The sequence below is a fragment of the Lactuca serriola genome, chromosome 8, assembly GCF_051521515.1.
Source record: "Lactuca serriola cultivar US96UC23 chromosome 8, Lser_US96UC23_V15, whole genome shotgun sequence".
NCBI lineage: Eukaryota > Viridiplantae > Streptophyta > Magnoliopsida > Asterales > Asteraceae > Lactuca > Lactuca serriola.
In genome coordinates this window covers 288790219-288862307 of record NC_136415.1, presented here as the reverse complement: position 1 = coordinate 288862307, position 72089 = coordinate 288790219, and the positions used below count along the sequence as shown (strand labels likewise).

The following is a 72089-nucleotide window of genomic DNA, read 5'->3' as shown; positions in this document are numbered from 1 at the left end:
CTCTGTTGCCAAGTCTCTGTGAATTTCGTACATTTACGGTAAGGATTTGGAATTGTGAAATGAGTGTCATTGAAATGATTTAAATTGATCTATTTCACAAAGAGAGGACCATAAGCAAACGTAGTGTGCATGCTTGGAGCATGGCGTATCTATTGTTTTAATTCAAGTATCAAGTTGATTAATCGAAACATTATATAATGAATAATGTGTAACCAATATGGTGATTAAATAAAAGGTGTTTTATTTATATTCATAAGTTCTGAGACCATATTGGATTCAATTATTCTTGTGTTTCACTTTGCATGTTTTGACTTCCTGAATAACTAGGTTATTCAAAGTATCGACAATCGATTATACTTTGGAAGTAGGTATTAAGGCAAGACTGTCATGAATCTAACTGTAGATTGTCTAGGAGTTTTAGACATAGCATAGGTTTGTTGCAGTGTTCAAGAGTACTCCTGGAATAAGATTCGGGTATTGGACTAAACCCACACTCACCTTAATCACTTCATGGATTTTATCACGAGTGATTGTGAGACGATAATATCTTATATTCTTGAAACCAAGACATGTGAGTTGTAGTTTACAAGTCGATTGCACATTGACATATGTAAACGCACCAGTAACTTGGTGTTATAAAACATATTATTGTGTGTGATTTGATGAGTAAGTACAAGCAAGCATTTGAACCCAAGTTTATCCATTCCTTTTTCCCTTAGAGGGATAAAGGGATATATGTGGGCCCCTCGATGATTTAGTGATGACAGCTGAAGCACTTGGCAATCCTGGATTGATTTGATCTGTTCAATTAGTCCATATGAACAACAGATGGACAAATAGAATGATTATAATCCATGTCTCAGTCCATATGATATCTTGTAGAATGGAGGAATATATGATCTCTTACCTAATGGACGCATCATTGACTAGGTTAGAGTTTCATAACGACTTTTAAGAGCTATAATTGCTAGTCGGGTTGTGGAGTCGTACTTACAATAATAGTTATTAGACTTATCCAAGTGGGAGACTATTGGATTAGGTGTTTAATCCCATAACTATAATTGCTATGTACATGACCCGAGAGTAGCATGGTTCATTTCTGGTTGCATATCACTAGGACAATTTGAGGATGTATATTTGAGTAAGAGGTTATTTATGATTTATTAATATATTATAATTCATAATATATTAATATGAAAGCATATTATTTAATTAGTATTGATCAAGAATTAATTTCGAATTAATTTAATGATCAAAAGAGACAAATTAAATTAACGGGGACTGATTATGGAAATCAATGATATATATGGTTTGGGCCATTGATCCATGATGTGCTAAGCTTATGTAAGTTTCATTGAAGAGTTAGCCCACATTGAAATGGATCATAACCCAAAGTGTAAGGATTAGGGTTTACCCATGACTCTTGGATTCCTATATATATATATATATATATATATATATATGTTGGATAAGGTGTCTAAGTCCATAACTATTTCTGGTATATACTTGACCCGGTTAGCATGGTCCATTTGGGTTGCATGTCATCATGATAATTGGATAGACAAAATGAGAAGAAGGACACTTATGATTTGTTAATATATTATAGGTTATAATATATTAATATGAAATCATATATTTAATTAGTGTTGATCAAGTATTAATTTGAAATTATTTTTGTGATAAAAAAGAGACTAATTAAATATATGGGGTTGATTGTGTAAATCATCCATTCTTATATAGTGGGATAATGATCCATGGTTTATTGGATTGGGATAAAACCCATAGGGTGCTCCATGGATGGTCCATGGAGGTTAAAACCCATGGATCATGGAGGAAATGAAAAGCCATGTCAATTAGGGTTTAGATGGTGTAACCCTACTTGTGACACACTATATAAAGACCCCATAGGCTACCAAAATCAGCACTAAGTGAAGAACAAGGAGGGCTAGCCGATTTTGGGTGATAGCGTGCTTCTCTCAAAGTTATTCCCAAAGTAGTGGTGTTGTGTGAAACATTTGAGGCGTCACATTTGGGGTGCTAGGCTCACAAAGTTCTTAAGGAATCCAAGCAACAAGAAATGTATGTTCTTCTACTAGGTTTTATGTTTCAAGTTCCCTATGCCATGCTAGTTAGGATAAGAACCTTGGAAAAAATCAAATTTGCATGTATCTTAGTAAAACATAGATCCAAGGTTTCTAGGGTTGCATGTACACTATAAGGGTGTTAGAATTCTCAAAACCCTTCAATGGTATCAGGGCCAAGTTTGTTCTCTTGATACTTGATGCAAATGCTTGAAAAAAATCGATTTTTCTGTTCAGTGTGCAGTGGACTCGCCGAGTCTATGGGGGGATTCAATGAGTCCAAGTGTAAATGCATCCTACTCGTTGAGTAGGTTCTTGCACTCGGCGAGTAGGAGCCCCTATGTTAAGAATTTCGAGTTTTGCTGCTGGAAATGGACTAGAATCATTACCGTAAACTGTTTTGGACTTGTAAAACCTGTTTTTGGTGTGGTAATGATTACGCCAATCCATTTTCAATGCTTATTATCAAAATTTCAAGTTTATATGTGTTTATATGATTCTTGAAATTGTTGATATGAATGTTCATACACTTATGACTTTGGTAGATCATAGGAATTATTTGTAAATTGTTTGTTAGTTTAATTCTTGATCTAAATGTTTTTTTAATGGAGTCCATAATTTTTCCTCAAGTTATGGATTACCAAAAGTCTTTTCTTTAAAGTCCATTATAGAACTCAAAGGTTACATAAAATGAAGAGTCTTCATTTTAATAAACCGTTAACTCATAAGTTATGAAGTTGAAAAGTTTTAAATAGTTACAAAACTTGCCCTCAATTTTTTGAACATCTAAAGTCACTTTAGAAAACTTTAGTTCCAACCCCTAGAATTTTAAAAGTTAAAATTCAACCCTTATACTTTATAGTATTATAAGTTTATATATATATATATATATATATATATATATATATATATATATATATATATATGTATAAATCATGTCGTTTTACCGTTAGTAGGCTTCATTCACAAAGCTGGTCTATAAGGGGGTATAAGGTTGTTGCCTATAAAGTGGCAGCTTAATGGGTGTCCACTCTCACCCACCCCTTCCTTGACTGGTGGAGGGTCGTTAGCCGAACAGGTAGGACAATGACTTTAATTCTCATTAAAAGTATATGATTATTATAAAGTAACTAAATGTTTTATAAATTCCCAATCTTAGTTACTTTAGGAAAATGTGAATTTGGTGCTAACCCATGAAATTACACTATGCATTTTGCTTAAGTCATTAGTGGAGCGTGTGTGGTTAACCGGCACACTAACTTGGATTTAACAAGGTTGAAAAAGGGTGGCTTAAGGCTTATCATAGATCGGTAGAGCGCGTGTGGTTAACCAACACATCAATTGGATGATAAGAATTAAGAGTACTAAGTATGTTTGCATGGTTATTCACATCTTGTTTTGTGATCCTCGACATCCGAGTCGCAAAACTTAAAAGGCACAATCGAGATTGAAACATGCCATTGAAAAGTTCAATGAATCTCAAAAGAATCTAGGAGTTTCAAAACCAATTAAAACCTAATAATACATTTCGTTTTCATGGTGGAAATCGGTGAATTGTCATTCACCTACCTTAAATTATTTTATAGCTTGGATTACGGCCTCCCTCTTTTAAGTTATAAAATATTGTGTTGGGTCCTAGCCTTAATATTACATTTGGGTGTCTTATTAAGGACTATTTATATATTTAATCTAAACTTATCTTTCTTCTTTTTCAGATGTCTTCCAACAATGCTGCTTCTGGCTCAAATCCTACCGGCTCCTTCTCTCTCATGAATCTTTGTGGGAGATTCATCTTTGATGAGACTAATTTCAATGATTGGATTAGGAACATAAGGATGGTCACTCGCTATGAGGACATGGAATATGTCCTCGACAAGGAGCTGAAGGATGTTGATGAGTCTACTGCTACTCCCGAGGAGATCGCTGACTTTAGGGCACATGAGAGGGCTGCTACCAAAGTGGCATGTATCATGTTGGCCACGATGACAGTCGAGCTCCAAAATTCCTATGAGGACTTTTATTGTTTTGAGATGCACCAGGATTTGATGGAAAGATACCATCAGAGTGCTCGTCAAGAGTGATATGAAATAATTGTTGGATTAGTGTCTAAGTCCATAACTATTTTGGTATGTACTTGACCCGATGGTGCATGGTCCTTTTGGGTTGCCTTCACCAAAGCAACTTGATAGGATGAATTATGGAGAGAAAGGATAAATTATGATTTATTAATATATTATGAGAATAATATATTAAAAGAGAAATCATAATGTTTAATTAATATTAGTCAAGAATTAATAAGAATTAAGTTTGTTGCTAAAAGACATTAATTAAACTTGAGGGACTAGAACTGTCAATTGTATGATAGTTGAATATTGAGCTAATGGACTCCATATTAGAGGGGTGGACGAATTCTATGGGGAAACCCATTAGAAATCGTCCTAGGCCTCTAAAGAGGGAGTCCATGGGTTGCTTAGGGCTTAAGCATCCAAATTAGGGTTTCCTTGTTAGATAACCCTAATAGCCTCACTATTTAAAGGACCCTTGTGGCTCAAAAACGTGGTGAACATGTTCTTTAGGGTTTCCACACGTTTTGGGCAGCCTCCTCTCTCCTTATTCTTCATCCTATTGCTCTTGGTGTTTGTGAACCATTAGAGGAGTGGCATTTGTGACTCTAAGCTTTCTAAAGTCATTACAAGGAGGATTTGAGATTGTTATTGCTACATAACAATCTAGGTAAGATCTAAAAACCCTTTCACATGTTAATATGATTAATTGTATGCTAGAACTAGGGTTAAAGTCTTGGATGAATTGCATGTACAATAGAGAAACCTAGATCCAAGCATTAGGGTTTGCATGAGCACATAGGATGTTCTTATGGCTAAAACCCATTAGTGCTATCAGAGCCTTGATTGGTTTCTATTGTATTGATGCCTAGCATATTCATTCTTGTTGCAAAATCGTTTTTTGGTTCCCTGCCTGATGAACTCAGCGAGTTCCAATGTGGACTCGGCGAGTTGGTCCAACTCGGCGAGTCCATAGAGGAACTCGACGAGTTCGAGCGTCAGAAGGAGGCAGTTTCGGGATTTCTTGCTATTCTGCTTAAGGATACTTGCCTTAATTGTTTTGGGTCTTTAATATTCGAATTTTATCCTAAATTTGAGTATATCCTTAATTAAACAAAAGATATTTACCAATTGATTAGATAATAACTTCCTTATATGATTAAAGATTGATTATTTGTATTAATTGGGTAACTTATCTTGCAAGAAATTGAAATTAGATCAAATATAGATAATGACAAAATTAATTGTTTAATTTCTATTATTTTTTATTTAATCCATATGTTGTGAAAATGTTTCAGCTGTTCCCATGTATGTTTTATGGTTTACATTTGAACTTAAAGGTTTTGTTTTGAAATTTAAATAGTTGAAACCCTAATTTTTTGAAATGTTTCAAAAACTTGCCCTCAAGTTTTGGAATTTAAAATTTGATTAAAAGTTTAATTTAGAAGTGTTAAATTCTAAAACCCTAGTATTGTTTTGAAAAGTTCATATCACACCCTTATGGTTTATTAATTAATTAAAGTGTATAATTATTAAATTAGACCACCTAGTATTTTAAAAGTGTAAAATACACCCTATACTATATATATCATTAAAAGTATAATATTATATATGTATGAGTAAAGTGTCAAGTCTTACCGTTAGTAGGCCTCATTCACGAAGCTATTCTATAAGGGGTGTTTAAGGAAATTGCCTATAAAATGGCGATTGAATGGGTATCCACTCTTACCCACCGCACTCTTGACTAGTGGAGGGTCGTTAGCCGAACGGGTAGGATAGGACAAAAACCTTCCATTATAAGTATAATGAAGTATAAAAGTAACTAAATGTTTTACAAATTCCCAATCTTAGTTACTTTAGGCAAAAGTGAATTGATGTAATTCCATGATATTACACTTTGTACCCTTGCGAAGACGTTAGTGGAGCGTGTGTGGTTAACCGGCACACTAAATGGTTCTAAGAAAAGGTAGCAAGGGGTGACTCAATGTTTGTCATAGTTCGGTGGAGCGTGTGTGGTTAACCGGCACATCGAATAGGTGACTGTAACATGTGGGGGCACCATGTAAGTTTGCATGGTTATTCACACCCGCTTTGTGATCCTCGGTATCCCAGTCACAAACTAGAGGGGCATATCGAGATTTAAACATGCCATTGAAAAAGTTCAATGAATCTCAAAGGATCTAGGATTTTTCAAAGCATTTAAAACATAATCGGTTTTTCGTTTTTCATGGTGGAGAATTAGTGAATCATCATTCACTTACCTTCAAATATTCTGCAACTAGATTACGGCATCCCTTTTCTAGGTTGTAGCGTATTGTGTTGGGTCCTAGCCTTAATATCTCATTTGGCTGATTTATTAAGGACTCAATCAATCAACTAACTTGAATTTGTTTTCTCCCGTTTTGTAGATGTCAAAGTATCACAACTATGGTATTCCCAAATCCCGTGGAACAAGCTTTCCACATGAAGATGATATTCCACGATTCGATCGAGGAACAAGAGATCATGCTTCACTTCCTCCACCTCCTCTAATTATTCTCCCTAACCCACAAGTTCGAAGGCTTGAAAAGTTCAAGCTCACTCAAGCCCTTTTGGCAAGTAAACATGAAGAAGGAAAGTCGGTGTGTGCACACGTCCTAGAGATGAAGTCACACATTGATAGGTTAAGAATGTTAAGATCCGTTGTCTGTGAGGAGCTGGCTGTTGACTGGGTTCTTCAGTCACTTCCTAACTCATATAGTGAGTTCGTAAGAGAGTACTATATGATGAACCATGACGTAACCCTCATTGATCTCACCGATATGTTTATTGTTGCTGAATCAGCAATGATATGGCGCACTGGAAAAGCAAAGTTGATTGGTGGATTTGCCTCCAAGACCTCTATGGATATAGGCAATGGAAACAAAAGGCATGCCATGATCGAAAATTTTGATCATAAGAGAGAGGCAAAGTCAGAAGTAGTTACGTGTGCTATTCCACAGAAGTCAATCTGCTTTTATTGCCAAGAGAAGGGGCATTGGAGACGAAGCTGCCCTATTTACCTAAGAGATCTAAGAGATGGGAGAGTCAAAACGTATGGCTCTGCTTTAGGTAAAATCCATTAACTAACTCTTTTAAGTTCCTATTCTAGATTCTTAATACATTATGTGATAAGATTACATTTCAATGTCTTGTAGGATCGAAGAAAATAGAGGAACCTTAAGGGAAGAAATGAGCCGAATCTAATCGTGAAGAAATGGATTTCGATCGCATTACTTGAAGATTAGAATCTTGTGCTACTACTTAGAGTTAGAATAGATTGCTAAGAAATATATGTATTAGCATAGTTTTTCAATAAGTTGCATTGTAAGGACAAATTTTTCCGCAATAAGATAAAATTTGATTTTGTTTATTTATCCTTGCAATGGCGTGTATGAAAAATTGATGTTTGTATGTTTTCTATTATTAGCAATAATGGATTTGATTCTTAATTATGTTATTTGTGGAAAGGTCAAGAATTTACCAAATTGGGAAACTTTCTCATCGCCCAAGTTTCAATTGGATAGAAACTTGGAATCATACAACAAGTATTACATGATGAATGAGAAGTTTCATATTTGGAAATTAGACTAATTCGTTGACAAAGTGTCAAGTGAAGGACTAGGGGATCAATTACACAAGTTTGTGTGTTGATCAAGTCCACCACAAGAGTAACAAAGATATTCGTCATGATTTACTAAAGGTTTAGTAAATATGATTATACTTATAAGATTAAGTGTAATTCTGAATTGATTGAAAGAGTTTAAATCAATAGCAGAACGAATAAGAAGAATCAAGTAGGCAGAAAGATAAAAGTTTCTCTATTCTAAGAAGAAGGGAGAGTACCTTTTATTATGTTTTATGATAGGTCTTAATGATTAAGAACCATATCTCAATTGATCCTCTAAGTAAGTCTTAGTACAATTCTATGTCTGATAAGAGAAATCAAGAATTGAAGAAATGGTTAAATCAAAAGGTCAATCATACTTCGCTTTAAAACAAGTCTTAGAGTTAAGATTGTGACAATTGAGTGACAAGTATTAGGAAGGTTTATAACATTCATCAAATGTGGAAATTTGTGATGTCTTGGATAAGACAAAGACCAACTAGAACCAATTTTATGAAGTGTTTTGTTTTGATAAAAGCTACACTAACTCTTGAATATTTGTTTGTCAAGAAATGTTTATTGACAAGAGAATATTATATGTCAAGGAGTCAGTGGGAGTCTTAATGGTCTTGAAAGGTTTCAAGAACAAATCAAAATTAAACCTTATCGATCATCACTAGCACACGACTTGAGGTTTACGACCTATCGTGTTGACACTATCTCGTTTATGTGTCGTTCCAAGTGAATTAATTATGCATATGAGTTCTATGAGTTCTCATTTGAACGCATAAAAGGAAAGCACCTTGATCAATGGAAAGTACATTGATAGGAAAGGGTGAGTTGCTTAACTACTTGGAAGATATGGTGGGCACTCGTGTTTCCATAAGGCAAGAAATCAAGATTGAGAAGGTTCGGTCCATATGAGTTTGGATTTGTCGCAAAACATTGGTTTTGACAAATTCGCATGGATAGGAACACATACATCATTAAAATCTAAGTGTCATAAGATTCCCTCCTTCATGAAAATGAATGTGAGGAAATGCTTCCACTAAGATAGATTTTAAGAAGATAGTGATTGTGAAAATTGTATTCTCAAATCCGATTATGGTTACGGTATCCCTTTCCATGATTCGAATTGTGAGATTTGGCAATTAGTATGAATTTTTTAGACACACATATGAGCTATCTAAGGCAAAGGTGTATAAGCTTAGATAAAGGATTATCAAAGCATTAAGAAATATGAACTTAAGAAATTCAATAGGTATTGTTTTTCTGGAAGTTAAGTTGTTTTCTAAATACATGTCAAAGCTAGTGGGAGCATAAGAGTTATGCTTATATGATAATAATCATCATGATAGTGGGAGCATAAATGTTGTGCTTGTATGATTATTATGGCAAGTATTGAAAGTTAGCAATATTAATTATAGAAAACAAGAGTTACACTTTGCAGAGTTGTAATGGTTGAATAGTTGTTTTGCTATAATTAAGGGAGAGAATATTATGCTTCATTTCAAATCTAAAGGCTTAGGTTGTGAGAATGTGACACATAAATTTATTATGGCAGAAATTGATAAAGTATCAGATCCTTATGTAAGACATTATGCATCGTGTCCCATACGTTTCAGGTATAGGATCGATTGCAAATGCTATTATATTTAACCATTCTAAAATTTTCCAAATGTCTAGCGCATTTAGAGGGAAAAGGACAAAAATCGGTTTTGACTAAGATAATTAAACAACTATCAAAGGACGATCTAAAGCTCGCTGAGGATTGGACACTTGTGAGTAGTTGGAAGTATAGTATTGGATGGACCATATTGACATTATTATGAATAGATAAGATTATATTAATAATGAGTTGTCATATGGAAAATATGGAAATGTTTCCATATTAGGAGTTGGATATTGAGAGTCTATGTCTAGATTAGAAATTTTTATGCAAAAGGATGTTCAAAGGAATGTACTTTGAGTGAGAGACGTCACGTCTATGGAATTGTACTGTAACAATCTCAAATAGAGAACTTTGTAATTTCATTGGCAATGGTCATTGTGACTTTTGTGCTATGACATTACGAAAGGATCATTGCATAAAATGTTAGAATCTAGCATATTCTATAAGTGGCAAGAATTTGATATTCGTTCACTTGTGAAAAGGATTGGGAGTTGTGAAATGAGTATAATTGGAAATGTGTTCATTTGATGTATTTCACAAAGTAAGAACCATAGGTAAACATTGTGTGCATGCTAAGAGCATAGGACAAGTGTTGTAATAGTTCAAGTAAGAAGTTGATTACCCGAAACAACAAATAATGAGTAATCGATATGGTGATAAATAAAAGGTGTTTTATTTATACTCAAAGGTTTGAGGCCATATGGGATTAGTATTATTCTTGTGTTTCACTTTGCACGTTTTGACTTCCTGAATAATTTAATTGGTTCAGAATAGTCAAATTATTCGAACGGGCCACAGTCGTTCATATGTTGGAAGTAGATATGAATGAAGACTGTCGTGAATTGGTGTGTAGATTTTCTAAAGTGTATTAGACATAAGCAAATGTTTGCTGCAACGTTCATGAGTGCTGATGAATATGATTTGAGCATTGGATTAAACCCACGCTCACTTGGATCACTTCATGGATTTTATCACGAGTGATTGGTGAGACGATAATATCTTATATTCTTAAAACCGATATGTGTGAGTTGTATCTTGCGAGTCGGTTGCACATTGATAATAAATGCACCAGTAACTTGGTGTTATAAAACATATTGTTGTGTGTGATTCGGTAAGTGAGTGCAAGCGAGCATTGAGTCAAAGTTTATCAGTTCCTTTTATCCAAAAGTAGGATAAAAGCGATATCTTTGGGCCCCTCGATGATTTAGTGATGGCACCTAAGCGCTTGGCCAAGTCGGGACTAATTTGATGTGATCAATTGTAGTCTGTTGTTAGTCGTCATAAATCGGAAGTCGGGAACTAGTATAGAGAGAATGATTAAGTTCATATCTATACGATATCTAGAATGGAGGAATATATGATCCCTTATCTAAAGGACATGTGTATCTGATAAGATCAAAGTTGACAGCGGCTTTGGAAAGCTACGATTGCAGATCAGGATCTGAAGTCATACACATAATAGTTATTAGACTTATCCAAGTGGGAGACTGTTGGATTAGTGTCTAAGTCCATAACTATTTTGATATGTACTTGACCCGATGGTGCATGGTCCTTTTGGGTTGCCTTCACCAAAGCAACTTGATAGGATGAATTATGGAGAGAAAGGATTAATTATGATTTATTAATATATTATGAGAATAATATATTAAAAGAGAAATCATAATGTTTAATTAATATTAGTCAAGAATTAATAAGAATTAAGTTTGTGGTTAAAAGACATTAATTAAACTTGAGGGACTAGAACTGTCAATTGTATGATAGTTGAATATTGAGCTAATGGACTCCATATTAGAGGGGTGGAAGAATTCTATGGGGAAACCCATTAGAAATCGACTTAGGCCTCTAAGGAGGGAGTACATGGGTTGCTTAGGGCTTAGGCATCCACATTAGGTTTTCCTTGTTAGATAACCCTAATAGCCTCACTATTTAAAGGACCCTTGAGGCTCAAAAACATGGTGAACTTGTTCTTTAGGGTTTCCACATGTTTTGGGCAGCCTCCTCTCTCCTTATTCTTCATCCTCTTGCTCTTGGTGTTTGTGAACCATTAGAGGAGTGACATTTGTGACTCTAAGCTTTCTAAAGTCATTATAAGGAGGATTTGAGATTGTTATTGCTACATAACAATCAAGGTAAGATCTAAAAACCCTTTCACATGTTAATATGATTAATTGTATGCTAGAACTAGGGTTAAAGTCTTGGATGAATTACATGTATAATAGAGAAACCTAGATCCAAGCATTAGGGTTTGCATGAGCACGTAGGATGTTCTTATGGCTAAAACCCATCAATAATCTCCTCCATGATAACAACCCAGATGAAGGATGGTGAACCCATCACGGGCAACATGCAAAAAATGCAAAGGTTTGTGGACCGTTTGTTGAAGTTGAATGCGAACTTCCTCGAGGAGTTTACTATTGATATCATATTGCACTCCTTACCTTCTTGTTATGATCAGTTTCGAATGACCTATCATATAAACAAGGAGCAGGTCACACTCAGCATACTTCAAAGACTTTTCAAGACCGCCGAAACTGGTCTTAAAGGTAAATCGGTTGTTACCAATCCTACTCCTACCGCCGCCCCTGTTCTAGCTATCGGTCAAGGTAAAGGGAAGAAGCGGAAGAGCCCTTCGAAGGGTACCAAGGGAAAGTCTCTATATGGCTCCCCTTCAAGCAAAACCAAAGGTGGTTCTATCACTCCCTCTGCCAACCCTAAAGAGGCTGAATGCTTCTATTGCTATGAAAAGGTGCACTGGAAGCGAAACTGCCCAAAGTACTTGCAAGATGTTAAGGATGGGAAAGTGAAACCCAACCATGCAGGTATTTACACTATATTGTCTAATAACCCACCATATTCTAATTCTTGGATCCTTGATACCGGTTGTGGTATTCAAATATGTTATGATTTGCAGGGACTTAGAAGAGGTGAGAATGTGGAGAATGGGAAGATAAACTTGATCATGGGGAATAGGAAAGCTTCACCTATCACCAAGACTGGAGTTTATTCTTTGTTGCTAAATAGTGGGTTAAGATTAGATTTGAATAAATGTTTTACTCGTCTGAAACGGCGAGAAATATTATTTCCTTTCACGGTTTGTACAAACAATGATTTACTTTTTCATTTGATAATGAATGTGGTGGTATTAATGCTTTCTATAATAATTGTCTTTATTTTAAAGCATTACCTTATGATGGTGTATATGACACTATGTCGGTTGTAGATAACCTAGGAAATAATGTGTTGTGTATTGATTCTTCCACAAGCTTGGATAAAGCATCATTATGGCATTGTCGTCTTGGACATGTTAGCAAGAAACGCATAGGCCAACTCCAAAAGGATGGAGTCTTGGAGTTATTTGACCTAAAGTCGGATGATAGTTGTGAAACTTGTTTACTTGAATAAATGACAAAGTCACCCTTCACTGGTACCTGTGCTAGGGGCGAAGGTTTGTTGGATCTTGTACACACAGATGTGTGTGGACCCTTAAAACTCGCCACAATGGATGCAAATTGCTTCTATGTGACTTTTATTGATGATTACATTAGATATGGTTATGTCTACTTAATTAAGCATAAGTCAGAAACCTTTGAAAAGTTCAAAGAGTTTAAACAGGAAGTGGAGAATCAGCTGGGCAGGAACATTAAGATACTTCGATCCGATCGAGGTGGTGAGTATCTAAGTACATAGTTCCTTGACTATCTTAAGGAATGTGGGATTGTCTCACAATCAACACCTCCCAGAACACCACAGCTTAATGGTGTAGCTGAGAGGCATAATCTAACCTTGTTGGACATGGTTCGTTCCATGATGAGTCGAGCTTCGCAACCAATCTCATTTTGGGGTATGCCTTAGAGACTGTCGCCCATATCCTTAATCTAGTTCCTACCAAAAAGGTTGTCAAAACACCTCACGAGATGTGGACTGGGAAAATTCCCAATTTGGACCACATAAATATTTGGGTTTGCGAGGCTTTCGTGAGGCGCGAGACTCACAATAAGCTCGAACCTCGAAGTGAGAGGTGTATTTTCATCGGCTACCCACATAAATACTTTGGTTACCTCTTCTATAGACCCAGTGATAATGTGTTCATTGTAGCAAGGGGAGGAGTCTTTCGCGAGAGAGAGTTCATAAGCCAAGGAAACAGTGGGAGGCAAATTGACCCTGAAGAAATTCAAGAGTCAAGTGGTGAAGGAACCTCAAAACCTAGCAATCAACATGAGGAGGAAATTCATGTTGATCCCGCTGACGAGTCTGTACCACTGAGGCGTTCCACGAGAATTAGGAATGCACCTGAGCATTACTATGGTTTTCATATTACTGCGGAAGTTGATACACTTATTAGTGATAGTACACTGGTATGTTTGGATGAACCTAACAACAACATGGAAGCCATTGTAGGCCTCGAGTCTACTAAATGGAAAGAGGCCATGGACAACGAGATACAATCCATGTATGGCAATCAAGTTTAGAACTTGGTTGACAATGTACCAGGTCGTAAGACAGTCGAGTGGAAATGGATCTTCAAGAAGAAGACCGACATGGATGGGAATGTACACACTTATAAGGCGCGACTCGTTCCAAAGGGCATTTCTCAAACTCCGGGAGTTGACTATGATGAGACCTTTTCACCAGTAGCGAAGATTAAGTCTATTAGGGTTATGCTAGCCATTGCCGCATTTGATGATTATGAAATACGGCAAATGGATGTCAAAACCGGTTTCCTTAATGGAAAGTTGGCTGAGGATGTTTACATGAGTCAGCCAGAGGGTTCTATCAACACAGAGTACCCTAATAGAGTGTGTAAGCTTGAGAAATCCATTTATGGATTGAAACAAGCACCTCGCAGATGGAATCTTTGTTTCGATGAGAAAGTCAAAGAGTTTGGTTTTTCGAGGAGTGAAGATGAGTCATGTGTATATGTCAAGGCTAGTGGGAGTATAGTTATCTTTTTGGTATTGTATGTGGATGATATACTACTCATAGGAAATGACATCTTGACTCTACAGGAGGTGAAGTCCTGGATTGGGAAGTGTTATGCTATGAAGGACCTTGGAGAAGCTGCCTATATCCTAGGGATAAGGATTTTAAGAGACATGAGTAAGAGACTAATTGGACTTAGTCAAAATACCTACTTGGATAAGGTGCTGAATAGGTTCAGCATGCAGGATTCCAAGAAAGGAGAGTTAACAATCCAGAGTAACGCCATATTGAGTAAGACTCAGAGCCCGAGTACAGAGGCTGAGATAGCTGAGATGAGTCGAGTATCGTATGCTTCCGCTATAGGCTTGATCATATATGATATGACTAGTACTCGTCCTGATGTGGCCTTTGATTTGAGCATGGTCAGCAGATATCAGGGGAACCCTAGCAAGGCTCACTGGACTACGATAAAGAACATTCTTAAGTACCTGCAGAGGACTAAGGACTGTGTCCTTACCCTTAGTGGGAGTGATGACTTAAGAGTAGTAGGGTATAGTGATGCTAGCTTCCAGACTGATAGGGATAATTTACGCTCTCAGTCAGGCTGGGTCTTTACCTTAAATGGAGGAACAATCACTTGGAAAGGTTCCAAGCAGGAGACAGTGGCTGATTCAACTTGAGAATCAGAATACATAGCAACAAGCAAGGCAGCAAAGGAGGCTATATGGCTGAAGAACTTCATTGGAGACCTTGGAGTAGTACCAGGTATAAAGGAGCCTATGGAGATTTTATGTGATAGTGAAAGTGCAGTTGGCTTAGCCAAGGAACCAAGGGATCACTGGAGATCCAGACACATCGACAGAAAATACCATTTCATTAGTCATTAAATAGAAGAAGGACTCCTCATGGAAAAGAGGGTATCATCGGATGAGAACCCAACAAATCCCCTCACAAAGGGACTGAGTAGGGTTTAGCATCTTCAGCATGTGAGGCGCATTGGGCTAAAGGATGATATAAGTTTTAGAAATTAGATAGCTTTTGAAATTTGTAAAGTGTAATTGACATTTGATGATTAAATAAAAGTTGTTACTTATTTATGAGTAAAGTGTTACTATCTTCTTTCAATCATTTACTATCATTTCAATTTTGCATGTTTTGACTTCCAGAATAATTATGTTATGGTATATCATATTATTCAAACCATCCACAGTCAATCATACTTTGGAAGTAGGTTATGAGGCAAGACTGTCAAGAAGGGTCTACAGTTTGTCTGGGACAAAGGGGATGTAGTGTTCATGAGTACTCCTGGAATAGTGATTCGAGTATTGGATTCAACCCACGCTCACTTGTATCACTTCATGGAATTTATTTTAAGTGATCGTGATACGGTAATATAATATAAGTCTTCAAACCTAGAGATATGAGTTGCTGACTATTAGTTGGTTATACATTGATTATATGAAAACGCATTGGTAACTCGATGTTATAAAACGTGCCTTTGTGTATGATTCAACAAGTAGTAGAACAAGCATATGGGTCGAAGTTGATCTGCTCCTTTTAGTTCTTGGAGGATTAGAAGCGATATATGGGCCCCTCGATGATATTGTTTTGACCTATGAACCAGGCCTGGTTAGAACCAAATTGATGTGTTCAGTTTAGTTCTATGTCAAACAAATCGGAAATCGGAAAACAAATTGTTGGACAATAAGTACGACATTGTTCCATGTATTTTTTTGGCTGATATATTGAGAGCAGAGGATTATATGATCACTTATCTTAAATGGCACGTCATCTTAGTTCCACGAGACTTTGAAAGAGCTATGATTGCTAATCAGTTCCTGAAGTCATACTTGCAGTTATAGTTATTAGACTTATCCAAGTGGGAGACTGTTAGATAAGGTGTCTAAGTCCATAACTATTTCTGGTATGTACTTGACCTGGTTGGCATGGTCCATTTGGGTTGCATGGCATCATGATAATTGGATAGACAAAATGAGAAGAATGACACTTAATTTGTTAATATATTATAACTTATAATATATTAATATGAAATCATATTATTTAGTTAGTGTTGATCAAGAATTAATTTGGAATTAATTTTGTGATAAAAAAAAGAGACTAATTAAATATATGTGGTTGATTGTGTAAATCATCCATTCTTATATAGTGGGCTAATGATTCATGGTTTATTAGATTGGGCTAAAACCCATAGGGTGATCCATGGATGGTCCATGGAGGTTAAAACCCATGGATCATGGAGGAAATGAAAATCCATGTCAATTAGGGTTTACATGGTGTAACCCTACTTGTGAAACACTATATAAAGACTCCATAGGCTACCAAAATCGGCACTAGGTGAAGAACAAGGAGGGCTAGCCGATTTTGAGTGATAGTGTGCTGCTCTTAAAGTAATTCCAAAAGTTGTGGTGTTGTGTGAAACATTTGAGGCACCACATTTGGGGTGCTAGGCTCACAAAGTTCTTAAGGAATCCAAGCAACAAGAAAGGTATGTTCTTCTACTAGCTTTTATGTTTCAAGTTCCTCATGCCATGCTAGTTAGGATAAGAACCATGGAAAAAATCAAATTTGCATGTATCTTAGTAAACATAGATCCAAGGTTTCTAGGGTTGCATGTACACCATCGGGTGTTAGAATGCTCAAAATCCTTCAATATATACATAACCCCATGGCTAAAATCGATTACAACAAATGTTCTTGGAGTTCAAAAACAATTTGTGTGCCTAGTAATCTCTCTCAAGCCATTCAATTGTTCAAGGGTGTGTTGTGAACCGTTTGAGGCATCACACTTGGGGTGCTAAGTTCTTATAGGCCAAAAAAACTACAAGCTACAACAAAGAGGTAATTCTATAACTCACTTTTATGTTGATTATGTCAATTGTATGCTAGTTGTAGGCTTTATGCTTTGGAAACAATATTGCATGTATAATTAGAGAAAATATAGATCCAAAGCATTTAGGGTTGTATGTGCATCATAGGATGTTGTAGTATACAAAACCCATCAGTTAACACATTAACAATTGCCTTAGAGCTTAGATTACAATTTGGGACGCCTAGTATGATAACTAAAATACGTTAGGATCTTTAGAAATCCTTAAAAGATAGTAAATTAGGGTTAACAAAAGATAATCCTAATTAAGTTATATTAGGATTGTTAGATATACTGAAAAGATAGTAATTTAAGATTTTTAAAAGATACCATAAAAATATAGAAGGATAGGTAAACAAATAAGAAAGGTTTTCACAAAAGAAAAGTATTCTTAAAGGAAATTCAAAAATATAAACTCGTGCACTCACCAACATCAGGTTGACTTTGAAAATACATATCTTCTCGGGAAGATGAGTGGGGAAGAGTGTCTTCCAAGTATGAAGGAAGTTTGCAAGGAAGCTTTTGAAGTTTAGTATAGTTATTTAAGGACTTTGTGTCTGTCCCTAAAACAATGTAATCCTTCAAAAATCGATAATAAATAAATGTTTAGAATATAACTTTGTGTTTGATTGAACTTGTTGCCAAGATCCAATTATCCCTATGTTGTACTGCCCAGTGTTTCCGCCAATGGTTGGGCAGGGTGTGACAGATTGGTATCAGAGCCTCAGGTTATTACGAACTAGTAATTCCTTAGGAAATACGACTATGGCCAAGGGTGTAAGAACTTTGAATTAATAAAACCTAATGAAAGTATTAATAATAACAATTGTATGGATAAACGACTCTTGGTGAGGTGTCTAGACTGGAAAACAACTTGTCGATAGGGTTGCAGGATTTCAGAACTTGTTTATGTCAAAATGGTCTTGCCCTTCGACTTTCTCTAACTGGCTGATCCTTATAGTTTAAAAGTACACAGAGATAGGATTAAACAAAATACCCCAGTCAAATATTAATCAAATAAATAGTTGTGTAAACTCTTAGAAATATACTTTTGTATCCAAAAAGATTATTCATTTCAAATCACAACTTAAGATTTTAGGTCAAAAACGAATCCTAGGTTTAGTTAGTACTGCGTCCGGCCGACAACTAGATCTAGAATGCACAACTAAGTTTGATTATTGTCCAACCGACACACACTCAAACCTGGATGTTGTAGTTTATAATCTGAACTCTTAAGGATTTATATATCGATAGTTAGTACGCCTAGTTAGGAAATTATGATGAAATCTATGACTAGAAGATGATCAGATCAATAGCACTAATGGATTTCCCTGAATACTATAGAGTGATATGCCGAGAGAAGTTAAGGATTCGCGTCTTAGATTTCTTAGGAATGAGCAGACTTACTACTCGGAGTGTTTCGTTCATAGATCAAGGATGATGATCTTGGCAACGCTTACACGACAAACCCTTAGGAGAAAATCACAGTAGATCTGGTACTATCTAATATATACCTATAATTCTATAGTTATACGTATTAAGATTTTACTCTTATACCTCATAAACATCTAACCCTTTTGGATGTCTTATGCAGGGCGGTCGGAGCAAGCGTAATCATCAGGAGCTCATCCATGGAGGATAGCTGGGATTGGTTTTCTCATCCTTCCCCAGAGGGAGATCATATGGTACCGCACTCCTCAGTAAGGGAGGAGTAAAAGTACGATCTAGGATGCTGAGGCCACCTACCCCCACTGATATGGATTTTATCGAGAATGAAGATCCCTGTGAGGACGAGGAGCCCAATGAGGACAATCCGTACGATGACCAGGTAGGAGGAGATCCAGGTGACATCTTTCCATACCCTAACTCATCATCCCATTGTGATGAACATCCCGAGACTCATGAGAAGGACAATCGTGAGTCAGATCCATCATCGGAGTCTCCAGCATCAGACCAGCCTTCTAGTGTGTACCCCTCAGACCCCGAGTGGTGTACACCCCCAGAAAACCCATTCCTATTCCATCCCAAATAAGAGCAGTCTCACCCCCATCTTCCCAAAAATCCATCCAAGCAACCTTGCCCCACTCATAAATGGACCCCCCCCCCCAAGTAGACGAGCGGATCCAAGAGGACAACATTGGCCACTACTATAACACCGTGAATTTCAAAATAATTTTTCGCATAATATAAAAACATTTTCATTTAATTTCCATAAATCATCAAGTTTAAAACTCTAATCTATATCATACAAAATCCCAAGATCACATATCATAAAAATCCCATGCGTGTGTACACATCAAGCCGGCGCCTTCCCACGGTCATCACTAGTACCTGAAACAAACAACACTAACACTGTAAGCACAAAGCTTAGTGAGTTCCCCAAAATACCACACATAACACATATTAGCCACACGAGGCTATAACTCTATGGGTCCGTAGACCCTACTCTGTGAACCCACTAGTTCTAACTCTGGGAACCTCCCGGTTCCAACTCTGTAAACATGCACAACATAAATAACATAGAAATAATGCAGTACAACACATAACATACATATAGCGTACAAATACTCTGTCACATAACTCTGATTACCTACTCAAGGTAAAGTATAGTGAGAAGACTCACCTCGCGTATAATCCTCCTATAACACAATATACCTCTAATTAACATTTTCTCAACTAAGGTTGACTACCCCCATCAAGTCAACACTGGTCAACTCTGGTCAACGGTCAACGATTAACTTTGACCGGACTCGGCGAGTGCACTAGAGCGACTCGGCGTGTCTATACGTGTTCACTGACTCCCTATGATCCTCTTTTAACACGTCGAGTACTCCACTGACTCGACAAGTTCCACCTGGCATGAATCGTGGGGCCACCACGACTCAACTCGCCGAGTCTCAAGAACAACTCGGCGAGTTCCAGCTCAACTCAGTCCACCTGTCAACCCTCTCTAACTCTCCCTGACTCACTGAGTCAACCCTTAACTCGGCAAGACCACTTGCTGAGTGGTTAAGGACAATCTTCATGCTACTCGCCAAGTCTGTTCTTCGGACTCGGCGAGTCCATGCCATGCATCAACTCAATCTCGCTTCTGAGGTCAGATCCGCTCCAACAACTCATAGATCTGGCCCTCCCAAGCACATTCATCATGTAAAGTCACAGTCTTGGCTACCATGCAACGCCTACAAGGCTTCTTTTGAAGAAATGACCTCTAAAATGGCAACCTAAGTCTCCAACTCAAAAGGAAAGGCATAAAGCATGGCATTTGGGACTCTCTGGACCTACTAAGGTCCAGATCTAGGTACCGTATCCCCATGGGACCTCTCACACTCCAAATACAAGGCAAACAAGGCATTAAGAGACCCTAGATTTGACCATATCAAGAAAAACACGAGAATAAGCTCTGAATGTTACCTCAAATAGCTTCTTCTGCCGAAATGGGAGTAGATCCAAGCTCCCCAACTCTTCTAGTTTGGCCTTCCTCTTCCTTTCTTGCAATTACACACAAAAATGGTGAATAATGGCCTCTTATCTCACTCACAAGAAATCTCAGCTGCTCTGGTGCTCTCAAGGTCGAAGGTAGCCGCAATGGAGGGGTTTAAGGTCCTTTAAATAGGACTCAAGGCCGGGAAATTAGGGTTTCATTAAACAGCGCGGACTCGCCGAGCCCATTCCTTGGACTCACCGAGTCCAGGCGCGAACCCGCGTCCAAATCCGTGATCATACTCGGCGAGTCTAGGCTCCAACTCGCCGAGTCTCCTCAAAAATTAACAAAATAAATAAATGAATAATACCTAGGAATCCGGGATGTTACAATTCTCCCCCACTAGAACTAGACTTCGCCCTCGAAGTCTCGCTCTACAAATAACTTTGGATGCTGCTCACGCATCTCACGCTCCGGTTCCCAAGTCATCTCGGACCCCTTCCGATGCTGCCACTGAACCAAAACCAGGGGTACCTTCTTGTTCCTCAGAACCTTGATTTTCCGATCTCTGATGGCCACTGGTCTCTCAGCATAATTCAGGCTCGTATCCACCTGAATATCCTCTAATGGAACCACTGCCGACTCGTCAGCTATACACTTCCTCAGCTGCGACACATGAAAAGTGTCGTGAATCTGCCCCAACTCTGCTGGCAAATCCAAACGATAGGCTACCCGGCCTACCCTCGCGATCACACGGAAAGGACCAATATATCGGGGTCCCAACTTGCCCCTCTTCCTGAATCGAATCACTCCTTTCCAAGGAGAGACCTTCAGGAGTACAAGGTCGCCGACCTGAAACTCAAGCTCGGACCGGCGTCTGTCTGCATAACTCTTCTGTCGGCTCTGAGCGGTCAACAACCTCTGTCTAACCTGCTGGATCTGCTCTAACGTCTGAAGCACGATCTCTGTATTGCCCATCACCCGTTGTCCAACCTCTCCCCAACAAATGGGGGTCCGACACCTCCTCCCATACAACAGCTCAAAGGGTGGCATACCAATGCTTGAATGATGGTTGTTGTTGTAGGAAAACTCTGCCAAGGGAAAATATGCATCCCAGCTACCCCCGAAATCCAACACACATGCCCGGAGCATGTCCTCGAGCGTCTGAATCGTCTGCTCACTCTGACCGTCTGTCTGGGGATGATATGCGGTACTAAAATGCAGTCTAGTACCCAACTCCTCATGAAACTTCTTCCAGAATATGGAAGTGAAGCGCACATCACAGTCTGAAACAATCTAGATCGGCACCCCATGCCGAGATACCACTTCCCTCACATACACCTCCGCCAATTTCTCTGCTAAAGAACTCTCGCTGATAGCAAGGAAGTGAGCGCTCTTCGTCAACCTGTCCACAATCACCCAAATCGCATCAACTCCTCTGGCAGTCCTCGGCAATTTGGTGATGAAATCCATAGTGATCTGTTCCCACTTCCATTCGGGAACCTCCAATGGCTGCAACTTACCATGCGGCCTCTGGTGCTCGGCCTTAACCCTACGGCAGGTCAAGCACCTCTCAACAAACCACGCGACATCCCTCTTCATACAGGGCCACCAATACTCCTTTCTCAGATCCAAATACATCTTAGTGGCCCCCGGATGGATCGAAAATTTCGACCGATGAGCCTCCTCCATCAAAATTGTACGCGTTCCTCCCACAAACGGCACCCAGATTCGCCCCTAAAATGCCATAAGCCCCCGACCATCGGTAACGAACTCTGAAACCAAGCGAACATCCCGTTCCCTCTTCTGCATCTCAGGTTGCACAGCCTCAGCCTGTGCCCCACGAATGGCGTCCAACACTGGAGCTATCATGGTCAATCTCAAACATACATCCCATAGCGGGGTGCTCTCCGTCCTGCGGCTCAATGCATCGACTACCACATTAGCCTTGCCTGGGTGGTACAGGATCTCACAATCATAATCCTTGACCACATCCAACCACCTTCTCTGACGCATATTTAGGCTGGGCTGATCCATCAAATACTTCAAGCTCTTATGGTCCGTGTATATCGTACACCGAACCCCATACAAGTAGTGACGCCAAATCTTGAGGGCGAACACCACTGCCCCCAACTCTAGATCATGGGTGGGATATCTCGTCTCATGAGGCTTCAGCTGCCTCGATGCATATGCTATCACATGCCCTCTTTGCATCAGCACCGCTCCCAACCCCAAAATTGATGCATCACAGTATACCACAAAGTCTTCCATCCCTTCCAGGAGGGCTAACACCGGGGCTTCGCACAACCTTTGGCGAAGTGTCTCAAAGGAGGCCTGCTGCTCGGGGCCCCATGAAAAAGCAACACCCTTCCGGGTCAATCAGGTGAGTGCCACTGCGATCTTAGAGAAATCCTTGATAAACCTCCGATAATACCCTGCCAACCCTAGGAAACTCCTGATCTCGGAGGTTGACCTCGGCACCTCCCAACTCATCACCGCCTCAACCTTGGCCGGATCGACCAATATCCCTTCTTGGTTAACGAGATGTCCTAAGAACTGGACCTCCCGCAACCAGAAATCACACTTGGAGAATTTGGCATAAATCCTCTCCGATCTCAAAACTCCGAGAACCTCTCTCAAATGCTCCTCATGCTGCTCTCTAGATCTCGAATATACCAGAATGTCGTCGATAAACACGATCACCGGCCGATCCAGCATCGGCCTACACACTCGGTTCATGAGATCCATGAACACTGTCGGGGCATTGGTGAGCCCGAAAGGCATCACCACAAACTCGTAATGCCCATAACGCGTCCTAAATGCTGTCTTCAGGACGTCCTCATCCCGTACCCTCACCTGATGATATCCAGACCTCAAATCAATCTTGGAGAACCAAGATGCTCCCTGCAACTGATCGAACAAATCATCGATCCTCGGCAACGGGTAACGGTTCTTGACCGTCAGCTTGATCAACTCCCGGTAATCAATGCACATCCGGTGTGAACCATCCTTCTTCTTGACGAACAGGATAGGCGCTCCCCACAGCGAGCTGCTCGGCCAAATAAACCCCTTCCCCAGCAGCTCCTGAAGCTGCGAGGATAACTCTTGCATCTCTGGAGGTGCAAGGCGATAAGGCACCTTAGCGATAGGCGCGGCCCCCGGAACCAAATCGATACTGAACTCCACTTGCCTCACAGGAGGCACCACCGACAACTCCTCGCGAAATACATCCGGAAACTCACGCACCACCGGAACCTCCTCAACTGAACTCGGCCTCTCGGAATCCACCCGCGTATCTATCATATACGCCACAAAACCCTTACAGCCCTGCTGTAGACACTGCCTCGCCCTAGCGGCCGAACAAAATGCTGATCCTGAACATGTACCCTCGCCGTACACCGAAAGAACTCCCCCACTAGGGTCTCGTATGGTAACCAGCTGTCGCTCGCAGTCGATAACCGCACCGAATCTGCTCAACCAGTCCATGCCCACAATGACACAGACATCACTCATCGCAATAGGAACCAGATCAATCGGGAACTCAACACCGAAAATCTCGACTACGCACCCTCGGAGAACCTCCGTGGCATATATCACCCTCTCATCAGCTATGGACACTCTCAGAGGCCGACTCAACGCCTCACGACTAACACTGATATGCTGACTAAAGGCCAAAGATACAAAAGACCGACTCGCACCCGAGTCAAATAACACCAAGGCAGGTACAGAATTCACAAGAAAAGTACCTACGCACAACATAATATAAGCATAATATCTCAACATCAAAATAAATACACGAAAGAATACATACCAGCCACGACATCGGGCGCTGTGCGGACCTCCTCCGCGGTCAGCTGAAAAGCTCTCCCTCGTGCCCTCGGCGCCTCGGCCTTCACTGGACGACTCTCGGTAGCTCTGATGGCGGCAGGGGCAGATCCCTGAGGTGCTCCCTGAGATGATCCTCGCAACTGCGGACACTCTGCCTTCCGGTGTCCGGTCTGATTGCAGTGAAAACACACCACAAACCCCTTGGGGCAGTCCTTGGCCATGTGCCCCTCCTTGCCACACTTGTAGCAAGATCCCGCTCTACAGACTCCATCATGACCCTTGCCACACTTCCCACAAGTACGGCCCTTCTGGCTCCCTGGTTTGGGATTAGCGGGCTTGGCCCGCTTGGCTGCTGGCTGAGACTGTGCCGGTCGCCGATCCCTCCCCTGAGACACCGCCTCCTCCCTGGCCTGAGTCTCTAGCTCAATCTCCCTCTTCTGGGCATTTTCCTGAAGCTCAGCAAATGTTCAGTATGAGGAGTTCGCCGCGAACTCCCGAATGTCTCGCCTCAAGATACTCAGATATCGGCTCATACGTGCCTGCTCGGTGGACACGTGCTCAGGGCAGAACATCGCCCTCTCATGGAACATCCTGGTAATCGTTGTAACCGACTCAGTACCCTGCTTGAGGGTCAGAAACCCCTGGGCCAAACGCTCCCTCTCCACCTGGGGAACGTACTCATCTCGGAACATGGCAGTGAACCTCTCCCAGGTCACTGCCGCAAGCTCAGCAGGCGTAAAGCGCGTCGTCACAAACTTCCACCAGTCCTTTGCTCCCAAGCGAAGCTGGATCAGCGCGAACCGAACCTTCAAATGCTCAGGAGATGAGCAAGTGAAGAAACACCCCTCTATGTCAGAAATCCACCTCATAGCTGCCACCGGGTCCTGGGTCCCATCAAACTCTGGCGGTTTTGTTTTGCTGAACTCCCGGAACAGCAACGCATCACCACCTTGCGGCCTCGCGGCAGCAATAGCCGCGGTGGCCGCTGCAATAGCAGCCTCAGAAAGAGCGGCATAACGCTCGTCAAAGGTCTCAATCAGCCTGATCTTAATAGACCCGAACATCTCTGGTATCTCTGCCCTGATGGCCGCAGCCACCTCCTCATGGATGATCCGGCGGATCTCCTCATCACTGGTATCACTGCTCTCAAGCATCAAACGTGTCCTCACCATGATCTACCTCTGAAATACAACATACGATAAATTAGAACCCATTCGAGCATACTCACACTCGACAACTCATCCCTCCTTGATCCTTGGTATTCCGAAGATTCTTACTTGGGCTGTACACCGCTCTGGTGCTTTCAGTAGTACGGGCCCAATACTACTGTCCGCACCGTATCAGAATACACCCCGAGTCCTCCTCTTCGGATCCCAAATTCCAAGTACTCTATCATGCATAAGCCACTCTCCAATAGATCTCTCATAAGCCCCTCGCTGCTACCTACTCACTCTCAAGCATCTCATAGCAGCTCACCTCTTCCTAGGCTAAGGCATCAAAAATCAGGCCACTCTAGTCCTAATAGGAATACCTAGCCTACTCTAGCATGCGAATACATCATATCAATATCAATATCACATAACATGAGGGTATTTTGGGAAATCACCGTTCGGGCGCGGACCGATCGTACACACACTCTGCTCTACGTTTTTTCCAAAATCTTTTACTCTTTTTGAAAATACTTCTCAAATCCTCAGTTTGAGTTCAAATACGCTCGAAGTTGTACTCGAATCCCTCAAACCAAGGCTCTGATACCAAACTGTAACACCGTGAATTTCAAAATAATTTTTCGCATAATATAAAAACATTTTCATTTAATTTCCATAAAACATCAAGTTTAAAACTCCAATCCATATCATACAAAATCCCAAGATCACATATCATAAAAATCCCATGCGTGTGTACAGATCAAGCCGGCGCCTTCCCACGATCATCACTAGTACCTGAAACAAACAACACTAACACAGTAAGCACACAGCTTAGTGAGTTCCCCAAAATACCACACATAACACATATTAGCCACTCGAGGCTATAACTCTATGGGTCCATAGACCCTACTCTGTGAACCCACTGGTTCTAACTCTGGGAACCTCCCGGTTCCAACTCTGTAAACATGCACAACATAGATCACATACAAATAATGCAGTACAAAACATAACATACATATAGCATACAAATACTCTGTCACATAACCCTGATTACCTACTCAAGGTAAAGTATAGTGAGAAGACTCACCTCGCGTATCTCGATAACTCGTAAATCCCGGAAATCACTCGCGCTCGATCCTTCGAGCTATAATCCTCCTATAACACAATATACCTCTAATTAACATTTTCTCAACTAAGGTTGACTACCCCCATCAAGTCAACACTGGTCAACTCTGGTCAACGGTCAATGGTCAACTTTGACCGGACTCGGTGAGTGCACTAGAGCGACTCGGCGAGTCTATACGTGTTCACTGACTCCCTAGGATCCTCTTTTGACACGTCAAGTACTCCACTGACTCGACAACTTCCACCTGGCATGAATCACGGGGCCACCACGACTCAACTCGCCGAGTCTCAAGAACAACTCGGCGAGTTCCAGCTCAACTCAGTCCACCTGTCAACCCTCTCTAACTCTCCCTGACTCACTGAGTCAACCCTTAACTCGGCAAGACCACTTGCTGAGTGGTTAAGGACAATCTTCATGCTACTCGCCGAGTCTGTTCTTCGGACTCGGCGAGTCCATGCCATGCATCAACTCAATCTCGCTTCTGAGGTCAGATCCGCTCCAACAACTCATAGATCTGGCCCTCCCAAGCACATTCATCATGTAAAGTCACAGTCTTGGCTACCATGCAACGCCTACAAGGCTTCTTTTGAAGAAATGACCTCTAAAATGGCAACCTAAGTCTCCAACTCAAAAGGAAAGGCATAAAGCATGGCATTTGGGACTCTCTGGACCTACTAAGGTCCAGATCTAGGTACCATATCCCCATGGGACCTCTCACACTCCAAATACAAGGCAAACAAGGCATGAAGAAACCCTAGATTTGACCATATCAAGAAAAACACGAGAATAAGCTCTGAATGTTACCTCAAATAGCTTCTTCTGCCGAAATGGGAGTAGATCCAAGCTCCCCAACTCTTCTAGTTTGGCCTTCCTCTTCCTTTCTTGCAATTACACACAAAAATGGTGAATAATGGCCTCTTATCTCACTCACAAGAAATCTCAACTGCTCTGGTGCTCTCAAGGTCGAAGGTAGCCGCAATGGAGGGGTTTAAGGTCCTTTAAATAGGGCTCAAGGCCGGGAAATTAGGGTTTCATTAAACAGCGCGGACTCGCCGAGTCCATTCCTTGGACTCGCCGAGTCCAGGCGCGAACCCGCGTCCAAATCCGCGATCATACTCGGCGAGTCTAGGCTCCAACTCGCCGAGTCTCCTCACAAATTAACAAAATAAATAAATGAATAATACCTGGGAATCCGGGCTGTTACAACTACGAGATCAGAGAGTCGTCCCAGGCTCCGAGACGTGACCCTATTTTTTAGGATCCCACAGATTGAGCGATTTTAGAGTTAGTTCCACGTAAGGCACAGCACAAGAATCTCACACATCACTTAGAGGAGGATCATGACTCATTGCGAAGGGAGGTGTTCGGTTAGGTATCTAAGCTCATAACTATAATTGGTATGTACTTGATTTGATAGTAGCATGGTCCTTTTGGATTACCTTCACTCATGCAACTTAACAGGATGACTGTGGAGAGAGAGTATGATTTATTATTTAAAATAATAAATTGGTACTCAAAATGATTTTATTAATATATTATAAGATTAATATATTATTTGGAAATCATATTATTAATTAGTATTTAATTAGAAATTAATTTGGTATTAATTTTGGGATTATATGAACTCATTAATAATAGAGGGGCTGTTTTGCAAATCATTGATAGTTGTGAAACTGGGCTTAGGAATCCATGGAATGGAGTGGACGGAATTTATAGGAGGCCGTATAAGATTTCATCCAAGGGCTTCTAATAGAGGTCCATGGGTTGCTTAGGGTTTTGGATGGGAACTATGGTTTCATTATTCAAGTCCAACTTCAAGATTAAGCAACCTAGCCCTATATAAACCTCTCCAAAGCCTAGGAATTTCGGCCAATGCAATTTTCCATAACCTTAGCCAATTTTATTTGTCTATCCTCTCATCCTCTCGGATTGGGTGTTTGTGAACCATTAGAGATGCAACATTTTAGGCACTAAGCTTTCAAGAGTCAAGGATCGTCAAGATTGACTTGTTATTACTACATAACAAGTGAGGTAATCTTCTAACCCTAATTTGTATATGAATTTTAAAATTATAAGCCAGATCTAGGGTTATTGCTTTGGAATTCAATTTGCATGTTCAATAGTGAAAAACTGAGATCCAAAGCAGTTAGGGTTGCATGGACACATAGGTTTGGTGTTATGCTCATAACTCAATAGTGGTATCAGATCCTAGGATGTTTTTCAATTAAAATGACGCAATAGTTTTTTGTTGTCTAAACCTAGAACTCGACGAGTTGGATGAACACGACAAGTTGACACGTCAGTTCCTTATTTCTTCGATTTTTAGATCTTATTTTGATTAGGATTATTGCGTTATTTTGTTTTACTGCCTACATCGAATTTTTTGAATGGTAATATGATATCCTAATCATAATTAAAGGATTTGTTTCAATTTGGATAATTATAAGTTTATTTTCAATTTAACCTAGTATTTTGAAAAGTTTTAAAATACATCATTTTGGTTTTATAATTTAAATTTGAAATTAAAAGTTTTAATTTTGGAAATTTAAATGGAAAACCCTAGAAGATATCCTTGTGGATTTTATAAATAATTTAATTAAAAGATTAATTAAAAGACAATTAATAAATACATATGTGGTTTAAATTTAATTAAATTAAAAGTTTAATTTATTAAGAGATTAAACCTTAGTATTTTAAAAGTTTAAAATACACCCTTATATTATTATAGAATTAAAAGTTTAATATTATATATTTATAAGAAAAGTTAGTCTTACTGTTAGTAGGCTTCATTCACGAAGCTGGTCTATAAGGGGTGTTTAAGGAAACGACCTATAAAATGACCGCCATTGGGTATCCATTCTTACCCACCGCACTCTTGACTAGTGGAGGGTTGTTAGCCGAACGGGTAGGATAGGACATTAAACTCTCATTAAAAGTATAATGTATTGTAAAGTAACTAAATGCTTTTATTAAATTCCCAATCTTAGTTACTTTAGCAAAAATGTGAATTTGATGCTAACCCTTGAAATTGCACATTGCACCTTATTGGTCATTAGTGAAGCGTGTGAGGTTAATCGGCACACTAATATGAGACCAATATTGTTGGCAGTGGGTGTCTCGTAAATTATCGTTGAGTCAATGGAACGTGTGTGGTTAACCGGCACATTGATTAGATGATAGATGTCATCAAGAGTACCGAGCTAATTTGCATGGTTATTCACATCTTATTTGTGATCATCGGCATCCCAATCACAAAGTGAGAGCATAATCGAGATTAAACATGTCATTGAATAGCTCAATGAATCTCAAAAGATCTAGGAATTTCATCTAAAACCTAATTTGTTAAAATTTCGTTTTTCATGGTGGAATTGGTAAATCGTCATTTACCTACCTTCAAATGATTTACAGTTAGATTACTGCATCCCTCTTCTGAATTGTGAATTATTGTGTTGGGTCCTAGCCTTAATATTTCCTTTAGGTGTTATATTAAGGATTTAAATCAACTAACTTGAATTTTCACCCCTTATATCGTCAAGTTCAGACAACTATGGTCTTCCACATTCCTTTGGAAAAAGCTTTCTTTTTTAAGATGATCTTCCACGTGTCGAGAGAAGATATTATGGTTTAAATGTATGATAGTTGAGTTTTGGGCTAGGAATCCTAATGGAATAAGGGGGAACGAAATTATGATGAAAGATCATCATATTTTCATCCAAGGGCCTTATTCCAGAAGGTTCCTTGGGCTGCTTGGTGGCTAAGTTATCCATTAGGGTTTGGAGTGAAACCCTAGCAGCTTGCACTATAAATAAGACCCCAAGGCTTCAATTTTCAGCCACTTTCTCCCAAGAGAAACCCTAGGGCCGAAAATTAGCATCCTCCCTCCTCTCTAAAAGTTTCCTTCTTTCTTGTGGTGTTTGTGATCCACTAGAGGAGTTATAATTGTGACTCTAAGCTCAAGAGAAGAAGATTCAAGCCACTATTTGAAGAGGTAAACATCTAGATCTGATGTTATTAGCTAATTTCGAAATTATATATGCTAGATTAGGGTTTTCAAGTCTTGGATTCATTGCATGTACAATAGAGAAACCTAGATCCAAGCATTAGGGTTTGTATGAGCACATAGGATTGTTCTTATGCATAAAAACCATCAGTGCTATCAGAGCCTTGATTGGTTTCAATTGTATGTGATGCTATGATTGATTATCTGCGGAAACACGTTTTCTTTCCTTCTGTTCCAACTAACTCGGCGAGTCACTTCATGGACTCGAGGAGTCAACCCAACTCGGCGAGTCTAGTGAGTGACTCGACGAGTCGGAGCGTCAGACAGAGGGATTTTCGGATTTTCTTGGTGTTTTGATGAAGGATAACTGCCTTATATGTCTATAACTGAGAAGATTCGAATTTTATTGTTATTTTAAGATTATCCTTGCCAAAACACAAGATAATTACCAATTGATTAGATAATAAATTCCTTATATTATTAAAATTGACTATTTGAATTCATTTGGTAGCTTATCTTGCAAGAAATTGAATTATGTCAAATATAGATAATCACTAAATTAATTGTTTGATTTATATTATTTGTTATTTGATCCCTTGTGTTTTGAAAAGTTCAAAACCTGCCCTCAAGTTTTGAAATTTAAATTCTTTGATTAAAAGTTTAATTATTGAAAAGTTTTAAATTTCAACCCTTAGATTTTTACAAGTTTAAAATCAACCTTATACTTTAATTATTATAAGATTAATATATATATATATATATATATATATATATATATATATATATATATATATATATATATATAAGAATAAGCTAGTCTTATCGCTAGTAGGGCTCATTCACGAAGCCGATCTGTAAGGTGGGTATAAGGTTGCTGCCTATAAAATGGTGCTTAATGGGTGTACACTCAGACCCACCGCTTGCTTGATTGGTGGAGGGTCGTTAGCCGAACGGATAGGATTGGGCACTTAATACCTCATTATAAGTATAATGAATATTGCAAAGTAACTAACATGTTTTAAAAATTCCCAATCTTAGTTACTTTAGGGTAAAATGTGAAAATGATGCTATTCCATAGAATTACACTTTGTACCCTTTGTCAAACGTTAGTGGAGCGTGTGCGGTTAACCGGCACACTAATTTGGGATTGACATTGGTGGCAAAGGGTATCTCGATGTTTGTCATAGATTAATGAGTGTGCGTGGCTAACCGGCACATTAATTAGGTGATAGATACATTGAGTGCATGATGTTGGTTCGGATGGTTATTCACAACTTGTTTGCGTTCCTCGGCATCCCAGTCGCAAATTTGAAGTGCATATCGAGATTTAAACATGTCATTGAAAAGTTCAATGAATCTCAAAGATCTAGGAGTTTTCAAATACGTCTAAAACTTAATCTCTTTTTCGTTTTTTGTGGTGAAAATTAGTGAATCGTCATTCACTTACCTTCAAATTATTTACTTTTAGAGTACGACATCCCTTTCTAAGTTGTAAATAATGTTGTTGGATCCTAGCCCTAATTTCTTATTTGGGTGCTTAATTGGGGATTCAATTCTAATCAAACTTTATTCCTTTCTATTTTCAGATGTCTAACGCAAACGCAAACAACGCTGCTCCTGGTTCATTCTCGCTAATGAGCTTATGTCAAAAGGTGACATTTGATAGATCAAATTTCAACGAGTGGATGAGACACATTCGCATGATTGCTCGTTACAAGTACAAAGAATATGTCCTCTACGAGAAGCTTGAAAAGATCAATCCAGAAGTTACTACTCCCGAAGAATTGGCCGTCTTTGAGGCCCACGATCGTGATGAAACGAAAGTTCATTGCATTATGCTGGCCACTATGAGGACATGTATCCGTATGAAATGCATCAAGGTTTGCTGGAGAGGTACTACCAAAGTCCAAGGCAAGAGTGCAATGAGATCATCACCAACATGATCATCGCTAGGATGGGGAGTGGAGAGACCCTAACCTCACATTTGTAGAAGATGCAGAGGTATGTTGATCGTATTCGCAAGTTAAGTGTTAACTTTGGGGAAGATTTGGCTATCGACATGATTCTCCACTCCTTGCCCTCGTGCTACAACCAATTCAGGATGACCTACCATATGAATAAGGATTAGGTCACCATGAGCAAACTCCAAGGACTCCTAAGGACTGCTGAGAGCAACCTCAAGGACAAATCTGTTGCATCATCCTCTACTGTGGCTGCTCCCGTGTTGGCAATTTGTAACACTTTAAAAATTCCAACCAATTTAAACTTTTCAAAAACGACCCAATTTCATAAAGTTATTACAAAAAGGTTTTCAATATATTTATTATCAGAGTATTTCCCAGAAACCACATCGTAAACACATAAAACCCGAGGAGCGGTACGATCATGCCTTTGCCTTGCCACGATCTCCTGAAGTACCTGAAACATTTAAACAACAACTGTAAGCCCGAAAGCTTAGTGAGATACCCACAAAATACCAACGCCATACAAACATAACCATACCATATAACCGATACAGAACAGCCATGCACTTCGGGTCTACTATGTGACTGGTCCGCCGCACCAGCCTACAGTCCACCTGGTCCACCCTCCAAGTCTAGCCATATACATCGAGTCTATAGTGTGATTGGTCCGCCCGCACCGAGCCTTTAATCCACCGGGTCCACTCTCTGAGTCTACAGTATGACTGGTCCGCCCACACCGGGCCTTCAGTCGGCCTGGTCCACTCTCCGAGCCTCGGCACGTCTGGTCCACCCTCGTGGGGCCTACAGCCTATCCAGACCGCTCACTGGGCCTTCGGGATAACCGGTCCGCCCTGGGTATGTTGGCCTACAGCACAAAGCAGGACCCGCCTCAACCCAACCCCAGTCCAACAACCATGTGCACATAAACATATAATCATATAACAATCCACGTCCAATCAAACCGATCTAGCAGATCACATAACATAACCTCATCCCAACAAGGATACCGATCTAACTGGTTACTAGCATAGCATCATCCTATAGACCAGGATACTGACCTTAACCACTTCTCTAACATATACCATCCTAACTACCAGGATGCAAACATAGCAAAGCAATAACATAACAACAATACCCGGATTACAATGCGATAAAGGGTCGGCCTTGGTGCCTTAGACCCTGTTGATATAGTGAGGATAACTCACCTTGCAATTGATGACTGAAAAGGATAAGATCACGCTGCTCCAACCTCTGACACGAACTCCACCACTGATCAATACCAAAAGACTAAACTCAATAAATACCCATAATTACCAAAATACCCCTAGAAGTCAACTGGTCAACTCTTCGTCAAAGTCAAAGTCCTCAGTCAAAGTCAACCCTCCTGACTAACTCTACTCGCTGAGTCAATCCGCTGACTCGTCAAGTCCCCTTGCTCTGAAACTCCCATAACATGACTCAACTCGCCAAGTCGCCTCGAGACTCACCGAGTCCCACATCTCTGAGTTTAACCGAACTCAACTCACTGAGTCATCCCTTGACTCACCGATTCACAGCTTAACCAGAAAAGGTTAGGACCTTACGGCCAGACTCGCCAAGTCCAAGAACAGACTCGCCGAGTCCAAGGCTATCTTCAAGCAACTCGCCGAGTTGTTCTTCTAACTCGTCGAGTTGCTGCCTATCTTCATGCAACTCGCCGATTGCACCCACGTGACTCGCCGAGTACCACTAGCTCTTAACTCATACAGAGGCTTTCCAAGCCATGCAGGGTCTCAAATCCATAGATCTACTCTTATACAAGGCATCCATCACGTAAAGTGGCAAACTTTACGTGAATCCAAGGAGATCTAAGCATAAAAAACTCTTGCCTAAGGTTTGGGACTAAAAGGCTTCATCAATCAGCTCTTGAACATTGACTTTATGCTCTTTTGGATCATCACTACTCTAGATCTGAGGTAGCAACCTCAGATCCAACCTCCAAACTCAAGATAGCACTAGATATACTCCCAAAAATCCCACAAATGATAGATCTAGATGGATAACAACCCAAGTAATGAATCCTTACCTCCAAAGAAGACTCAAACAGAAGAATAACCCAAAACCTTGCAAAGCCCCTTGTTCCAAGCCTCTTAATCTTCAAAGATTTCTTCAACCAACACTCCTTCAAGACCCAAATGCTCTCTAATTCTCTCACACACGAAAATTAGGGTTTCTGGACTTCAAGGGGGAGCAAAGAGGTTGGGGAGAGGGTATTATGTTCTTTATATAGGGCTCAATCCCTAGGATTAGGGTTTTCTCCACACAACACCAACTCGCCGAGTCCAACCACCGACTCGCCGAGTTGGCCACTTAACACGCGACCAGAATCACGACCCTACTCACCGAGTCCACCCATGGACTCGCCGAGTTGACCATTCACATTTTCACTTTGGACCCTGAACTTGCACTCCTGAACTCGGGATGTTACACAATTGGTCAAGGAAAAGGTAAGAAGAAGAAGGCTCGAAGTAAGAGCCACCAAAAGGGTAAGCCCCATGATGGTTCCTCTTCTAGTGGAACCAAAGTTGGTTCAGTCAAACCCTCTTCCAACCCCAAAGAAGCAGAGTGCTACTACTGCTACAAGAAGGGCCACTGGAAATGAAGTTGCCCTAAGTATCTACAAGACATAAAGGATGGGAAGATAAAGCCCATCTTTGCAGATATGCATTCTATTAAATATAACAATTCATCATTTACTACTTCATGGGTTCTTGATACAGGATGTAATTTCCACATTTGTTCTGATTTGTAGGGCCTAAGAAGAAGTAGGGAGGTGGAACATGGGAAGATAAACTTGATTATAGGAAACAGAAGATCGTCACCTGTGACCAGATTCTGAGTTTATTCTTTAGTGTTGAGTAATGGATTAGTTTTAGATTAAAATAATTGTTGCTATTCGCCAAATATGGCAAGGAACATCATTTCATTTCATGGATTGTTTAGACAAGGTTTCAGATACTCATTTGATAATAATAATTGTTCTATTAATGTTTATTTGAATGGTGTCTTTTATTTCAATGCATTACCTTGTAATGGGATTTATGAATCTGTGTTGGTTGTTGATAATTTAGGAAATGATGTGTTGAATATTGATTCGTCTAATAGTCTAGACAAAGAATGTTTGTGGCATTGTCGCCTTGGCCTTGTCAACAAGAAACGCATACCCCAACTCCAAAAGGATGGAGTGTTAGATTCATTCGACCTTAGGGACGATGACGTGTGTGAATCTTGTTTACTTGGGAAGATAACCAAGTCACCCTTTACTGGAACTTGTGAAAGGGGTGAGGGTCTATTGGATCTCATACACACCGATGTGTGTGGGCCCTTTAGATCCACCACAAGGGATGCTTGCCGCTTCTACGTGACTTTTACAGATGATTATAGCAGATATGGATATATCTACTTAATCAAGCATAAGTCAGAAACCTTTGAAAAGTTCAAAGAGTTTAAGAATGAAGTGGAGAATCAGCTGGGCAGGAAAATCAAGATGCTTCCGTCAGACCGAGGAGGAGAGTACCTAAGTCTTGAGTTTCACGACTATCTAAAGGAATGCGGAATTGTTTCGGAATTGACGCCTCCGAGAACGCCATAATTGAATGGTGTGGCTGAGAGACGTAATCGGACCTTGTTGGACATGGTTCGTTCCATGATGAGTCGGGCTTCGTTACCAACAGTTTTCTGGGGGTATGCCTTAGAGACTGCTTCCCATATCCTTAACTTAGTTCCCACCAAGAAGGTTACCAAGATACCTCATGAGATGTGGACAGGGAAAGCTCCCTCGTTCGCATATACCAAGGTTTGGGGTTGCGAGGCTTTTGTAAGATGAGAGACTCACGAGAAGCTCGAGCCTCGTAGTGAGAAGTGTTATTTCAACAGCTACCCACAGAAGTCTTTTGGCTATCTCTTCTATAGACCGAGTGACAATCTTGTCTTCGTTGCGAGAAGAGGAGTTTTCCGAGAAAGGGAACTGATAAGTCAATAGGACAGTGATGAAGGAACCTCTGACACGGGCACTCAACCCGAGGAGGAAACTCCGGTTGAACCCATTTACGACTCCTTACCTCTTAGACGTTCTAGTAGGGTTAGTGTTCAACCCCAGTTTTATGGTTTTCATATTACTACTGAAGGGGATACGTTTATTAGTGATGAAACAGTGATAAATTTGGATGAACCTAGCAGCTACAAGGAAGCCATGGCAGGCACGGAGTCTGCTAAATGGAAAGAGGCGATGGACAGCGAGATTCAGTCCATGTACGACAACCAAGTTTGGAAGTTGGTTGAAAATGTACCGAGTCGTAAGACAGTCGGGTGCAAGTGGATCTTCAATAAGAAGACGGACATGGATAGGAATGTGCACATTTATAAAGCGCGATTGGTCGCGAAGGGCTTTACTCAAACTCTTGGAGTTGACTCTGATGAGACCTTCTCACCAGTTGCAAAGATAAAGTCTATTAGGGTAATGCTCACAATAGTTGCGTTTCATGATTATGAAATATTGCAGATGGACGTGAAAACCGTTTTTCTTAATGGAAAATTGGCTGAGGATGTTTACATGAATCAGCCAGAGGGTTTTATCGATGCGAAGCATCCAAATAGAGTGTGAAAGCTTGAGAAATCCATTTATGGATTGAAACAATCGTCTCGCAGATGGAATCTTTGTTTTGACGCGAAAGTCAAAGAGTTTGGCTTTCTGCGAAACGAAGATGAATCTTGTGTATATGTCAAAGCCAGTGGGAGTATAGTGCGCTTCCTCGTATTGTATGTTGATGACGTACTACTCATTGGAAACAACGTCCCAACCTTGCAGGAGCTCAAGTCCTGGCTTGGGAAGTGGTTCGCTATGAAGGACCTCGGAGAGGCTGCTTATATTTTGGGAATAAGGATAGTGAGAAACAGGGAAAAGAGACTAATAGGACTCAGTCAGGATACATACTTGGATAAGGTACTAAAGCGTTTTAGTATGGAAAATTCAAAGAAAGGGGAGTTGCCAATCCAAAGCAATACTAAGCTGAGTAAGACTCAGAGCCCGAGTACAGAGGCAGAGATAGCTGATATGAGTCGAGTACCTTATGCTACCACAGTCGATTCTATCATGTACGCTATGACTTGTACTCGTCCTGATGTGGCCTTCGCTTTGAGCACGGTCAGCAGATATCAAGGGAACCTTGGTAGAGCTCATTGGATTGCAGTTAAGAATACTCTTAAGTACCTACGAAGGACCAAGGAATGGTTCCTAGTCCTCGGTGGGAGTGATGAATTAAGGGTATGTGGGTACAGTGACGCTAGTTTTCAAACGGATCGGGATAATTACCGATCGCAGTCGGGCTGGGTCTTTACCCTTAATGGAGGAGCAGTAACTTGGAAAAGTTCCAAGTAGTAGACTGTAGCTGATTCAACGTGCGAATCGGAGTACATTGCGGCAAGTGAATCGTCAAAGGAGGCTATATGGTTGAAGACCTTCATTAGAGACCTTGGAGTTGTGCCATCCATAAAGGAGCCAATGGAAATTTTTTGTGATAATGAAGGAGCGGTTGCCTTCACCAAGGAACCAAGAGATCATGGCAGATCTCGACATATCGACAGAAAATACCACTTTATTAGACATCGGGTAGAAGAAGGACTCCTCGTTGTGAAGAAGGTATCATCAGAAGAAAACCCAACAGATGCCCTTACAAAGGAACTGAGTAGGGTCAAACACTTGCAGCACCCTAGGAGCATTGGGTTGAAGGACGATATAAGTTTAGATTAGATAGATAACAAACATGTAATAGATAATTTGTACTTGACATTTGATGAATAAATAAAGTTGTGTTATTTATGAGTGAAACTACTATCTTGTGTTGGTTATTTATCTATTGTTTCAATTTTGCATGTTTTTACTTCCTGAATAATAAGATTATTCGAACAGTCCACAGTCGTTCATATTTTGGAAGTAGATGTGAATGAAGACTGTCATGAATTTGTTTGTAGATTGTCTAAAAGGTTTTGGGCATAACAAAGGTTTGTTACAAAGTTCATGAGTGCTTATGAATATGATTTGAGCATTAGAATAAACTCGCGCTTGCTGGTATCACTACTTTTATAACGAGTGATCGCAAGATGATAATATCATATGATCTTTGAACCTTGAGATATGGTTATTGTTTGCTAGTTGATTGTACATTGATAATGTGAAAACGCATCAGTAACTTGATGTTATAAAATGCATTATTGTGTGTGACTTAACTAGTGAGTGATAAAAGCATATAAGTCGAAGTTTTTCTGTTCCTTTTATCCTAAGAGGGTAAAAGTGATATCTGGCCACTCGATGATTTGTTTTGACTTATGTGCCGGGCCGGGTCAGGATGAAGTTGATGTGTTCAACTAAATTCTTTGTCGAACAAATTAGTGATCGAGAAACAAATGTTGGACAATAAGTATTGACAGCATGATATCTAGAACAGAGGATTGTACGATCCCTTATATGAAGGACTAGTTTTGATCAGAGTTGACAGAAGCGTATAAGAGCTACGATTGTTGATCGGATCCTGAAGTCATATATGAGACATAGTTACTAGAATTATCCAAGTGGGAGACTGTTGGATTAGTGTCTAAGTCCGTAGCTATATTTGGTATGTATTTGACCCGATTGTGCATGGTCCTTTTGGGTTGCCTTCACTGAAGCAACTTCACAAGGTAATTTGAGGAGAGAGAGAGGATATTATGGTTTATTAATATATTATAAGAATAATATATTAAAGGAGAAATCATATTTATTTAATTAGTATTGGTCATAAATTAATTAGGAATTAATTTTGTGACTAAAAGAGATTAATTAAATAAAGGGGCATAAACTGTCAAATGTATGATAGTTGAGTTTTGGACTAGGAATCCTAATGGACTAAGGGGGAACGAAATTATGATGAAAGATCATCATATTTTCGTCCAAGGGCCTTATTCCAAAAGGTTCATTGGGCTGCTTGGTGGCTAAGTTATCCATTAGGGTTTGGACTAAAACCCTAGCAGCTTGCACTATAAATAAGACCCCAAGGCTTCAATTTTCAGCCACTTTCTTCCAAGAGAAACCCTAGGGCCGAAAATTAGCATACTCCCTCCTCTCTAAAAGTTTCCTTCTTACTTGTGGTGTTTGTGATCCACTAAAGGAGTTACAATTGTGACTCTAAGCTCAAGAAAAGAAGATTCAAGCCACTATTGGAAGAGGTAAACATCTAGATCTGATGTTATTAGCTAATTTCGAAATTATATATTCTAGATTAGGGTTTGCAAGTCTTGGATTCATTGCATGTACAATAGAGAAACCTAGATCCAAGCATTCAGGTTTGTATGAGCACATAGGATTGTTCTTATGCATAAAAACCATAAGAAAGAACGTTCCCTTGTTCGTGCAATGGTGGAATTGGAAATCATACTTCTCTTCCTACACCTCCTCTAGTGATTCTCCCTGAGCTACGTTTCGTCGACTTGAAAAGTTCAAGGTCACGCAAACCCTATTGGCATGTAAACACCAAGATGGAAGTTCTGTGTGTGCACATGTCCTGAAGATGAAGTCGCACATTGACAGACTGGAAATGTCGGGCGTTGTTTTCCTAAGGAAGCTAGTTGTTGGCTTGGTTCTTCAATTGCCTCCTGAATCATATAGTCAGTTCCTGAGGGACTACTAGATGACTGATCACGACGTGACCTTAGTCGACCTAACATATTTTCTAATTGTTGTTGAAGTAGCAATGATTTGGTGCACTGGTCAAGCAAATTTGTTTGGAAGATCTACCTCCCAAATTTCCATGGACATAGGTAATGACAATGATGATAGTCCAGAAATGATTTCTTCTCCTAAGGGAGAGAAATTGGCCAATGTCAAAAAGTGTGACCCTAAAAGAAAGGCCAATTATGAGATATAATCATGTGTCACTCCTAAAGAGTCCATCTGTCTCTATTGTCGATTGAAGGGGCATTAGAAGTGAAGCTTCCCTGACTACCTGAGAGATCTTAGATATGGTAAAGTCAAATTGTATGACTCTACTTCAGGTACATCCACAATCCAACTCTATTAAGTTCCTATCTATAGATTCTTATTACATGATGTGATAATCACATTTTGATGTTTTGTAGGATCAAATAGAAAGAAGGAAGCTTAAAAGAAGAGTAAGCGGAATCTGGTTGTGAAAACTGGATTTCGGTCGCATGGTTCGATGATTGGATTTTTGAACTGCTACTTAGGTGTTATGATAGATTTATTAGGAATATCTAGAAACATAGTTTTCATATGTATTTGCATCTGAAGGACAAGTTTTGTGCACCTTATCAATAAAGTAAATTTCGGTGTTATCTTATTTGCTTTATGATTACTTGCAATGGCATTTATGAAAAATTGGTGTTTATATTTCTATTATTAGCAATGGTGGAAAATGGATTTGATTCTTAGTTATATCGCTTGTGTTATTGTCATAATTTACCAAGTGAGGAAGGATTCTCATCACCGAAGTTTTCAATTGGACAGAAACTTGGATTAATGCGATTTCATTATTTGAATTGTGTGATGTATGAGAATCTTGATCCTTGGGAAATTAGGACTAATTCTTTGTTCACATGTATATGTGAGTCAGTAAAGGACCAAAGGATCTAGTACACATTGTTGTGGTTAGATCTACCACAAAGGACGATGAAGTCTATTTGTCATGATTTACTGTTGGTTCAGTAACTATGGTTATGCTTATAAGATTAAGTATACTTTTGATACTTTGAAAAGTTTTTAAAGTATAGCCGAACAAATAAGAAGAATCCATTAGGCAGAAAGATAAAAGTTTCTCAAATCTGAAAGGAAATGAGAGTACTTTAGTATCATGGTTTATGATCATCCTAATGATGATGCAACCATGTCACAATTGATCCTCTAAGAACACCTTAGTGCATTTATATGACTAAGAAGAGGAATCAGGTATTGTTGAAATGTTTAAATCAAGAAGAATAGTCATACTTCATTGCAAAATTAAGTTTTAGAGTTATACTCTAGTTACTCCAAGTTGTACCTTGAGAAACATGCTCTAAGTAGGTTTATAACACCTCATTAATGTGTAGTAGAAATGTTTTCTTTCTCTAGCACATTTGAAATTGGTAGTTGTGATGTTTTGGTTAAAACAAAGACCAACTAAGACCAATTATATGAAGTGTATTCTTGATAAGAACCCACACTAACTCTTGAAGATTTGTTTTTTGAGGAATGTTCCTTGACAGAGAATCTTATATGTCAAGAAGTCAGTGGGAGTCTTGTTGATCTTGAAAAGTTTCAAGAGACAATCGAGAATAAACCTTTTAGTAATCACTAGCACACGAAAATTTCAAAACAATTTTTCATTTAAAATAATCGTTTAATTCTTAAAAACACTTTGTTTAAAGTCTCATTCATAATCGAATTACAAAGCATAACTCAATTTCCACTTGCATGATAACCCAGGATCCTCAAAACATGACTCTTTCTCTGGTGTGTACAATCGAGCCGGTGCCTTCCCGTGATACTGTAATAACCTGAAACACACAACACAAAACACTGTAAGCACGAAGCTTAGTGAGTTCCCCAAAATACCACATACAACACACATTAGCCACTCGAGGCTATAACTCTGTTTGGCCCTCTGGTCAATGTGTCTCAGTGGGACCCTCCAGTCCCACAACTATGTGGACCCTCTGGTCCTAAGCTCGTTGGACCCTCCGGTCCGGTCTGCTTGAGCCTTCCGGCTCATGAATCATTGGACCCTCCGGTCCGGTCTGTAAACTCCGCATAGCATAAATCACAAAGACATAATGCATAGCATGTCACATACAATAGGATAACATAATACTCAATGTAAGCACATACGACCTTCCGGTCACACATAACTACCACTCAAGGTAACGTATAGTGAGAAGACTCACCTCGCGTATCTCGATAACTTGCAAATCCCGGAAATCACTTGGACTCGATCCTCCGAGCTATAATCCTCCAATAACACCATAGATCTCTAATTAACACTTTCTCAACTAAGGTCGACTACCCCTATCAAGTCAACACTGGTCAACTCTGGTCAACGGACAACGGTTGACCCGACTCGCCGAGTCTGGCGTGGACTCGCCGAGTCCCTACGGGAACCCGATCCCTCTGAATCTCTTCCGAATCACCGAATCACTCACCCGACTCAGTTACTCAACCCCTGGTTCGTAATCACTGAACAACCCGCACCAACTCGCCGAGTCTGGGAATGGACTCGGCGAGTGCATTCCATGCACAACCCCAAACGACCTTCTGAGGTCAGATCCGCTTCACTAACTCATAGATCCAGTCTCCTTAAGCTTATTGACCACGTAAAGTTCAAGTCTTGGTGCTCATTAAGCACCGAATAGCTCATGAATGGTGTTTTAGCCTCAAATACATTGATCCCAAGCCAAAACCTCCATGGATGCATATAAAGCTTTGGTAAAGAGGTGCTCTGGACCTCTATGGGTCCAGATCCAGGACCTTAACTCGCTAAGGGACCATGAGGACACTAGATCTAGCCACAAATGGGTTCAAAAGCCCTAAATCTACATGAACATCACAATAACATGGAATGATTCGGAATGGTACCTCAGTTGTGATGTCCTGGACCTCAGTTCTTCAGGAATCCACCCCTCTCTTGCTTCCTCTTGGCTAGATATCCTCTTTCCTTGCTAAGCAATAGCTCCAAGATCAATAATGGCTCCTTCCCTCACTTGAATCGCTCAAATGCTCTAGGGTTTCACTCTGGGGACTGATGAGCGCAAATGACGGCCATAAGGCCCTTTAAATATGCCTCAAACCCGAGAAATTAGGGTTTCATTAAACAGCGTGGACACGCCGAGTCCGGACGCGAACCCGCGCCCAAATCGCGATCATACTCGGCGAGTCTGAGCTCCAACTCGCCGAGTCTCCTCACAAATCACCAAAAATTATAAGAATAGCTAATACCTGGGAATCTGGGCTGTTACAATTCTCCCCCACTAGAACTAGACTTCGCCCTCGAAGTCTCGCTCTGCAAATAACTCCGAATGCTGCTCGCGCATCTCTCGCTCCGGCTCCCAAGTCATCTCGGACCCCTTACGATGCCGCTACTGAACCAAAACCCAGGGTATCTCCTTTTTCCTCAGAACCTTGATTTTCCGATCTCTGATTGCCACTGGTCTCTCAGCGTAATTCAGGGTCGCATCCACCTGAATATCCTCTAATGGAACCACTTGCCGACTCATCGGCTATACATTTCCTCAGTTGCGACACATGAAAAGTGTCGTGAATCTGCCCCAACTCTGCTGGCAAATCCAAACGATAGGCCACCCGGCCTACCCTCGCGATCACTCGGAATGGACCAATATATCGGGGCCCCAACTTGCCCCTCTTCCTGAATCGAATCACTCCTTTCCAAGGAGAGACCTTCAGGAGTACAAGGTCACGACAAAAATTTCGAGCTCGGACCGGTGCCTGTCCGCATAACTCTTCTGGCGACTCTGAGCGGTCAACAACCTCTGCCTGACCTGCTGTATCTACTCTGACGTCTGAAGCACAATCTCTGTACTTCCCATCACATGTTGATCTACCTCTCCTCAGCAAATGGGGTCCAATACCCCCTTCCCTACAACAGCTCAAAGGGCGGCATACTGATGCACTAATGATGGCTGTTGTTATAGGAAAACTCTGCCAAGGGAAATTACGGGCCACAATTTCCCCCCGAAATCTAATACACATGCCCGAAACATACCCTCAAGCGTCTGAGTCGCTCGCTCCCTTTGAAGTGTCCACAGACATCACTATGGTAAACTCTAGCTCATTTCTCATATTCATCTTCGATACCGAGCACCAGGTCAGCTTTTGGCCCCACAGCTGAATCCCCAAAGGTCACACATAACATGATCCAAAACATCTCACTAACTTCCTCCCCGTGACCACTATCACGGCCCAGTGACACACAAGTCACGAAATTCCCTATTCCTCATGAAGAAATACAATCCAATCAAAGATCGACTCAGCTCTAACCTCTGGCGTCTGCTGCGCATATTCTCCCGTGCGCCTCGCTGACCCTCCCGACAGAGACGGAGACCCCAGTCTCGCCCCGGTCTTAACCACCAGGCTCCAAAAACTCAACATTAGGGCTACTCAAGCCTAAACTCTTCTGCATCATGCACTTACCGGAGAACACTCCATCATCACACTCTCTTGCCATCTAGTGGGTACCATGGCTTCCCACAACATTACGACAGCCTCTGACTAGTGTGTACTACGGCTCCCCGTAGTATCACAACGCCAACTAACTAGTGAGTACTACGGCTCCCCATGGTACCACGACTCCCTCCCGCTGACTTGTGAGTACTATGGCTCCCCGTAGCATCACAACACCCTCTGACTGGCAAATACTACGGCTCCCCGTAGCATCACGACTCTCTCTCTCTCTGACTTGTGAGTACTACGGCTCCCCGTAGCATCACAACACCCTCTGAATGGCAAATACTACGGCTCCCTGTAGCATCACGACTCTCTCTCTCTCTCTGACTTGTGAGTACTACGGCTTCTCGTAGCATCACAACACCCTCTGACTGGTGAATACTACGGCTCCCCGTAGCATCACCTTATACTCTCATTCTCATTACAACGCCACACTATGTTCACTAACTCATGCACCGAAGACTATCATAGATAGCTACACACACACTTGCCCCGATATGCATTACGGACTCTGGCGGCAACCGCCATAACACAGAACCTCCCTCTGCGGAGATCCACTTCCTTAAATAACCCCTCTTCATGACAATACACGAAGGGCTCCCACTGGAACCGTGGATACATGATACATCACTGGTCATCTTACGCCCAAGACTCTAAATAACTCTGAAATCGGGACGCTATACGCGGAAACCATAGAACACCCTAACAGAGCATCACGATGTCCTGTATCTACCACTGATTCCCTTACTCCCAGCACCATACACATACAACAATACATTTCCTCTGAATCCCATAACAATTTCCTATATCACTCGATGCGCAACTTCAGTGCATCAAAACACTCAGTTGGAATACAAGGAAGGCGCAAACCCTTCAGAACACACTGATGATCTTCCGAAACCCTTTCCAGTACTGCTCAAAATTCAAGCAAGAATACACATCCCAGTCCGGGAGTTGGCTACTCGACAATCTTCTACCCATTTTTCAACCCAGAAGTTCTCAACTGCCCATACCATCATTACGAGCCTTCCACTTGAGACGACTCTGACCACCACCAGATTCCTGATCATTGACCACCCGCCATGGAGACACCCATCCTTCTCTCATACATATACCACATGCATTATCTCGCCCTGCACCTTTCCTTGATCACCAATGACCCTGATCTCATGAATTCAAGCCGCAGGTTTCTGCATCCAACCCCTAACCGCTCTTGCACAAATCTCCGGGTCTCTCAATAAACCACCCGGTTCTCCCCCACTTAGGGTTCGAACCATCACTATTTGACACATCAACAACCTCACGAACTATTTTCACCAGCAACAATGCACCTGCCCCTAGAAAGTGCTACGCAACGCCCGATAATCCCCTTTAAGGAAATCAATCGGTCTCATAACTCTGAACCTCAGGTGAAATCCTCAAGAAATTCTCGTCACGACTGCCTCTAGTCGTTCCAAGTCTCGTACCAATCCAATACCAAGCAACTCAACTGTCCAATAACATCACTGACTCGTAAAGTGGACCACGAAATCATCATATTCCCCCACCTCGACTCATCAACCGACGTTCCAACACATGGATCATCCCAAGAACAGGGACCCACTCCCATATTCAATACCCAACATAAATAGGAAAACCACTGCACTGATTAACTCGACTGGACTCCCCCACTTATACCTCTACAATACGCCTTACTATACTCAAATAGGTGTAACGTGGTCCTCGACTATCTCAGTCCCATCTGACTATCTGCTCATGGTAAATCACTGTCTCGCAGCACACATGCTACCTGATACTCTGATTGGAAAACTATCATCAATGACAACCTGCAGGGTTTTACCCCCAAACCCGAAACATAAAACATCAGGCCTCTCATGTTCCGCACACGAACATAAACAGCACCACTCAGGTCATAGAGGGTGACATCTCCTCTATCGACTGATTGCTCAACTCAGACCGAAATTCACCCCTCCCTCTAACTCCTTACCAAAAATACTCTGATAGGCTCTCGACCTCCCTCTCAAGGGACGCCTCTTCAAACTCAATCATGGCCCACATGCCTAAAACCCATAGTGTCCAATCTCCACCTCATCAATCGTGGCTGAATAACCGGAGAACCATAAGCATCATTCACTACGAACCATGGTACTCATCCCATGACATCTCTTCTCAATATGCTCCGGTGTATGGTACTCGAACCATAACATCACTCCTCCATCTGTTCCGATGCATGGTACTCGAACCATAACATCATTCCTTCATCCGCTCCGATGTATGGTACTCGATCCATAACATCACTCCTCAACCTGTTCCGATGTATGGTACTCGAACCATAACATCACTTCTCAATACGCTCTGATGTATGGTACTCGAACGATAACATCACTCCTCAATACGCTCCGATGTGTGGTATTCGAACCATAACATCACTCCTCAACCTGCTCCGACGTATGGTACTCGAACCATAACATCACTTCTCAATACGCTCCGATGTATGGTACTCGAACCATAACATCACTCCTCAATACGCTCCGATGTATGGTATTCAATACATAACATCACTCCTCAATCCGCTCATTAGAACCTTCAGAATACTCCCTGTATCAAGTATGGGTCCTCTGATTTCAGTAGTACGGGCCCATACTACCTGCCACATCTACCCATAATTTCCACACGGACTATCCCGGAGCTCCTAAGTAGCTGCTCGACCTTCTCGTTCACCAATTCCGTCGCGCGCTCGCTCCCCAGCGAAATTCTCTACTCTTCCAGAGCACTCATCTGGCTAAGGTTACTCCCTAGGCTCTTCCTAGATTCCCACACTTCTCTGCCATCAGCTGCTGAAGAGCTCCTAATGATGCCAGCCATCTACCTCCTGAATATCGTCATATTCGCTTGGTAGCTGACTCCCATCATCGAGAGTTCCACAAAGCGCGAAGCAAGCAGCATTCGAGCATCGAAGAATATATATGACTCACTCTAGGTGATAACTCCGCTTGCTCTTCTCATCCTCGAAAGTACCACCGAACTCTGCAACTCTTCCCCTCGCGGGTTCTAACTATTCTTTCTCTAAGTAACACGGTACTTATCTAGGTATCTCCCCTAGATTACTCCTCTACTATAATCCCCTAAAGGATTCGAACTAAATATTGTCACTCATCACATACTCAAAAACACATCGCATATAACAGCAATCCCTAGGCTAAGGCATCACAAATCAGGCCACTCTAGTCCTAAGATATGAAATACCTAGCCTGTCTCTAGCATGCAATAATATCTCATCAAGTGCATCATAAATATCTCATGTCACAAAAGTAAGGGTATTTTGGGAAATCACCGTTCGGGCTCTGGCTGATTGTACACACTACTCTTTCTCGCTTTCTCATTGAACTCTTATTCGCTTTAGAAAATTATTTCTTTGAAAACATTTCTTACTTCCTCAGTTTGAGTCCAGATTTACCCGAAGGCGCATCCGTACCCCTCAAACCAAGGCTCTGATACCAACTTGTAACATCGAAAATTTCAAAACGATTTTTCATTTAAAATAATCGTTTAATTCTTAAAAACACTTTGTTTAAAGTCTCATTCATAATCGAATTACAAAACATAACTCCATTTCCACTTGCATGATAACCCAGGATCCTCAAAACATGACTCTTTCTCTGGTGTGTACAATCGAGCCGGTGCCTTCCCGTGATACTATAATAACCTGAAACACACAACACAAAACACTGTAAGCACGAAGCTTAGTGAGTTCCCCAAAATACCACATACAACACACATTAGCCACTTGAGGCTATAACTCTGTTTGACCCTCTGGTCAATGTGTCTCAGTGGGACCCTCCAGTCCCACAACTCTGTGGACCCTCTGGTCCTAAGCTCGTTGGACCCTCCGGTCCGGTCTGCTTGAGCCTTCCGGCTCATGAATCGTTGGACCCTCGGGTCCGGTCTGTAAACTCCGCATAGCATAAATCACAAAGACATAATGCATAGCATGTCACATACAATAGGATAACATAATACTCAATGTAAGCACATACGACCTTCCGGTCACACATAACTACCACTCAAGGTAACGTATAGTGAGAAGACTCACCTCGTGTATCTCGATAACTCGCAAATCCCGGAAATCACTCGCGCTCGATCCTCCGAGCTATAATCCTCCTATAACACCATAGATCTCTAATTAACACTTTCTCAACTAAGGTCGACTACCCCTATCAAGTCAACAGTGGTCAACTCTGGTCAACGGTCAACGGTTGACCCGACTCGCCGAGTCTAGCGTGGACTCGCCGAGTCCCTACGGGAACCCGATCCTTCTGAATCTCTTCCGAATCACCGAGTCACTCACCTGACTCGGTTACTCAACCCCTGGTTCGTAATCACTGAACAACCCGCACCAACTCGCCGAGTCTGGGAATGGACTCGGCGAGTGCATTCCATGCACAACCCCAAATGACCTTCTGAGGTCAGATCCGCTTCACTAACTCATAGATCCAGTCTCCTTAAGCTTATTGACCACGTAAAGTTCAAGTCTTGGTGCTCATTAAGCACCGAATAGCTCATGAATGGTGTTTTAGCCTCAAATACATTGATCCCAAGCCAAAACCTCCATGGATGCATATAAAGCTTTGGTAAAGAGGTGCTCTGGACCTCTATGGGTCCAGATCCAGGACCTTAACTCGCTAAGGGACCATGAGGACACTAGATCTAGCCACAAATGGGTTCAAAAGCCCTAAATCTACATGAACATCATAATAACAGGGAATGATTCGGAATGGTACCTCAGTTGTGATGTCCTGGACCTTAGTTCTTCAGGAATCCACCCCTCTCTTGCTTCCTCTTGGCTAGATATCCTCTTTCCTTGCTAAGCAATAGCTCCAAGATCAATAATGGCTCCTTCCCTCACTTGAATCGCTCAAATGCTCTAGGGTTTCACTCTGGGGACTGATGAGCGCAAATGACGGCCATAAGGCCCTTTAAATATGCCTCAAACCCGAGAAATTAGGGTTTCATTAAACAGCGTGGACTCGTCGAGTCCACTCTTGGACTCGCCGAGTCTGGACGCGAACCCGCGCCCAAATTGGGATCATACTCGGCGAGTCTGAGCTCCAACTCGCCGAGTCTCCTCACAAATCACCAAAAATTATAAGAATAGCTAATACCTGGGAATCCGGGCTGTTACAGTTCCTTGACAGAGAATCTTATATGTCAAGAAGTCAGTGGGAGTCTTGTTGATCTTGAAAAGTTTCAGGAGACAATCGAGAATAAACCTTTTATTAATCACTACCACACGACCTAAGGTTGATAACTTATCATGTTGACATATTCTTGTTTCTGTGTACATTCCAGTTAAGTTTACTATGCATGTGAGTTCTATGAGTTATCATTTTATTACATAAGGAAAAGCACCCTGGTCAGTGAAAGTTCATTGATCAGTATGGGTGGGCTGCTTAATAACTTCGAAGCATTGGTAGGCCCTTGTGCTACTGGACGGCAAGAAATTAAGATTAAGAAAGTTCAGTCCATATGAGGTTGAATTTGTCATAAACCTTGTCTTATGATAGTGGTTGGAAATGACAAATTCACATGGATAGGAACACATACACCATAAAATCTAAGTGGCAAGAGGTTTATCTTTGCTTCATGAAAATGATTGTGAGGAAACGCTTTCACTGGTAGATTTTAAGGGACTGATTAATATCATTAGAGTTAGCAGTTGTGATATTTGCGTTCTCAAATTCGAGTATGATTACAACATCCTTTTTCATAGTTCGAATTGTGAGAAATGGCAAATAGTTTGAACATTCGGGACTTGTTGCTACGAGTTCTGAAAGGGTTTAGACACACACATAAGATATCTGATGAAAGGTATATGAGCTTAAGAAGTATGCATAAAGACTTATCAAAGCATCACATATAAAAAATTTGAACTTTGGCAAGAAGTCAATCGGTATTGATTTCAATAAGTCCAACTGATTTCTGGGAACATGTCAAAGCTAGTGGGAGCATAATTGTTATGCTAGCAAACATGTAGTTGTTATGCTAGTGGCAACATAATTGTTTTACTAAATGTTGCAAGTAGGCAATGCTAGTTGTAGGAAACAAAGGTTACAAATTTGCAAGTTGCAAAGTTTGGAAGTGGTTTCGATATAGAAAGTTATAGGGGAGAGAGCATTAATACTTCATTTCAAATATAAAATTTCATATTGAAGTTTTAATAGAACTTAGTCATAAACTTATATGAATATAATGTTAAAATGTTTCAACATAGGAAATTCGATATATGGAAATATTATAGCAACAGACTGGTCAGATATCAGTTCTTTAAAGACATTATGAATCGAATCTCATATGATTCAGGTATAGGATCGATTGCATATGCTATAATATTCCCTCGTCTGATTTTCCAAATGCCTAGGGCATTAAGAGGGAAAAGGACTAGAACGTATATGACTAAAGTTGTTAAACAACTGTTAAGGACAATCTAAGGTTTACCAAAGATTGGTTGCTTTTGAACAGTTAGAAGTATAGTATAATTTTGGAAGGACCATATTGACATGTTCTGAATAGAGGTACCTCTTGTTTAGAATTAGTAGTCATATGGAATATGGAAGTGTCTCCATAGTGGGAGTTGGATATTAAGATCAATGTGTGAGTTAGTAACTTTTTAGTAAGAAGGATGTTCAAGGAATGCGCTTTGAATGTGAGACTTCGTTTCCATGGAATTGTTTTTGTGACAAATCTACAATGGAATGCTTTGCAATATCATTGGCAAAGTCTTTGTGACTTTGGAGCCAAGACATTACAGAAGGATCATTATATTAAGGGTTAAACTCTAACACATTCTAATAGTGGCCAGAATTTGGTATCCTTAAACTTGTAATAAGGATTTGGAATTGTGAAAAGAGCATCATTGGAAAAGTGTTCAAATTGATTTGTTTCACAAAGGAAGGACCATAGATAAACATAGTGTGAGTGCTTGGAGCATGACATGACTATTGTTTTACTTCAAGTATTAAGTTGATTACACGAAACATTATACAATGAATAAATCTTATTAATATGGTTATTAAATAATAAGTGTTTTATTTATATTGAAAAGTTTTGAGACCATAGTTAATTGGGTTATTCTTATGTTTCACTTCACATGTTTTACTTCCCAGATAACTAGGTTATTCAAAAATCTATAGTCGATCATACTTTGAAAGTAAGTAGTGAATTAAGACTGTCATGAATCTAACTGTAGATTGTCTAAGAGCTTAGACATGGCACTTGTTTGCTGCAGTATTCATGAGTACTCCTGAAATGGGAATTTGAGTATGGGATTATCCACGCTCAGAGAATTACTTCATGGATTTTATCACGAGTAATTTTGAGACGATAATATCTTATATACTTCAAACGTAGATATATGAGTTGTTGTTTACAAGTCGGTTGTGCATTAATAATACGTAAAAGCATAAGTAACTTGACGTTATAAAACGTATTGTTGTGTATAACTTGATGTGTGAACAGTACAAGCATATAGTCGAAGTTTATTCGTTCCTTTTACCCTAAATGGAATAAAAGTGATATATGTGGGACGCTCGATGATTTAGTGATGACATCTAAAGCTCTTGGCCAAGCCTGGACTAATTTCATTTATTCAATTAGTCAGTCGTCATAATTCTGAAATCGGGAAACAAACATTGGATAGAGAGAATGATTATAATCCATGTCTCATGTCCATACGATACCTTGTAGAACGGTGGGATATTTGATCACTTATCTAAAGGATACGTAATTTACTAGGTCAGAGTTCGACAACGGTTTTTGGAGAGTTCATACCTGTAATAATAGTTATTAGACTAATCCAAGTGGGAGACGCTTGGATTAGGTGTCTAAGCCCATAACTATAATTGGTATGTACTTCATTTGATAGTAGCATGGTCCTTTTGGTTTGCCTTCATTCATGCAACTTGACATGATGATTGGTGGAGAGAGAGTAGGATTTATTATTTGAAATAATAAATTCATACTCAAAATGGTTTTATTATTATATTATAAGATTAATATATTATTTGGAAATTATATTATTAATTAGTATTTAATCATAAATTAATTTGGTATTAATTTTGGGATTAAAGGAACTGATTAATAATGGAGGTGTTGTTTTGCAAATGATTGATAGTTGTGAAACTGGGCTTAGGACTCCATGGAAAGGAGTGGACGAAATTTATAGTAGGCCCTATAAGAGTTCGTCCAAGGGCTTCTAATAGAGGTCCATAGGTTACTTAGGGTTTTGGATGGGAACTAGGGTTTCCTTATTCAAGTCCAACTTCAAGATTAACCAACCTAACTCTATATAAACCTCTCCAAACCCTAGGAATTTCGGCCAATGCAATTTTCCATAACCCTAGCCGATTTTCCTTGTCTCTACTCTCATCCTCTTGAATTGGGTGTTTGTGAAACATTAGAGGTGCAATAATTGGGCACTAAGCTTTCAAGAGTCAAGGATATTCAAGATTGAGTTGTTATTACTACATAACAAGTGAGGTAATCTTCTAACCCTAATTTGTATATAAATTTTGAAATTATATGCTAGATCTAGGGTTATTGCATTGGAATTCAATTTGCATGTTCAATTGTGAAAAACTTAGATCCAAAGCAATTAGGGTTGCATGAACACATAGGTTTGTTGTTATGCTCATAACCTAATAGGAGGTTAGGATGTTCACCAACGTTGTCATAGGTTTAGAGGAGAGTAGGGATTTTGATGAGATGGGGATCCTCCATGCTTATGATCATCTAGAGGAGACCCATTCTTTAGTACATGATCAGCAGATCGAGATCAAGAGTCTCGTTCGACATAGGAGTAGCCACTCTAGAAGCAATGATCGACTACCTCCAGCAATAGTCAGATCAGATGGTGATTTGGTTGGTAGTTTACTTTAGGTTGTGGTAGATATTTCTAGCTTTGGGTTGCTAGGAACTATGATATTGTTAGGTTTGAGGAGGGAATAGAAGCGTAGCCAATATATGAACCCGCTACTTTTTTTGGGTGGAAAAAGGAAATTTGGCAAGGAGGCCAAAGGGAAGGATATGCAGTCATTAGAGAAGATGCGGGAAGTGATTCGAGCGTTTACAGTTATAGCACCCTTGGTAAGGACTACTTCATGAGGTAGTCCTAAGTGCAAGGAATGTGGGTATCATCACCATGGAGAATGTTTGGTCTGTACCAACCGTGACAAGAGGGTCATCTTGCAAAAAACTATAGAAACTCATCCAATAGAGATAGTCGATTGTGCTATGAGTGCAAGGAAATTAGACACCTCATAAGGGATTGTCCAAAATTAAGAGGTCGGGAGGTGCTGCTAGAGGCATGACATTTGTTATCGGGGTGAGGGCAGTCATTGAATCCGATGGTAGTGACGGGTACGTTCCTAATCAATAATTTGTATGCAAATATTGACGCCGATAGAAGCTATATTACTCCCGAATTTAGGAAGTTATTAGATCACCCTTCTAGTAAATATAGGGAGGCCCATAGAGTAGAAATGGCTAATAGCCAAGTCGATAGTATTAAGGAAATACTTAGGAACTGTACCTTAACTATAAATTCTCATCCCTTTCTCATCAACCTTATACCAATGGTCATTGGAAGTTTCGATGTCATTATTGTCATGGACTGGTTATCCGCTAACCACATCGAGGTGCTTTGCTTCGAGAAGGCCCTATGCACACCTTACCCAATAGAGAATCAATGATCATCTTTGATGACAAGCCTAGTACAAGCCTTAGGATCATTTCACGCATGAAGGCTAGGAAATACTTGCAGAAAAAGTATTCCGCCTTCTTAGCTCATGTTGTTGATAGGAAAGACAATAAGAAGAAAAAGATCAAGGAAGTGCCTCAGGTGTGTGAATTCCCTGATGTATTCCCTGACGATCTACCCAGTCTACTGCAAGTTCGTCAAGTAGAGTTTAGGATTGATCTAGTCCCAGGAGCTACCCCAGTAGGAAAGTCTCTATATAGATTGGCACCCTCGGAGATGCAAGAACTCTCCAGCCAACTACAAGAACTTCTTGACAAGGGTTTCATCAGATCACGCTTTTCAAATTGGGGAGTACTCATTTTATTTGTCAAGAAGAATGATGGATCTTTTCGAATGTGCATAGACTACAAAGAGCTAAATAATTTAACCATTAATAATAGATATCCTTTACCTCGAATAGATGATCTCTTCGATCAATTGCAAGGATCCAGTTACTTCTCTAAGATAGAATTGAGATCAGGATATCATCAACTTTGAGTCATGAAAGAGGAAATTCCAAATAATGCATTTACAACATGCTACGGTCGTTACGAACTCTTGTTCATGCCTTTCGGATTAACGAATGCTCTGACAGTCTTTATGGATCTTATGAATCGAGTGTGTAAACCCTAGTTGGATAAATTCGTGATTGTGTTCATCGACGATATTCTGGTATACTCCCGAACCAAGGAAGAGCATATGCAACACCTTCGAGTGGTCCTAGAGCTATTAAGGAAAGAAAATTTGTACGCCAAATTCTCTAAGTGTGAATTTTGGTTAAGAGAAATACACTTTGTTGGCATGTGGTGAGCAATAAAGGAATTCATGTTGACCCTTCCAAGATAGAAGTGGTCAATAATTGGGAAACCCCCAAGACGCCAACGGAAGTGCGTCAATTTCTAGGACTGGACGGCTACTACCAGAGATATATAAAGAATTTCTCTCGAATAGCCAAACCCCTCACAATGTTAACCCAAAAGGAAGTAAAATTCAATTGGGAAGACAACCATGAAGCTAGCAACTTTCCAAAAGCTAAAAGACATGTTGTGTAGTGCACCGATATTATATCTTCTAAATGGCAATGATGACTTAGTAGTATATTGTGATGCGTCACACAAAGGAATGGGATGAGTATTAATTTAAAGGGATAAGGTCACAGCCTATGCGTCAAGACAACTTAAAGTGCATGAGAACAACTACACCAACCACAACCTAAAGTTGGGAGTGGTAGTTTTTTCCCTGAAGATCTGGTGTCATTACCTTTACAAAACAAAGTGTGTGGTATAGACGGATCACAAGAGTCTGTAGAACATCTTCAATCAGAAGGAACTCAATATGAGGCAAAGAAGATGGTTAAAGTTGTCGAACGACTATGATTGTGAAATTCACTACCACCCAGGAAAGGCTAATGTCATAGCTGACACTTTGATCCATAAGGAACAAGTGAAACCTCATAGAGTGAAAGCCCTTACAATGACTGTTCAGTCAAATCCAGTCTCCCAGATTAGAAGTGCTCAGCTTGAGGCTTTAACGGAATGAGACGTTAAAGAAGAAAGCCTTAGAGGTATGGAAAAACAGCTCGAAGTAAAGGATGATGGAACGAGATATTTCATGAAACGAGTATGGGTTCCGAAATAAGGAGGAGTCAAGGAACTAGTCTTAGATGAAGCTCATAAGACTAGGTATTCTATTTATCCAGGAGCGGACACAATGTATCTAGACCTAAAGGCCCATTATTGGTGGTTGAACATTAATGCTGAAATTGCGACCTACGTCAGCAAGTGTCAAACATGTTCGAAGGTTAAGGTAGAACATCAACGACCATTAGGATTATTATAGCAACCATATATTCCCGAGTGGAAGTGGGAGCAGATTGAAATGGACTTTTTCACCAAGTTGTCAATGACTACTACATGTTATGACACTATACAGACACAATATGCATTGCTATGCGAAGAGCTTTTCTTGGAGAAATCGAAGGAACATGTATCACACGTGCAAAATTTGAGAAAATATCACACAAATATTCTACCATAATGGGTATTCAAGAATTAGTACATTTTGATTGATAAAAAATAAGAATCTACTTCAACCGATATGCCCTTAGGCACGGACATACATAACATAGAAATCACACTTGGAAAGGGTGGACAATTAGCTAGAGCAATGGGTGTTGTAGCAAAACTGATTGCAAAAGAAAGGAAATAGGCCACATTAAAATTACCTTCTGGGGAGGTCTGTTTGATATCCAAAAACTACTCAGCAACAGTTGGACAAGTGGTGAATGTTGGGGTGAACCAGAAAAGTTTAGGTAGGGCCGGATCTAAGTGTTGGCTAGGTAAGCGCCCAATAGTAACAATAGGATCAATTATAACAAGTCACACACTCATATATTAGTCTATTATACGAGACCCTCGCCATGGGTGATACGATTCCAAGAGACAAAAGCATATTCGATTAGCTACTTAGGAGGAACCACACGGAGGCGATCTCGAACATCAAATAGAGATATATAGAATTTAAAAAAGACAGAAGACCTTCCTAAGATAGATGGAGAACTCACCCTCTCTCCTATAAATCTTGTTTGCACGAGATTTAGTAAGACTATCCTGTAACATCCTATCGCCTGCCTGCCACTACGCTTGCTGCCAAGCCATCTCCGACTCCTTGAATGAGGGGATGAAAGAGCATGAACTAATCTCTAAACTAATGGACTTCACTGATAAATGAGATTGGTTAGATGCACCCTCACAATATCGGTTCATTGACCGGAATAGAAGGCATCAAAATCTTCAAACACCCAATCCCCGAGGTTCCCCCCAAACTGATTCCTCTAGAATCGAATATTTGCATTTGATCCGACTTTGATCGGAGAAAGCCTCTGGAATTGGAACAGATGCGGTTCACCCATCACCCGGTTGCTTATTGATCCCTCGGGTAAAGGGGGGCAAGGCAAATGTCTCTCTATCGATACAACATATTGAGTGACCGCGATGAAGAGGGAGATGCTCCTTTACTTAACTGCAAGTGACGGGTCGACAACTCTGAATCACAAGCTATTGACAACTAACTAAACTACTCTGGATGAGGGGTGAAATACACCGCTTTCCTTAAAGTATACGCGCTTTCTCACTAAATTAAAATTAGGGAAGTTAAGGATTTAATACCCCCACCCAGAAAGACGTGTTTTCCATTTTTAAATAAGGCGTGTAAGCCTCTTTGTCCCTCCCGGTTCAGCAGCAGAAGCATTCTCAGCTCCCAAAGAAGATGAAGCTACTGAGATAGGAATTAGGAGCTGCTTTTCCGGCCGATAAAGCTATTTAGAATGCCAACAATTCTATCCATTTATTCTGAAAATCATAGATTGAGCATCACAAGCCTTATCACCAGAATTCACAACTCACTCCCGACCGATATGAGGCGCCTCCATCCAACCTCGATAGTATTGAATGCTCCTTCCATCCAAGCATGAGAGTTGCATTTTATGGTCAGAACTAAATCCCGGGATGGTGAATTAGACTCAGCCTATGTTGGCCTTATACATTCGGGAATCTTCTTAAATAAGAGGGCCACGGCCGTGGCGTTGGGCAGAAAGCCGACGATTTCGGCGAGGCCCTTCCCTTTAACCCGAATATACAAATTAATTACAAGTCATCCCCTACCTCCGAATCCTTTGACGGACACCAGAGACGTTAGTTCATCGCCTATCACATTGGTCGACTTGAACTTCCCTCTAGTCCTGTAATCACTACCTCTTTAAACCTCTGATGATAAAGTCGTAGGTGAAAGCGAGCCTTTCACCCATATTCATTCAAAAATGGGGGAGCTTACTTATCCATTTCGAGATAGTTGCTACCTATATGTTCAGATTCATTTACTACAAGAAAGCCACTATTCCAAGTGTAGGTCGAGATTTAAAGGCAAGAAGGAGTGTTCAAGATGTAGATGGTTCCCATTTATGATTGTTTCCTCTCTTCCATTGCTTCACTTTAGAATCATAAGGAGACTAGGTTATTCTCATTCCTACTTCATTTGATAGATTAACCAAGTCTGCCCACTTCATACCAATAAAAGAGATGGGCAAGATGGAGAATCTGACCAAAACATACCTTAAAGAGATTGTCAGATTACATGGGGTACCATTGTCCATTATCTCTGACACAGATAGTATGTTTACCTCTTGTTTCTGGTAAAGCTTGCTGACATCCCTTGGTACACACCTAGATATGAGTACAGCTTATCCTCCGCAAACTGATGGTCAAAGCAAAATGACCATTCAAAAGCTGGAAGACATGCTCAAAGCATGTGTGATAGATTTAGGGAATGCATGGGATTGTCACCTACCCCTGGTTGACTTTTCATACAATAATAGATATCACACAAGCATCAAAGTAATGTCGTTCGAAGCACTATATAGTCGAAAATGTCATTCTCCTATTTGTTGGGAGGAAATTGGCGACACCCAACTTGCCAAGAAGTTCATAGGGGATACTATACGAACAGGCCCATAGATCATCCACGAGACAACAGAGAAGATAATGCAGATAAGAGAATTCATGAAGGCAACATGCGATCAAAAAAAGAGCTACGCCAATGTGAGGCATAAACCCCAAGACAAGTGGGAGATAGGGTGATGCTCAAATTATCTCCTTGGAAAGGAGTTATAAGGTTTGGAAGGAGAGGGGAGCTAAACCCAAGATACATAGGACCATTCGAGATCCTTGAAATGATAGGTCAAGTTACGTATCGACTCAGATTACCTCTAGGGCTTAATAACGTGCACGACGTCTTTCACGTGTCAAATCTTAAGAAATGCCTTTCTAATGGTACACTCATCATTCCAATTGATGAAATTCAGGTTAACCATAAGCTGAAGTTCATCGAAGAACCTGTCAAAATAATAGATAGGGAGGTCAAATGACTCAGGAAAATTCGGATTTCCACAGTTAAGGTATGATGGAACTCTAGGAGAGGACGAGAATATACGTGGGAAAAAGAAGACCAAATGACAAATAACTACCCTCACTTGTTCTAAAAGAAATCCATCGACGAGGTAAAATTTCGGGACGGAATTTCCTAAACGAGGGGAGACTATGACAACCTTGAGAAATCTGTCACTAGTCACTGTTAGGAAATAATAGGAAAATAAATGTAAAATAAAGAATTGTAGTATTCGCTTTTTAAGATAATAAGAATCAGATATGTTGTTACATTAGGCTCTATAAATTAGCGATAAAAAACTTGTAACATTTTTCGATTCAGTTAACATACTTGGATAGTACTTGCTAAAATGATCTCAAGGATATAAGATTCGTAAAAATCCGATTCTGAATGAGAGAGTTAGGGATTTTATAAAAATAGAAGTCAACCGCGTAGTTAAAATTAATTATGAGGAAACGATACTTACAAATTGGTTGAGTTTTGACTAAAAGTGCAAAAAAAATGTTTCTTAGTACTCCTCGAGATATAAACTTTAGACAAAAGTTTGTCGAAAATAGGATCCATATGACTAAGTTATGATTTTCATAAAATCATTAATTCTTACCTTTGTTGAGCTCGAAAATGGAAGTCAAAATCGGCCAAAACAACCAAAAGGAAAGCTGCAGTACCCATTGACACCATCACATAGATATAGAGGGTTCTAGATTAGAGCACACCACGAGGAAGTAATGATTTTTGAAAAGTATTTACATGCGCGCCAAGTTCGCGCCACCACACATCGTGCACTAGCCGGATTCGGAAAGATTGCGAGTAACGTGGTTGAGTAGGGTAGGGACACGTGGTTACTTCCTGTGGAGCCGTGGTGTTCAAATTCACGTCGCGCATATTAAAGACTCGATGCGAACCCCCAAAAATCGACTATAAATAAAGGTATGTTCCATTCAGTCCAGCATACCTTCAAAACACTCGTCTCTTTCTCTCTGGGTCGTGTGTTACCTTGTGGAGTGGTCCTCAGAGTTATGAGCTCTTCTTTACCCTACATCAGCGGTTTCAAAACCTTGAGTGAGTTCACGACCCCTTATTTAACCGTTTTAAAAAGTTTTTAGTGGGCGAATACATGCTTAACAAATGATTTTATAAAAATATTTATCTTATAAATATTAAGTCATTTTATAATAAGCTAGATGCCTTAGGATAGTATAATTGTAGATACTATGCCTAGATTTAAGCTATGATCTGTGTATAAAGGATATGATGCCCAATAATGTAGGAGTATGTATTACCTAGATGTTATAATGGTCAAATCCCTAGGAAACCTTAAGTACCTAGGACTTATGCTATACAAGATTTAGGATATGCACTGTATTTAGTTGTTACGTTGTCTAAATATCCTTTTAAAATAAACACAATTAGGGTATATATATATATATATATATATATATATATATATATATATATATATATATATATATATATATATATATATATATATATATATGGTGAGGTTCAATAGAGAACCATAATTAACCAAGGAACCAATCTTTTTTTTCAACTTTTAGAACTTATTTTTTTATCAAAAAAAAAACTAAAAATACAAAAATTCATAACTTTTTATCCTTTTTCCAATGATATAAAATTCGAATTTTTTTTTACGTCAAATTCACAATGTGAATCTTCGAAAATTCACAACGTGAATCCGAAAAATATTTTTCACATTCACAATGTTAATATATGAATTTAGATATTTTTAGATTTTTTTCGATAAAGAATAAGCTATAGAAATTGAAAAAAAGATTTGGTTCCTTGAAGAACCCATAATTATGGTTCTCTATTGAACTTTTCCATATATATATATATATATATATATATATATATATATATATATATATATACACACATAAATCATTTGATGATATATACCCCGGAGAGGTATATACAAAGATAGTGTGATGTGTGTGTATAGGGTAATTATGATAAAGATAAAAGTTTAAAAGATAAAAGATAAAAGCCTAGGGTCAATCCATTAGTGACTTGGTTATTCATCCAAAAGCCTTGATTAAATCCGGCATATCTCTAATACCTATAATCGTTAATATTGCGAAAGCTTGGAAGTTATGTATAGATCTATATGGGGGTTTAACATCCCCACCTGCAATTGCTAGCTACAATCCCGGAAGGATAGCTTCCATATATGTTACTATTCGATGTATGATGAAGCGTCGTGAGTATGGGTATATTTACGGTCGTAGCGTCGATTATAGGGCTCACGTTAACACATTAAAATTTACCTTAGAGTTTAGATTACCATTAGAGACGCCTGGTATTGTAATTAAAATACGTTAGGATCGTTAGAAATCCCTAAAAGATAATAAATTAGGGTTAACAAAAGATAATCTTAATTAAATTACGTTAGGATATTTAGATATCTTGAAAAGATAGTAATTTAAGATTTATAAAGATACCCTAAAAGGATAGAAGGATAGGTAAATAAATAAGAAAGGTTTTCAGAAAAGAAAAGTATTCTTAAAGGAAATTCAAAAATAAAAACTTGTACACTCACTAACAATGTTGATTTCGAAATGCATGTATTTTAAGGAATATAGGTGTGGAAAAGTGTCCCCCAAGTATGAAGGAAGTTTGCAAGGAAGTTGTTGAAGTTTAGTATAGTTATTTTAGGAGTTTGTTTCTGTCCCTAAAACAATGTAATCCTTCAAAAATCAATAATACACAAAATTTTAAAATATGCATTTGTATTTGATTGTACCTATTGCTGAGATCCAATTATCCATACATCACACTGCCCGATGTTTCTGCCAACGGCTTGGCAGGGTATGACATGCTCAATACCCCCTTTTAGAATATTCGTTCCTTTGTCAAGAGATCCATTCCTTTGTTAGGAGATCATTTCCTTTCTCAGATGATCCATTCATTTATCACATGCTTCATGAATCTCAAGTGCTCCATTGAGTTCCAAGCCATGTTTTGAAAACCAGACCGGACCGGCCGGTTCGACCGGGAACCGATCCCGGATCTGGTTCTTAAAGGCCAAAAAAACCGGTATTCGTGTGAACCGGTAAAACCGGTCAAAACCAGAAATTTTAAAAATATTTATTATTTTCATTTTTTGTATTTTTTATATAATTAAATATAATTATGACATCATCCGGTTTTTGAGACCGGTCGGACCACTTGAACCATCGAACCAGTAAGACGACCGGTTTGGTCTCCGGTCCGATTTTCAAAACCTTGGTTCCAAGTATTACATGTTGGACAACACTTCATACCCCAATAGGAAAAACTGTCACTGTGTACAATAGCATGCTCAAACATCTCCTTGACAACTAAGTCAGTTGACCTAAATCTTTTTCAAGTTCTTGTATTTTGGAATACCATTCCTATGAATCTTTTGTTAGGTGTTTCTTTTGATGTATTTTGGTAGGTGTTTTTTTCGGTGTATCTATCAAGCATAACTAACGAAATCTCCTTGATATCATTCCTATGAATCAAACTACTCCTACTTTTTGTTCTTCGACAAGATAAAATCTCCTGCTTAAACTTATACTGGTAATAAACAATACAATACAAAAAGAAAAGTTGTTCACATACGAAGTACAAACTTTTAAAGGGCAAAATTGTATTTTTTAAAAATAGCCCGCGACTCGGTGACGGAAGGTAGCGGCAATCTGGTGGTAGTTTTCAATTAAGTGAAGAGAATGTGCTAGAAGGGGGTGGGGGGGAGTAGATTGGAGTTGTTTTTTTATTATTAATAAAATCAGTTGATAAATATAATTTATAAAAAATTTCAAGAACGTTTCATGTGGTATGGAAAATACGATTTTACCCTCACATGATTAGATTTAACAGAAGAAAACGGACATAGTCAACCAAAATGACTATACATTAAAAGCTTTTAAATTACAGAAACCATTGTTGATAACCTAAAAAGTTAATGATTGAGTTTCATTTTTTTGAAAATCACGATAGACCAGATTTTCCTATAACATAACATAATAAACAAACATAAACAAATAAATAAATGTTCATCAATGTATATAAACGAAAAAAGGATTGTCTGTGTTTGTTAATTTAACTAAATAATAATACAAACTTCTTATATTTATTTATTTATTACATAAACAATTTTTTTGGTCCATTTAATTAAAAAAAAAAGACTTATATTATTTTATTTATTTAATAAACGAACATATATAGTCTTAAAAAGATAAATTAAAATGAACGAAAGTTGCAAAATAAATAGTCTTCGGGAGTAAAGGTAAAAAAGATCTTCAAAAGTAGATCCCACAAATTAGAAATCCCATAAATTTGAAGATACAATCTGTGCACCGCGTATATGATTCCTGAAAGTCAATCTTCCTCGCAGAATCATCGTCATGCATGGTTAGCATGATTGATTATTGTCCTACATTTTCTTCTCTTTTTGATCATCCAGTCTATACGTACACATCCCGTATATGCAAGTGGTGATCACTTACTTAATCGTTCTATAGTGATCACTTACTACGATCTGCAATTATTCTATCTGTCTTTGGTTTTTCAGCGCAATTAATGCTACTATGATTTGAATGCTGATCATCAACAACGAATTTGATTTGCTTCTGACTACTGTATCAGAACCGATGGATAAGTTCTTCAAATGCTTTGATACTTCTATATGAATACTTCATTTTCCAACATTTCTTCATATGTTTAAAAAAAAAAAAAGTTAGTGTACACAACTTTTTTGTTGTTTCTCATCGTTTATGATGGGAATCATTGCGTTTTTAATCAGATTTTGCTACTTAAATTGATGATTGTCAACTGTGCAGATTGATTATCAAAACTGTTTTTAATTAGGAATCTTATAGAACCAATTTCGATGCTTCATGTTCCAATATTTCTTCATTCTAATAAAAAAAACTATTGACGTTTAAAAAGTTATTCACATATGAAGTGATCGTAATCTCGAAGGAAATCCTCGTTTTTCTAATTTACCAATTAATATATTTTTATTACAATATTTAGATTTTTGTACAGCACATACCGATTTGCAATAGCCTATATGTCATAATGTCAACACAAAACCACAAGCTTGAAGAAAACTAGACGAAAATCACGTATAAGATATTATTCTAAAAGTATAAATATATAATATATTAAATTTTCATTCAATATAAAATCAAAAAGAATATAAACATTCAATAATGTTTTTTCATCTATACACCAGATTCCGGGTATCAAAAACTTCACGACTTTCCCACTTTCGCACCTTTTATATTAAACTGTTTTATTTTAACATATCACGAATCTCTCATATCTGATTATTATTTTTCTTAATGAGAATGTTAAACTCCTATATGTAGAAGAGCTTCTATATTCAGTCAACCAAACCTCATTACAAGATGAAGAAATCTATTCTCGTTGCTTTAATGGTAATTCTATCACTACTAATTCGATCAGAAGGAAACGCAAGATCCAAAATCATCAACATGACATGCGATCAACAACTAGAAAACAACATAACCTTATTCATGCCAAACTTCGTCCGTACAATGGAGATAATCGGCACACTATTGCGAACCTCCCGTAACGGCACCGCCATCTCCGGCACCGGACCCGACGGCAACTACGGGCTCGGACAATGCTACGGCGACCTTTCACCTCAAGACTGCATCTTATGCTACGCCGAAGCCCGTACAATTCTCCCCAGTTGCTTCCCGCACAACGGCGGCAGGATTTACCTCGACGGTTGTTTTATGCGAGTTCAAAATTACAGCTTCTTTCATGAATATACAGGCCCGAATGATATGGTGGTTTGTGGGAATACGACGGCGAAGAGTGGGTTGTTTGGGGCGGCGGTGAGGGAGGCGGTGGGGAATGCGGTGGTTGACGGTTCGGGGAATTGGGATTATTTTGCGAGGGGGGAGAGTGTGGTGAATGTGAATGAGTCGGTGTTTGTGATGGCGGATTGTTGGAGGACTTTGAGTCCGGCGGAGTGTAGGAGGTGTTTGGAGAATGCTTCGGCGGCGATTTCGAAATGTCTGCCGTCGTCGGAGGGGAGGGCGTTGAATTCCGGGTGTTTTATGCGGTATTCTGATACGGATTTTTTGAATCCTATACCGGTTGCAACTATCTCTAGCAATAGAGGTAAGGAAAATTATAAATTATATTATAGAATTATTCTCTACTTTTTCCATACTAATTCTTTTTCCAAATTGTTAATTAAAATAAAAACCAGTTTGTTTTGCAAAATAAATTAGGAAAGAAATGTATTTAACTTTATTTGAGTTTTTTTTATATATATTTAGCAGAATTGAGAAGTGATACATCACAAATAACCATATTTTTAGAAGTACACATAATGATTATCGTTTTATAAAAACGGAAGTTGGGAAATTACTTAAAATTATAAAACTGTTTTTTAAATAATCACGCTACAAAGTATAAAGTTTAAAAAAAATATGTATAAAATTATTTCACATTATTCCTTTCGTAGTTCAAAAATGTGAAAGAAATTTAGAAAATTATTTTTCATGCAATTTCGCAACGAAATGGTTATAAATTAATTGAAAATATATTTTACTACACAGTCTTTTCTTAATAGTCTCGATTGATAACTTAGCCGGAATTTCATGGGCTAACTTTTATTATGTTTAAGTTTTCTTTAATTTTCTTGTAAATAAAATTTCGTTAAATATAATTAAAATATAGTTAAAATTACATACTATTTTTACATGAAATACCTTTATGATTCAATTTTAGTTTGTATGTATCTCTTTTGATGAATTTTCGTTTATGGTTTTTGTAGGGATGGTACTAGCTATCGTGGTTTCCATTGTTAGTTCCGTGACAGTCCTCACAGTTGCTCTGATGATAATTTTGTATATCATGAAACATAGACTTATACAAAAGAAGAGAAGAGGTATAATATAATCCATTTATTCTACACCATTGTGAACTTGCAAAAAAATTAGTATAAAACTAGCGAAACAAACAAATGATTGGTTAACGTTTCAGGCTCTTATGATGCAAAGAAACTGTCAAAGATGCTTAATGACAGTAGCTTACATTTCAAATACTCCACTATTGAAAAAGCCACGTCAAATTGGAACGAATGCAATAAGCTCGGACAAGGAGGATTCGGAACTGTCTACAAGGTACTATTTTATAGTACACCTACTCAGTCGTCTAATATTAGGTGATTGGATTTTAGTCATCTGATATTAGATGACTAACTGCTAGTCCAGTCATTTGAAATCAGATGACTGTCCCACTAAGTGGGACAATCATCTGATATTTAAATAACAACTAATGTGAAGTGGGAAATATTTATCTATCAGGGAGTTCTTTCAGATGGGAGAGAAATAGCTGTGAAGAGGCTCTTCTTCAACAACAAATTTAGAGCAACTGATTTCTATAACGAAGTTAACATGATTAGCAGTGTTGAACACAAAAACCTTGTGAGGTTGTTAGGATGCAGTTGTTCAGGACCCGAAAGCATTCTCGTATACGAATATCTACCCAACTTGAGTCTCGACCGCTTCATTTTCGGTAAATTTCAAAATTCATGATTCTTAGATTGTGTGGTGTATAATGTATTTATGAAGAATTTGTGAACTTTCTATAGATGCAACAAAAGGCAAGACCCTAAACTGGCAAAAAAGATTTTTAATCATTAGTGGTACAGCAGAAGGCCTAGTCTATCTTCATGAAAACACCAAGAACCGAATTATTCATAGAGATATCAAAGCTGCTAACATCTTGTTAGACTTGAGACTTCGCGCTAAAATAGCCGATTTTGGGTTGGCGAGATCTTTTCAAGATGATCAAAGTCATATCAGCACTGCGATAGCTGGAACACTGTAAGTATTTTCATTTGTGCCACGTCAGCTTTCTTTCTAAATTTTTAATTTTAAGTTTTATTTCGACTTCACTAGAGGATATATGGCTCCAGAGTATCTAGCCCATGGCCAGTTAACTGAAAAGGCTGATGTCTATAGCTTTGGTGTTCTACTTTTGGAGATAGTCACCGGTATGGAAAACAACAAAAGCAAAACCGCAGAATATACTGACAGCTTAGTGTCTATTGTAAGTATAATAATTTCATTTGGTGCTAAAAAAATGTAACTTATTTTCTAATTAAAAATATTCTTTTATGTTGTATTAGGTATGGAATCATTTTCAGGAAGATACTGTTGAGGAAATATTCGACCCGAATCTAATGATGCAGCATTATGTCAACACAAATGACCTCAAAGAAATTAAAAAGGTGATACAAGTAGGACTTCTTTGCACACAAGAAGCTCCATCTTTAAGACCATCAATGTCAATCGTACTAAAAATGTTAGCAAAAGATGAAACTTTACCCCTGCCTTCTAATCCACCTTTCATAGATGAAAAAACCATGGAACTGAATGATATTTCAGATAAGTTACAGTTTTACAATTACGGGGATAATGATTGTTCCATTGCTACTGTTTCCCACAGTGATTTCTACCCGAGGTAATGGAAAAAAAAAACTTTTTTTCCATATTTCTCTATATTTTATTTCAAAATTTAATTATTCATATTTTTTTAAATGATTTGGTGTGTTACCTTTCGATTTGCGAGAGGCTACTCATAAAACACCAGGGTTTTTTTTGTAATGTAATATCAGTAAACTATATGAGGATACATGTTAGTGATCAATACAATTATTTGGTCATTACTTTTCATGTTTTGACATTATTAAATCATTTTATAAACATTGTTCAACGATAGTTACCTTACTTATATTGGTCCTATATTTTAAGTATGGAGAACCTACATTCATAAATAACAATTTATTTTTGGATATATAAGGTTATTGTGTATTAATATTAGGGAAAATGACTAAGGAAGATAACCAACTGTTGATTTTGTTCATATTTGGTCTTTTTGTTTTTTTTTGTACGCAATATACCATCGAACATGTTATTTATGTTCACCCTAACCCTTTTAACCGGCTATCACAAGTGGTAGCCAATCAAAAGGGTTATGGTGAACACAAACAACAAGTTTGATAGTATATTGCGTAAAAAAAGTGATCAAATGTGAACAAAATCAACAGCTAGTTACCCACCTTAGTCATTTTCCCTATTTTCCAAAAAGCAAGGTTTCATTTTATTTTACTAAAGAAAACATTTGTGTATAGTGAATCAGGCCCTGAGTTTTAAATTTTACTTATTGCCCTCTTCTCCTCTTATCAAAGTTATCACTAGAAAGGGTTCACTGATACTTATTAGATATCCCAATATCCATCTCTTGGCCTACTAGTATATTCAAAAAAGATAAAATATAGTTATGTTCATTGATAAAGGTTTGTATTAACCATCCTTATCATCTAAAGAAACCCTATAAATGTCCTCCCATAAATCATTAGAAAAAGTTTGGCAGGAGTTTCCTTCGGTCCGATTAAGATGATCAACATCAACTTCAGCATTTGATGTTGATGTTATACATGTTCGTAGACTTCATATCCATATGAGAATAACCAACAATCTAAACTTACTTAATGTTTTTTATTACAATTGTTTGTACTTTGATTTGCACTTGTTGAACGATTTTGCCAATAATACATGAGGAACCCCTTCATTCCTCCAACATGTAATTTGACATGACATATACTATGCCATTGATTTCCAATTCATGTTTCAACTCATTTGTAATAAAAAGGAAAATGAATACGGAGGGTAACCAAGTGTTGATTTTATTCACATTTGGTCACTTTCCTTTTTTTTTGTTTGTATGTAATATAATATCGAACTTGTTGTTTATGTTGACACTAACCATGTTGACCAATTATCACCTATGATAGTCGATCAAAAAGGTTATGGTGAACACAAACAACAAGTTTGATGGTATATTGCGCACAAAAAAAGGAAAGTGATCAAATGTAAATAAAATCAACAATCGGTTACCATCCTTAGTCATTTTCCCTATTTTTTCCAAAAGCAAGGTTTCATTTTATTTTACTAAAGAAAACATTTGTGTATAGTGAATCAGACCCCAATTTTTACATTTTACTCGTTGTCCTCTTTTCCTCATATCAAAGTTGTCATTAGAAAAGGTCCACTGATACTCATTGGATATCTAAAGTAAATTCATCTCTTGACCTACTAGTATATTAAAAAAAGATAAAATATAGTTTTGTTCATTGATAAAGGTTTGTATTAGCCATACTCGTCATCTCAAGAAACTCTAGACATATCCTCCCCGAAATCATTAGAAAAATTTTGGCAAGAGTTTCCATCAGTCTGATTAGGTTGATCAACATCAACTTTAGCATTTGATGTTGATATTATACATGTTCGTGGATTTCACATCCATACGAGAAGAACTAACCATCAAAACTTAATATTTTTTATCACAATTGTTTGTACTTAGATTTGCGCTTGTTGAAATTTTTTACCAATAATAGTTGACGACCCCTTTATTCCTCCAAACATGTAATTAGACTTGACATATACTATCTCATTAATTTCCAATTCATATTTCAACTCATTTGTAATAAAAGGGAAAATGAACAAGGAGGGTAACCAAATATTGAATTTATTCACATTTGGTCACTTACCTTTTTTTTATACGCAATATATTATCGGACTTGTTGGTTATGTTCACCATAACTCACTTGACCGACTATCATCTGTGATAGCCTATCAAAAGGGTTATGGTCAACACAAACAACAAGTTTGATGGTATATTGCGCACAAAAAAAGGAAAGTGATGAAATGTGAAGAAAATCAACAGTTGGTTACCCTCCTTAGTCATTTTCTCTATTTTCCCAGAAGCAATGTTAAATTTTATTTTACTAAAGAAAACATTTGTGTATAGGGAATCAGGCCCCGAATTCTACATTTTACTCATTGTCCTCTTCTCCTCGTATCAAAGTTGTCATTAGAAAGGGTTCACTGATACTCATTAGATATCTCAAGTGAATTCATCTCTTGACCTACTAGTTTATTTAAAAAATATAAATATAGTTTTGTTTTTTGATAAAGGTTTGTATTAACCATCCTCATCATCTAAAGAGACCCTATACATGTCCTCCCCGAAATCATTAGAAAAAGTTTGGCAAGAGTTTCCATCAGTCCAATTAAGTTGATCAACATTAACTTTAGCATTTGATGTTGATGTTATACATGTTCATGGATTTCACATCCATACAAGAAGAACTAACCATAAAAACTTAATTAATGTTTTTTATTACAATTTTTTGTACTTCGATTTGCACTTGTTGAAAGATTTTTCCAATAACAGTTGACGAACCCCTTTATTCCTCCAATATATAATTGGACTTGACATATACTATCTCATTGATTTCCAATTCATATTTCGACTCATTTTTAATAAAATGGAAAATGGCCAAGGAGGGTAACCAACTGTTGATTTTATTCATTGGCACTTACCTTTTTTTTGTACGCAATATATCATCGGACTGGTTAGTTATGCTTACCATAACCCATTTGACTGACTATCACCTGTGATAGCCTATCAAAAGGGTTACGGTGAACAAAAACAAGAAGTCTGATGGTATATTGCGTAAAATAAAAACAAGGAAAGGAACCAAATGTGAACAAAAGCAACACTTTGTTAACCTCCTGAGTCATTTTCCCTTAATATTAATAATCACTAGTATTTACTTTTTTTTTCTTTTGTAACTGACGAGATATATTAAGAAACATCGTGTGCCTAGCAAGTCGCTAGATACCAGCAAAAATAAGAGAGTATAAAAAAGTATACATAGTTAAAGGGAGAAAGACACTAACCAACCTAATGGATATGGACATTTTTACCCCTAAATTTCCGCCAATCATACAGACTAGAAATAACACCATCAACAATTTTTGAAATAGAAAAGCATCTCATGTTGAAGATAAGATCGTTTCTCGCCTTCTAGATACTCCAAATTACTCCATAACAAATAGCTAGTAGTTTTCTAACATCCCGAGATTTGGTAGGTATTCCCGAACCCTTTTTCTACCATTACCTTGTCATTTATAGTCCTTGGGGTTGGAAGTGAAGAGCCAAGATAAGTTTAAGGGCCAAGTTTGCAAACTTGGGCCAAGAGGGAGTACGCTACGCGTACATAATAGTACGTTGGGCGTACACTTGTGTACGATGGGCGTACTAATGTCAGGGTGAAACCCTGATATTTAGGGTTTGGGGCCTATATAAGCAACATTATGAGCACCAAAACCTCCCTTACCTCAACCTCTACAAATTACATTCGTCTTCCCCAAACCCTAGCCTTTCCTTTGTGTGTTAAGCTTATTTGGTGTGTTCTAGAGTGCTTTAAGAGGAAGGTATTGCATCAGAGAGTTGGAGAAGAAGATCAAGCTTGTATATTTGAAGTTAGTTT

At 39.2% G+C, this 72089-nt stretch overlaps 1 protein-coding gene across 1 annotated transcript; it reads left to right on the top strand.

Annotated features, from left to right (window-relative positions):
- The first annotated feature begins 65026 nt into the window (after positions 1-65026).
- On the top strand, positions 65027-68478 carry LOC145070237 (cysteine-rich receptor-like protein kinase 2). Its single transcript, XM_079017174.1, has 7 exons — positions 65027-65857; positions 66519-66632; positions 66728-66867; positions 67051-67261; positions 67338-67572; positions 67648-67798; positions 67878-68478. The coding sequence occupies exons 1-7, from the start codon at positions 65113-65115 to the stop codon at positions 68214-68216; spliced, it is 1935 nt and encodes a 644-aa protein (XP_078873300.1). The 5' UTR covers positions 65027-65112; the 3' UTR covers positions 68217-68478.
- The last annotated feature ends 3611 nt before the right edge of the window (positions 68479-72089 follow it).

Bases quoted from the DNA above. Each gene is read 5' to 3' on its own strand.
- LOC145070237 (XM_079017174.1), top strand. From the start codon at position 65,113: ATGAAGAAATCTATTCTCGTTGCTTTAATGGTAATTCTATCACTACTA. The intron at 66,633-66,727 runs GTATAATATAAT...TTAACGTTTCAG, and splicing joins TATACAAAAGAAGAGAAGAG to GCTCTTATGATGCAAAGAAA. The intron at 67,573-67,647 runs GTAAGTATTTTC...CGACTTCACTAG, and splicing joins ACTGCGATAGCTGGAACACT to AGGATATATGGCTCCAGAGT.